Here is a 72089-nt window from a genome sequence, read left to right on the forward strand (position 1 = left end):
GACTAGATTATCTTACTTTTTGTTCATGATGCTTTCTAATTAAGAAAGGATGTTTGAGGTAACTGATTTTGGTAGACTACAAAACAAAAAATTTAAAGAAACCCTGAAGTGTCATAAAGTGATATAATCAATGGTTTCAGTCTATCAAAGTGAACTGAAAGAAAAACATTTCATTTTGTGGGGACTCTATTTCACTTTCAAGAAGGTAAATGTCCAAATGGTGATTAGGTTAATACTTTTTCCACTTTACATCAACACTTTTCTTGGTTATTTATCTAGCAAATATTTATTAAAGATAATTAGAAAAATAAAGAAAAAGCATGTAAAAGATAGTAAAACCAAACAAAATTATTGCACATAGACAAAAATCACCTTTTATATTTTGGTGTTTTTTTCTCATGTTATCCAAACATATATGTTATATTTGAATTTCTCTTTTAACATGGTATAATGACTAAAAATGTAATTGGGGAATTCCTTTTGCTTTGGAATTGTTAAATCAATTATGTTATAGCTATAAAATAGTATAAAGGTATTTTAGTTTTTAACTTTATTTACACTTTTTATATTATAAATATTTCATGCAAAATTATTATTATTTGTGTTCCTGATTACCTCCATAAAATAAATTATTAACTATGGAACTATTTCCCATATGTATGACTCATTTTTTATATTAAGACTCCAGTTTTTAGAACACTTCAGGTTCACAGCAAAATTAAAAGGAACAGTAATTTCCCATATACTCACCCACACACAGGCATAGTCCCCCATTATCAACATTCCCCACCAGAGGGGTATGTTTGTTACAACTGGTGAACCTGCACTGAAATATCATCAAGGTCCATAGTTTATATTATGGTTCACTCTTTGTGTACTGTATCTTCTATGGGTTTGGACAAATATATAATAACATGTATCCACTATTATAGTATCATACAGAATATTTTCATTGCTCTAAAAATCCTCTGTACTCTGAGTATTTGTCCCTCCCCTGACTGCCAAACCCTCACAACCACTGATCTTTTTACTATCATCATAGTTTCACCTTTTCCAGAATGTCATATAGTTGGAATCATACAGTATGTGGCCTTTTCAGGTTTACTTCTTTCACTTAGTAACATGCATTTAAGGTTCCTCCATGTCTTTTCATGGTTTCATAGCTCGTTTCTTTTTACCACTGAATAATATTCCATAATTTGGATGAAGCACAGCTTATTTATCCTTTTATATACTGAAACACATCGTTGTTGCTTCCAAAGTTTGGCAATTGTGAATAAAGCTGCTATAAACATCCTTGTGCAGGTTTCTGTATGGACATAAGTTTTCATCTCTTTGGGGCAAACACCAAGGAGTGTGATTGCTGGATCATGTGGTAAAAGTATGTTTAGTTTTTGAAGAAACAGCCAAAGTGGCTATACCATTTTGCATTCTTATCGGCACTGAATGAGAGTTCCTGTTGTTCCACATCATATGTTCATTTTTGTACTGGGTTTTTTATATTTTAGTTAGTGATTTGAAAAAAATATTTTTAGAACTCAGGAGGTTATATCTTTGTCTTTTATATGATTTACAAATATTTTCCAATTAACAGACTTTTTTAGTTTTTAGTTATTTTTTGCCATACAATTTCTTTTTTTTTCTCTGGTCATATTTTTATTATTTTCTCTTATAGCTTCTTGGTTAAATGTTTAATGAGAAAGGGCATTATCACTTTGATTCTATAAAATACATTTCTTTTTGACTCATTTTTAAATTTCTTTGATAAATTTTATTTCAAATAATTAAATAATTGGGAACTTAACCTGATACAAGATGTACATTATAAACCCAAATTTATTTATCATAGGTAACTACCCAGTTGTTTAAATAGATTTATAAATAATTCATTCTTGATGTCGCAGAAGTGCAATTCTAGAAATTTCATTCATAGGCCTTTATGTGAATAAACTGAGCAGATGTATCTACTCCCAATGTAAAGGAGAAAAAGGACAGTAAGTCAAGTATATATTCGTTAAATTGTTAAAGAGCAATGTGGTTTTTTAAAAATTCATAACAAATTCTTTGATGTTTTCTATTTTATTGAATTACACACTCAAAACTTTTGACAGATCTATAGCAACGTGTATGATTGCTTAAGCAATCCCCAATTCCTGTCAAATCATACCTTTTACTGTGTAAATGTATATGGTCTGTGTTAAAAACTAAATTAAAATGAAGGAATAACTAGGGTTGATATTTGATATCTCTGTGATTTTGAATGAATATTTTCTGGAATTCTTAATCGTTCAATTTTGATGTGTATATGTGTTTGTGTGATGGGAAGGTGATGTAATTATGACCCCAAAATAAATTAATAATTAGAATATTAGAATCTGTGGATAAGTAATAATCTGTGGCATGCTAAAATAAATCTTATGTTTCAGAGGCAATTTCAGATTCCTTTTTCAGTACTTCTTGACCAAGAAGAGCCATAGTTTGTTGAATGTGGGCATTGGGAAGGCCAGGAATATTAAAGACACATCTTCAAAAATGGAGCTTGGCAAGTTTAAAATTGTGCATTTTAAAAAACATCCTATTTTTCTCTTTAGAATATAATCTGTGATATCTATGAAATCTCACATTTTATATAAATATTCATAACCCCTCACATTTTCAAAAGGCTAGCTAATATATTCCTAGAGCTTCTGTGGAAACTATGACAACTCTCTCAGCCATTAGCAAACCTCACAATTGTTAATATTACCAGTTAACTATAAAAAAGATATGTTATTGACAAGTTTTATTCTGATCAAAATTTTGTCTACAAATAATTTTAATGAGACTCTTGTGGGAGATTCCTGCCAAATATGTTCTTAAAGTGTTTCAGAAATGAGTGGCAGGTTTACATAATAATGGTATATTTTGTGACATGATCACTTGCCAACTTAGGAATATGAAGACAGGCAGCAAGCCTTCAAACACATTACTGATTTTGCCAGTAGTGTTGCATTTATGTCATCTGCCCATATACTTCTGTTTACGAAGTCCATCAGAATTATAATGCAAATAGACACAAAAATAATGAATGTTTAAGAACAGTTATGGCAAAAAATGGGGGAGGTATCCCTGTTCTAGTGGCCAATGTATGTACATAATATTGTTTTCAGAAGGAAAGGAACTGGGATTATTTTCATCAAATGAAAAATAAGGGGAAAAAAATCACAAGTAAGTAACCCTGCATCTGAGTAAAAAAAAAAAAAAAAAAAGGTATGCTTAAGATTAATGCAATGAGAAAGATAATTACGTTTTGAAATGATATTTGTTAACTGTGATGGTTACTTTATGTTTCAACTTCGCTAGGACACGGTACCCTGCTATTTGGTCAAATACTGGTCTAAATGTTGCTGTGAAGGTATTTTTCAGAGATGAACATTTAAATCAGTAGACTGTGAGTAAAGCAGTTTACATCCATAATGTGGGTCGACCTCACCCAATCAACTGAAGGCTTTAATAAATAAAGACTGACCTCCTCCTCAGAAGAGGAATTTCTGCCAGTAGAATGCCTTCCGACTTGAGCTGAGGTATCACTCTTCTTCACTGAGTCTCCAGACTGCCAGCTTACCCTGAAGATTTTGGACTTGATAGCTTCCACAATCCCTTGAGACAATTCCTCAAATCCTCTGTCTCTCTATCTACATATACATATTTACATATTTACATATTATATGTAGAGAGAGAGAGATGCACACACACACATCCTATTGAATCCTATTGGTTCTGTTTCACTGGAGAACCCTGATTAATAAAACCAGTATGCTAGAAAAATAATCACCTAGTATTTTTAAACATGTCAAATTATAAACTTTAAATGTGAGATAGTTCTGAAGGCACTTGGAATTTTAATGTGCAAGTGTCACAGAGTTCCAGGCTGACTGTACTGACATAACTTCATTCTTCCCTCAGATCCACAGTGTCATGGGTAAATCCTTTTGAATAGTTAATTGAAGTGAGACATATTGACTCTGGTTATAAATGACTCTAATTTCTAAGCTGGTACTATTTTTAAATGGATAGCTGTGGGGTTATTCATTCACTCAGTAAGTGGTTCTAATGAGTAGCAAAGAAGGAAAATCTCAGTGGACATAATTTTATATTTTATAGCTCTTGGTTTTTGGTTTACTGCATTTCTTCACTAGAATAAAACTACCATATTGATGGTAAACTCATCTCTCTTATTAGAGACTGTATCCTTAGGGCCTACATCAGTTCCTGATAAACATTAAATTCTCAGTAATCTGATGTGTGTGAAATGAATAAATGAGTAAAATAATATGAGATAATTTTCATAAAACATCTGGCAAGATTCATATGGAAATACCACTCTAAGCTTCTGTTAGTAAAATTTTAAACAAAAAAAAATTGATACTGACTTGAGTAAGAACAAATATAATTTTAAAATCTATTTGAAGACAGGACTAGCCAATCACAATCTAGAAGGTAAGATATTAGAAAACATGTACCACAATTCCTTTCTAAATTTTCAGTCCAAATTATCTTTTTGTTTAACTGTTTTAACTAATCTTTGCAAATATTGTAAAGTGGTACTCATTAAAATCTGGAATTATAAATGTATGTCATTTGATCATTCTACCCAAATATGATATTAATTCTAAAACTCCAAGGACTATAAATGTCTTACTCACCAACATAGTTCTTGTACCTAGCAGAGAGTCTGGCACATAACAGGTTTTCAACAGGTAACTTTGAATGACTGAACAAATGAAATATTTAATAAAGACTTTACATATTTGAATAGGCAGTTGTTTATCAAAATGGATAAAATGATTGTGAAATAAACATAGTATTATGTTTAATTACTATGCTATTCATTAATTTTACAACTATTTTTTATACCTTACATTTCAGGAAAAAGTAGACACTATTAAAATTTCTACTATGTATCAAACAGTATACCGTGAATCATATATATACATATGACTTAATCATTTCAATATTCCAGTTTAACAGGCATAGACAAAAAATAAATTTAAACTTCTGTGTGCATATCTACAGAAGATAGCTTTGTAATGTTATGCATTTCTCTATGCAGATGAGAAGTAATGCTGATTGAACCAACTTTGAACAAGAAGGATTCCATTTTAATGGTCCTGACATATTCTTACAAACCTTCAAATCAGTTTTTAATGAACCTACCTAAAGTAAAATTATGAATAATACTGGACTAATATTCTAACAATTCCTAATAGCATATATAGTAATATGTTAGAAATTAGTCTCTTTATTTAAAAAAGAATTGAGATACATGTCAGGTGATAAGTGACACGTGATTAGGCAATTGTAAATATTTCCAAAAATGTTATATTAAATTTTTCAATACACTGTTGAACATCTCCAGTGCTCAAAAACTAATGGGTTTTCAATACTGCCTATTCAGTTTAAGATTATCTCTTAAAATACTCTTTGTTATGATAAGCTTAACACTAACTCCCTATTGATGGTTCTACTATTTCTGGTTCTGTGTGCAAAGTCACAGAGAACAAATTTAAACCTTTGTACCCAAAATGATGTAATACATTTCAGAATAAGTATGTTCTCCATGTTAAATGGATCATCATCAATATTTCACTTCTTATATGTTATATTTAATAATCATTCATCACTTTTTCTCTCTTGAAACAACACTGCCAATTTTCAATCTCTCTCTTGAATTCTAATATCCAAACCAAAAAAATATTTCAGATATTGTCTGGCCATTAATTTTGTCATTTACTATTTTATGTTGTGTTTTGGAAACTATTTATTGAAACAATTTTGTAACAGTAGAAAAGTTCAAAATTTAATTCTGGTTTAAGAGCTAACATATTCCATATCCAAAATTTCACAGTGGAATCTATGTTGTCACATCTGAGGCCACAGAATTCAAGTTAGTCATCTATCACCTTGCCAAGCTCATCTAAAGCTAGGAACATCAAAATAATGTATAGTTTAAAAATATTTATATTTATAATCATTGCATTAATACATTATTGAGGATATATTATGAAATATCAAAATTACTAATTTATTGAAATAAAAATGTAGGAACACTAAAATTATTACTATAAGACTAAAAAGAAAAATGTCTTACTCTTTTAATAGAAATTGAAATATATTAAAAGTAGATCTCGTTCTCAACTCATTAATAAAAACAAAAACACCAATCAATCCAAAATTTGGGTATATGGTTGCTATGTACTAAATGTTTATGGACCCCAAAATTTGTGTGTTGAAACCCTAATTTCCAATGTGATGGTATTTGAAGATGGGGTTTTGAGGAAGTAATTAGGTCTTGAAGGTAGAGCTCTAATGATGGGATTATAGAAGACACATGACAGAGGTTCCTTCCTCCCTCTCTCTGATCCCCTTTCTCTCTCTCTCCCTCTCTCTCCCCTCTCTCTACCATGTGAGGACACAAAGGAGAGACAGCTATCTGCAAACAAGAAAGAGGGCTCTCATCAGACTGAATCTTCTGGCATCCTAATGTTGGCCTTCTCAGCCTCCAGAACTGTGAGACATAAATTTCTGTTGTTTAAGCCACCCAATCTGTCATAGCTTGTTATAGTAGCCTAAACTAAGAAAATGAACTAAAAAGTAGTAGTTGCTAAATATTATAAGTCATTAATGCATTAAATATCAAAAGTAATTACAGATAGGTCACCACATTCAGTTATAAGCCTGAAAGATAAAATCAAGTAGGATGTTTACTCAAGCATAAAGTCTGTAATAAGTTATCAGTGCTTCAAGTTTGTTTGACTGATATACAGATATTTGTTTTATCATTGATTTGCCTCTTCACTCCCTTGTTGTCTCTTGTAACCTGAACTGTCAACCTCATGCTCTCTAGTGAATCATTGTCAGTGGCTTAAAAACATGCACTGGTGTCACCAATCTTAAAAAATAAACAAAAATCAAACAAAATTGCTTTGAGGCTATCCTCTTCCAAATATTGTTACATTTTTCTGCTCTCCTTAGCAACTGATGTTATCAACTGTGTTGTTTACTCCTGCAGACTGTATTTCAGCACACTTTACTTATTTTTCAAAAAATCAAATCTTCCTTTTATCCACACCAAGTTGCTCTTTGTGAGGGCACCAGTAACCTGCCTGTTGTGAAGTCGAATAATCCCCCTGCCCCATTAGATATGTTCTATCTCTGCACACAGAATTTGAATTGACCATTTCTTCTTCCTTAAAATCTGGATGATACATATCTTTGGTTTTCCTCTTATATCTGACTCCTCCTTCCCTGTCTTCTTTGCCAACTTTGTTTTCTTCACTGAATCACTAAATAATGAAGCTCTTCAGAGCTCAATTCTAGCTTCATCTCTTCTCTCTATACTTTATCCCTAGATAATCTCATCTATCTCTATGAATGTGAATAGCAATCTGTCCACAGATTGTATTTAAATGTAGATCCCTAGGGCAAATATATTTGTTGAGCTTAGTCACATATTTAGTGGCTTACAATATAGTTGTTATGAGGATAACACAGAAGTATCTCAAACTTAACATGTACTGAATTCTTGATTTTTCCCTCAAGCCTTCTTTAACCCCAATCTTCTGTATTTCAGTGAATAATATCATCATTTTTTGGACCCAAACCAGTAATCTAGGCATTGTTTTTTATTTAATAACTTGTTGACTTATATGTTTACTATTGTCTCCCTCTATTCCATCTAGACCAGAGTTTTTTATTCTTGGTACTGTGTCATTTGGGCCAGATAATTCTTCATTGATGGGGCTGTCCTATGTATTGTAGGATCATTAGCAGCATCCCAGGCCTCTACCCAGTGTATACCAGTAGTATCTTCTCTAGTTGCAACAACCAAAAATGTTTCTAGACATTAGTAAATGTCACCTGGGGTACAAAATTTCTTCTAGTTAAGAATTACTGCCTAGATGGTAAACTCTATGAAAATAGTGATGATTTTACTTCTCCACTATGTCTCCAAAACCTAGAACAGTGACAGATATCTATCTTATAAATATATTTGCTTAATTAACTTTTTGGTTTTCTTGACACAGCATTGTTATAACATTATGCATAGAACATAAAATGTGTTTTTGATAACCAGCAAAAAAATTAAAAATACATTTCAGTGCAGTACTAAGTGCTACTTTTTCAGTTTTCATGTCTATCTTTACCATTTATTTCTGTGCCATATGCTGCTGGTAGAAGTCTGACTATGGAAATTTGGGGACTTTCCACTACTGGCTTTAGTATTTAATATACATAGGTTTTCTCAACATTAGAACTATTGGTGCTCACCTGAAGATTCAGCTGCAATCTGTATACAAAATATTATTTGTAACACACAATTCCAATGTACGTTCCCTTCTGTTGCTTGGCAAAATACCTAAATTATAATAATATTCTTATTTTTGTTGTTGTTCCTGCTGACCACACTTTTAGATTGTTGAGTAGCCACTCAGCCAGTCAGTGAGGGCCATATATTTCTGCAATATAACCAGATCTCAGTGTTCACTTTCAATTTTTGTCTTAACAATATTTTTACCATTTTCTTCTATTTTTAACAGTAACACCAACTATAATCATAAATTATTATATCTATTGGAATTAGAACTATGATTAAAACTTACTTATACACTCTTCACTATAATCCTGTAAAATCTTGACTATTACCCCAAATTTCAAAGTAAATAAACAAAGAATTCATAAGATTAAGTGATAGCTAAGCTAGTTAATGATGAAGCAGCTAATAAATGACAGATCTCAGATTCAAACCCAACTCTCTTTAACTTCAAATTCCATGCTTTCAATCATTTATCTCTATACTGCTTCACATATACAGTTTGTCTTTTGTAGGCAAACTGCCTCATGGCATCAGGGATACTATAATCAGTCAAAAATTCAAAATGGCAGACAAAAATGCCCAACAATTGGGACCTATAGAAATGACTAATGGGATATCATGTTGACGAGCAGATAGATGGGCAGCCAACAGGACACTGCAATATTATGTATATTCAAAAAAGATCAAAAGATGATGAACAAATGTAATCACATGATCATCTCAATAGATGCAGAAAAAGCATTTGACAAAATTTAACATCCTATTGCAATAAAAACTCTCAACAAACCAGGAATAGAAGGAAATTATCTCAACATGTGAAAAACTTACAGCAAACATCATACTCTGTGATGAAAAACTGAAAGTTTGTTCCTCTAAGATCAAGAACAAGGCAAGGATGCCCACTCTCACTACTTATATTAACATAGTACTGAAAGTCTTAGCTAGAGCAGGTAAGTGAAAAAAAAGAAAAAAAGCCATCCAAATAGGAAAGGAAGAAGGAAAATTATCTGTTTGCAGATGACATGATTATATACAAAGAAAACCCTAAAGACCCTGTACACCAAAACAAAACAAAAACAAATAAATTAAAAAACAATTTAAGACTAAGAAACCAATTCAATAAAGTTGCAGAATAAAAAATCAACATACAACAATTAGATGCATTTATTTACACTAACAACAAACAATTCAAAAAGGAAATTAAGAAAACAGTCCAATTTAGCATAACATCAAAAAGAATACTTAGGAATAAATTTAACTAAAGAGATGAAAGACCCATACACTGAAAGTAATAAAACATGATGAAGGAAATTAAAGAGTTACAGATAAATGGAAAGATATTTCATGTTCATGGATTGGAAGAATTAGTATTGTTAATATGTCCATACTACCCAAAGCAATCTACAGATTCAACACAATCAATTATCAAAATTCCAATGACATTTTTACAGAAATAGGAAAAACAATCCTAAAATCCATATAAAACCACAGAGGACCCCCAAGAGCCAAAACAATCTTGAAAAGGAACACAAAACTGGAGAATCATACGTCCTGATTTTAAATTATATTACAAAACTACAGTAATTAATACAGTATGATACTGGCATATATACAGCTACATAGAGCAATGAAAAAGAATAAAGAACCCAGAAATAGAGATTAACCAAGATGGCGGAGTAGAAGAACGTGCACTCACTCCCTCTTGCAAGAGCTCCAGAATCACAAATGGCTGCTGGACAATCATTGACAGGAAGACCCTGGACTTCACCAAGGAGGATACCCCATGTCCAAGGACAGAGGAGAAGCCACAGTGAGATGGTAGGAGGGGCGCAATCAGAGTAAAATCAAATCTCATAACTGCTGGGTGGGTGACTCACAGACTGGCGAACACTAATACCACAGAAGTCCACCCACTGGAGTGAAGGTTCTGAGCCCCACGTCAGGCTTCCCAACCTGGGGGTCCGGCAACGGGAGGAGGAATTCCTAGAGAATCAGACTTTGAAGTCTAGTGGGAATTGATTGCAGGACTGTGACAGGACTGGGGGAAACAGAGACCCCACTCTTGGAGGGCACAAAGTAATGTGTGCATCGGGACCCAGGGGAAGGAGCAGTGACCCTGGGGGAGACTGAACCAGACGTACCTGCTGGTGTTGGGGGGTCTCCTGCCGAGGCAAGTGGTGGCTCTGTTTCACCGTGGGGATAAGGACACTGGCAGCAGAGGTCCTGGGAAGTTCTCCTTGGTGTGAGCCCTCCCAGAGTCTGCCATTAACCCCACCAAAGAGCACGGGTAGGCTCCAGTGTTGGGTTGCCTCAGGCAAAACAACCAACAGGGAGGGAACTCAGCCCCACCCATCAACAGTCAAGTGGATTAAGGTTTTACTGAGCTCTGACCACCACAGCAACAGGGAGGGAACCCAGCCCCACCCATCAAAAGTCAAGTGGATTAAGGTTTTACTGAGCTCTGACCGCCACAGCAACAGTCAGCTCTACCCACCACCAGAGCCTCCCATCAAGCCTCTTAGATAGCCTCAACCACCAGAGGGCAGACAACAGAAGCAAGAAAAACTACAATCCTGCAGCCTGTGGTCCAAAAACCACAGTTACAGAAAGACAGAGAAGATGAAAAGGCAGAGGGCTATGTACCAGATGAAGGAACAAGAAAAAACCCCAGAAAAACAACTAAATGAAGTGGAGATAGGCAACCTTCCAGAAAAAGAATTCAGAATAATGATAGTGAAGATGATCCAGGACCTTGGAATAAGAATGGAGGCAAAGATTGAGAAGATGCAAGAAATGATTAACAAAGACCTAGAAGAATTAAAGAACAAACAAACAGAGATGACCAATAGAATAACTGAAATGAAAACTACACTAGAAGGAATCAATAGCAGAATAACTGAGGCAGAAGAACGGATAAGTGACCTGGAAGACAGAATGGTGGAATTCACTGCTGCAGAACAGACTAAAGAAAAAAGAATGAAAAGAAATGAAGACAGCCTAAGAGACCTCTGGGACAACATTAAACGCAACAACATTCGCATTATAGGGGTCCCAGAAGGAGAAGAGAGAGAGAAAGGACCAGAGAAAATATTTGAAGAGATTATAGTCGAAAACTTCCCTAACATGGGAAAGGAAATAGCCACCCAAGTCCAGGAAGCGCAGAGAGTCCCATACAGAATAAACCCAAGGAGAAACACGCCGAGACACATAGTAATCAAAGTGGCAAAAATTAAAGACAAAGAAAAATTACTGAAAGCAGCAAGGGAAAAACGACAAATAACATACAAGGGAACTCCCATAAGGTTAACAGCTGATTTCTCAGCAGAAACTCTGCAAGCCAGAAGGGAGTGGCATGATATACTTAAAGTGATGAAAGGGAAGAACCTACAACCAAGATTACTCTACCCGGCAAGGATCTCATTCAGATTCGATGGAGAAATCAAAAGCTTTACAGACAAGCAAAAGCTAAGAGAATTCAGCACCACCAAACCAGCTCTACAACAAATGCTACAGGAACTTCTCTAAGTGGGAAACACAAGAGAAGAAAAGGACCTACAAAAACAAACCCAAAACAATTAAGAAAATGGTCATAGGAACATACATATCGATAATTACCTTAAATGTGAATGGATTAAATGCCCCAACCAAAAGACATAGACTGGCTGAATGGATACAAAAACAAGACCCATATATATGCTGTCTACAAGAGACCCACTTCAGACCTAGGGACACATCCAGACTGAAAGTGAGGGGATGGAAAAAGATATTCCATGCAAATGGAAATCAAAAGAAAGCTGGAGTAGCTATACTCATATCAGATAAAATAGACTTTAAAATAAAGAATGTTACAAGAGACAAGGAAGGACACTACATAATGATCCAGGGATCAATCCAAGAAGAAGATATAACAATTATAAATATATATGCACCCAACATAGGAGCACCTCAATACATAAGGCAACTGCTAACAGCTATAAAAGAGGAAATCGACAGTAACACAATAATAGTGGGGGACTTTAACACCTCACTTACACCAATGGACAGATCATCCAAAATGAAAATAAATAAGGAAACACAAGCTTTAAATGACACAATAGACCAGACAGATTTAATTGATATATATAGGACATTCCATCCAAAAACGGCAGATTACACGTTCTTGTCAAGTGCGCACGGAACATTCTCCAGGATAGATCACATCTTGGGTCACAAATCAAGCCTCAGTAAATTTAAGAAAATTGAAATCATATCAAGCATCTTTTCTGACCACAACGCTATGAGATTAGAAATGAATTACAGGGAAAAAAACGTAAAAAAGACAAACACATGGAGGCTAAACAATACGTTACTAAATAACCAAGAGATCACTGAAGAAATCAAACAGGAAATAAAAAAATACCTAGAGACAAATGACAATGAAAACACAACGACCCAAAACCTATGGGATGCAGCAAAAGCGGTTCTAAGAGGGAAGTTTATAGCTATACAAGCCTACCTCAAGAAACAAGAAAAATCTCAAGTAAACAATCTAACCTTACACCTAAAGAAACTAGAGAAAGAAGAACAAACAAAACCCAAAGTTAGCAGAAGGAAAGAAATCATAAAGATCAGAGCAGAAATAAATGAAATAGAAACAAAGAAAACAATAGCAAAGATCAATAAAACTAAAAGTTGGTTCTTTGAGAAGATAAACAAAATTGATAAGCCATTAGCCAGACTCATCAAGAAAAAGAGGGAGAGGACTCAAATCAATAAAATCAGAAACGAAAAAGGAGAAGTTACAACAGACACCGCAGAAATACAAAACATCCTAAGAGACTACTACAAGCAACTTTATGCCAATAAAATGGACAACCTGGAAGAAATGGACAAATTCTTAGAAAGGTATAACCTTCCAAGACTGAATCAGGAAGAAACAGAAAATATGAACAGACCAATCACAAGTAATGAAATTGAAACTGTGATTAAAAATCTTCCAACAAACAAAAGTCCATGACCAGATGGCTTCACAGGTGAATTCTATCAAACATTTAGAGAAGAGCTAACACCCATCCTTCTCAAACTCTTCCAAAAAATTGCAGAAAAAGGAACACTCCCAAACTCATTCTATGAGGCCACCATCACCCTGATACCAAAACCAGACAAAGACACTACAGAAAAAGAAAATTACAGACCAATATCACTGATGAATATAGATGCAAAAATCCTCAACAAAATACTAGCAAACAGAATCCAACAACACATTAAAAGGATCATACACCACGATCAAGTGGGATTTATTCCAGGGATGCAAGGATTCTTCAATATACGCAAATCAATCAATGTGATACACCATATTAACAAATTGAAGAATAAAAACCATATGATCATCTCAATAGATGCAGAAAAAGCTTTTGACAAAATTCAACACCCATTTCTGATAAAAACTCTCCAGAAAGTGGGCATAGAGGGAACCTACCTCAACATAATAAAGGCCATATATGACAAACCCACAGCAAACATCATTCTCAATGGTGAAAAACTGAAAGCATTTCCTCTAAGATCAGGAACGAGACAAGGATGTCCACTCTCACCACTATTATTCAACATAGTTCTGGAAGTCCTAGCCACGGCAATCAGAGAAGAAAAAGAAATAAAAGGAATACAAATTGGAAAAGAAGAAGTAAAACTGTCACTGTTTGCCGATGACATGATACTATACATAGAGAATCCTAAAACTGCCACCAGAAAACTGCTAGAGCTAATTAATGAATATGGTAAAGTTGCAGGTTACAAAATTAATGCACAGAAATCTCTTGCATTCCTATACACTAATGATGAAAAATCTGAAAGAGAAATTATGGAAACACTCCCATTTACCATTGCAACAAAAAGAATAAAATACCTAGGAATAAACCTACCTAGGGAGACAAAAGACCTGTATGCAGAAAACTATAAGACACTGATGAAAGAAATTAAAGATGATACAAATAGATGGAGAGATATACCATGTTCTTGGATTGGAAGAATCAACATTGTGAAAATGAGTATACTACCCAAAGCAATCTACAGATTCAATGCAATCCCTATCAAATTATCAATGGCATTTTTTACGGAGCTAGAACAAATCATCTTAACATTTGTATGGGGACACAAAAGACCCCGAATAGCCAAAGCAGTCTTGAGGCAAAAAAATGGAGCTGGAGGAATCAGACTCCCTGACTTCAGACTATACTACAAAGCTACAGTAATCAAGACAATATGGTACTGGCACAAAAACAGAAACATAGATCAATGGAACAAGATAGAAAGCCCAGAGATTAACCCACGCACCTATGGTCAACTAATCTATGACAAAGGAGGCAAAGATATACAATGGAGAAAAGACAGTCTCTTCAATAAGTGGTGCTGGGAAAACTGGACAGCTACATGTAAAAGAATGAAATTAGAATACTCCCTAACACCATACACAAAAATAAACTCAAAATGGATTAGAGACCTAAATATAAGACTGGACACTATAAAACTCTTAGAGGAAAACATAGGAAGAACACTCTTTGACATAAATCACAGCAAGATCTTTTTTGATCCACCTCCTAGAGTAATTGTAATAAAAACAAAAATAAACAAGTGGGACCTAATGAAACTTCAAAGCTTTTGCACAGCAAAGGAAACCATAAACAAGACAAAAAGACAACCCTCAGAATGGGAGAAAATATTTGCAAATGAATCAACTGACAAAGGATTAATCTCCAAAATATATAAACAGCTCATTCATCTCAATATCAAAGAAACAAACACCCCAATCCAAAAATGGGCAGAAGACCTAAATAGACATTTCTCCAAAGAAGACATACAGACGGCCACGAAGCACATGAAAAGATGCTCAACATCACTAATTATTAGAGAAATGCAAATCAAAACTACAATGAGGTATCACCTCACTCCTGTTAGAATGGGCATCATCAGAAAATCTACAAACAACAAATGCTGGAGAGGGTGTGGAGAAAAGGGAACCCTCTTGCACTGTTGGTGGGAATGTAAATTGATACAGCCACTATGGAGAACAATATGGAGGTTCCTTAAAAAACTAAAAATAGAATTACCATATGACCCAGCAATCCCACTACTGGGCATATACCCAGAGAAAACCGTAATTCAAAAGGACACATGCACCCGAATGTTCATTGCAGCACTATTTACAATAGCCAGGTCATGGAAGCAACCTAAATGCCCATCAACAGACGAATGGATAAAGAAGTTGTGGTACATATATACAATGGAATATTACTCAGCCATAAAAAGGAACGAAATTGAGTCATTTGTTGAGACGTGGATGGATCTAGAGACTGTCATACAGAGTGAAGTAAGTCAGAAAGAGAAAAACAAATATCGTATATTAATGCATGTATGTGGAACCTAGAAAAATGGTACAGATGAGCCAGTTTGCAGGGCAGAAGTTGAGACACAGATGTAGAGAATGGACATATGGACACCAAGGGGGGAAAACTGCGGTGAGGTGGGGATGGTGGTGTGCTGAATTGGGCGATTGGGATTGACATGTATACACTGATGTGTATAAAACTGATGCCTAATAAGAACCTGCAGTATAAAAAAACAAACAAAACAACTAATACTAAACTTTCATTGGGTTATTTGTATGGAAATATGTTAATATAAATGTTTCAGACATTACATGAAATTTCTAAAAATCTTATATTTGTATTTGTATGGAAATATGTATGGAAATATGTTAATATAAATGTTTCAGACATTACATGAAATTTCTAAAAATCTTATATTTGTATTTGTATGGAAATATGTATGGAAATATGTTAATATAAATGTTTCAGACATTACAGGAAACTTCTAAAAATCTTATATGTTCTGGTATAAGGTTATAAGTAATAATCCTAGTTATTACTTTAAAATGTATATCTCAGAAATAACTAATTTTCTTGTCAACTGCATTATTATGAACTTTCATCAAATCTTTAACCATGGTCATTTTTAAGTCTTCTGTCATTTACAGACAGTTCTGGGTGTACTCTGATGATTTTGCAAATATGTTCCTATAAAAGGGTTTCATCTTCAAGAAATTCATGGAAAAGACTCTGACAAGTACAGGTTTCTGGTAACTGACTGTACTGCTGAACTGAATGAATAAGCATTTTCAGAACTCTAATGAAAAACTGATGAACTCATAAAAGTGCTAACAAAAGATCAAGATAAAAAAAAAATTAATTACATGGGACTGAGTGAACTGATGAGGATGAGTATAATTTTTGTGACTTTCTGTCTGAATTAAAAAAAAAAAAATCCCACAAGGACTCAGAGGCAAAGAATATACAAATCAATTTTCACTGCAAAGTAAAGGAGCTGTTACAGTGGAGGATTACTGGACTGAATGTCAATATTATGACATAGTATGAGTGTGTTTCATGTTTGGTAATTGCAATCATTGTTGCTTTTGTTGTGGTCATCCATGTACAATGCTTGGTGTCAGTCTATTTATCTCTTGTAAAAATAAAATACAGTGTGTGTGTGTGGGAAAAAAAAAAAAAAAAGAACCCAGAAATAAACCCACACACATATGGCCAAACTGATCTTTGACAACGGTGCTAAGAATACACAGTGGAGAAAGGATAGTCTCTTTAACAAAGTGTTCTGGAAAAACTGGATATCCATATATAAAATAATGAACACCATACTCAAAAATCAACTCAAAATGGATTAAAGACTAAAATGTAACCTGAAACTCTAAAACTCCTAGAAAAAAACATAAGGGAAAATATTCATGACATTGGTCTTGGCAATGATTTCTTGGGTATGACATCTAAAGCACAGTCAACAAAAGCAAAAATAAACAAGTGGGACTACATCAAACTAAAAATTGTCTGCACAGCAAAGGAAACAAAGAGTGAAAAGGAAACCCCTGGAATGAGAGAAAATATTTGCAAACCATATATCTGATAAAGGGTTAATATCTAAAATATAAAAGGAACTCCTATAGCTCAACAGCAAACAAAACAAACAAAAAAACCCCAAAACACAAAAAACCTGATTAAAATATGGACAAAGGACATGAATAGACATGTCCTTTTCAAAGAAGACATACAAATGGCCAACAGGTATATGAAACGATACTCAACATCACTAATCATCAAGGAAGTACAAACCAAAACCTCAATAAGCTGTTACCTTTCATCTGTTAGGATGGCTATTATTTAAATAAAAAACACAAAAGATAACAAGCATTGAAACGTACTTGGAGAAATTGGAACATTTGTATACTCTTTTTAGGGATGTAAAATGGTGCAACCACTATGGAAAATGGTATGAAGGTTTCTCAAAAATTAAAAATACAACTATCATATGATCCAGCAAGCTTGCTTCAAAGCATTTATCTAAAAGAATTGAAATTAAGATCTTGAACGTTGCACTCCCATGTTCATTGCAGTATTATTCACAATAACTGAGATGTGGAAGCAAAGAAAATGTCTACTGATGAATGAATGGATGGAGAAATTTTGGTATATGCATACAATGGAATATTATTGGGCCTTAAAAAAGAGAGAAATCCTGTCATTTGCAACACCATGGATGAACCTGGAAGTCATTATGCTTTGTGAAGTAAACCAATCACAGAAGAACAAGTACTGTATCATTCTAGTTATATGAGGTATGAAAATAGCCAAACTCATAGAAACAGAGAATAGAATGCTGGTTGCCAGGGAATGGAGGGAGGGGGAAATGGGGAGTTGTTATACAGCTAGTATCAGGTTTTAGTTATGCAAGATGAATAAGTTCTAGAGATCTGCTATACAACATACTGCCTATAGTTAACAGTACTGTATTGTACAACTAAAAATGTATTAGAAGTGTAGATCTCATGTTAAAATATTCTTACTACAATTAAAAAGAAAGTCATAATCCTCTACCAAATTACTAAAATTAATTCATTTTCTGATTCAGAACCCATTGACTGAAGAGATGCAATTTACAAAACTAGGACAAGAATACAAGTAGTAATTTGCTCAGTTCTTCCAACAGAATCTATGATCCTTTTATCAGATAACCATAGACTGGGGAAAAAGAAATAACTCAATGTTTTTAATAATTATTGGTTATAGAGACCGAGTTACAACTAATACCTGGAATACCAGAATATCATCATAGGCTTCTCGATAAAGCAGAAGGTCTGTTAATAATAGATTACAGGCTCAGATCTCTTTCACAATGTGTACTCTGGGTCCATGGACCTATTAGTCATTACTTCCTCATTTCCCTAATATACGTTGGGAGGTACATAAAACCCATTGATCAGTGAGTGGAAAACTTCTAGCTTTGACAGGGCTCCAGAGAAAGAAAGAACTCTGCGTGAGATATAGGCTATGGTAAAAAAAAAAAAAAAAAAAAAAAAAATGATATTTTGGTCCATCAATTCCATGGACTAGAGTTATTTGTAGTAAGGAGATATACTATTTAGAGCCTTTTGCAAGCCCCAATAAGAGTAGTCACAGAAAGGAATCCTGAGTGTTTAGGAGGAAGTTTATGCCATTTATAGTGGAAAACTAAATACTATAGAAAAAAAGATGCTTGCAAGCTACTGTACCCTGGAAGAACTTGAGCATCTCATAAAGGATCATGTGGCAGAACCCATCTTGATTTGGGTAATGTCTGACCCAACAAGTTATAATGTCAAGCAGGTCCTGCGGCAATAAATTATAGAATGGAAGGGTCAAACTCAATAGCAGGATGCAGAAACAAGCTCCAGAAACGGGGCTTTAGGTGCACAAATGCCCTATCACTGTTACACATAAGTTTCTCCCACATCTCAGATCTGTAATATCATGAAGCAGTCCTTTTGTCTAAGCTGACTGAGATGAAAAATCCAGAACTTGGCTCTGAAGGATTAGCTATATATTTGAAAAAATACCAAAAAATGAACTGCTATTGCATGGCAGTCTCATCCAAGGGTAGCCCTGATAGATAGCTGTGAGGCTAAAACCAAAATACAAAGCTTTGGACTATGCACTGTCACCCATTTTCTGTGAAGAAAGAATCAAGGGCAGAGGTAAATGGCTGAGCTGGTTGGTAAAGGGCTTGGAAGGAGCAGAATTTAAAGATCAGAGGCAAAGTGATCTGGAAAAGAGATATATGGATGATGCTATGGGAGGTGGCAAAAAGTGTAAGGATCTTTATATCACAAGAGAATTTCAACCAGAATGTATTCACTGTAGAAGAGGTACTAAATTACTAAATGGAGAAGATGTCAGCACACCTGTGTTATTAGTTACCTGAGAATCACATCAACAGAAACAGAGGTGAAGGAGGACATGGAGATTATGCATGGGCCCAATACCATGGCTCCAAGACTGATGGAGTGCTGCTCCTGCCATTTGTCTAACCTGTCAGTAAAAGGTAACAATGCTATCCTAACTGTGGTGGTTAATTGGTTAATTTTATGTGTCAACTTGACTGGGCCCCAGGGTGCCCATGTGTTTGGTTAAGCCCAGGTATTTGGTTCTGGTTGTGTATGTGCATTTCTTTCTGGATGGGATTAACATCTGAATCAGATGAAGTAAAGCAGAGTACCCTCCTCAATGGATTGCCTTATCTAATCCATTAAAGGCCTAGATAGAACAAAAAGGCTGAGTAAGGGAAAATCTGTTCTCTCTACCTACCTATATTTGAGCTGGGATGTTAATTTCCTCCTGCCTTTGGACTAGGACTCAGACTGGAACTTACACCATTGGCTCTCCTGCTTCTCAGGCTTTCATGCACAAAAAATAAATATTATTATATAGTATATTAATTATATATTTATATATTACATTTACTATATATTATATGATTTTATATATATTATATATAATAAATAAATGGAGAGCAAGAGAGAGAGAGAGAGAAAAAAAAGAGATTTATATCCTATTTGTTCTATTTCTCTGAAGAAGCCTGACTAATACACTAACAAAGAAAAGTCCAAGACCAGATGACTTCACTGATAAATTCTACCAAGGATTTACAGAACAATTAACACTAATCCTTATTATACTCTTCTCAAAACAGGAAAATAGGGAAAACTTTCTAATTTATTCTATAAGACTATCATTACCCTGATACCAAAGCCAGACAAAGACATCACAAGAAAAGTAGAAAAGTAAATGATAAGAGAAACACAAGTAACAAAAGAAAAAATAAATAAATTAGACACTATCAAAATTTAAAAAGTCTGTGCATCAAAGCCTATTAATAAGAAAGGGAAACAACCTACAGAATGAGAAAATTATATGTAAATCATGCATCTGATAAGTATCTAGTATCTAGAATATACAAAGAACTTTTCCAATTCAATAACAAAAGACAGCTGCCCAATTAAAAAATGGGCAAATAACTTGAATAACCATTCTACAAAGAAGATATACAAATGGTCAAGAAGCACATGAAAAAATTATCAACATCATTAATCATTAGTGAAATTCAAATTAAAACCACAATGGGATACTACTTCACATCAACTGGTATGGCTATAATTTTTAAAAGTGGAAAAAACAAATATTGGTGAAGATGTGTAGAAATTAGAAACCTGGCACAATACTGATGGAAATGCAAAATGGTTCAGCCACTGTGTAAAACAGTTGAGCAGTTTCCTAAAAATTAATCATAGAATTATGACTCAGCAATTCTACTCCTAGGGTATACACCTGAAAAGTATATAACAGGTGCTTAAACAAATTCCTGTACACAAATGTTCAGAGAAGCACTACTCACATTATGCCAAAAGGTGGAAATATCCCAAGTATCCATCAACAGATTAATGGATATACAAACTGTGGTATGTACATACAATGGAATATTATTCAGCCATAAATGATGGAAGTAATGATACAGGCTATTATTACTCAATGAATCAACCTCAAAAATATTAGAAGCCAGACATAAAATGTCACATATTGTATGATTCCATGTATATGAAATATCCAGAATAAGTAAATCCACAGAAGTAGAAGCAGATTGTTAGCTGCACAGGGATAAGGGAAGGAGGAAAGGGGAATGACTGCCCAGTGGGTACAGAGTTTTATTTTGGGGGTGACAAAATGTTTGGGAACTAGAGAGAGGAGGCGGTTGAACAACATTGTAAATGTATTAAACACCAATGAATCAATCACTTTAAAAAAGCTGATTTTGTTATGTGAATTTCACTTCAATTAAAAAAAAAAAAACATGAAAAAAGGAGTGACAACACTAATTCCCTGACAGGTTTCTAAGTATTACCAGGTGGAAAGTGGATTATCTCAGACCCATTCCAACTTGGAAAGAGCAATATCATATTTCATCCTGAATTGTTACACAACCAGTATTGATACACATTTTGGCTTTTTTTGTGTTCTCTTGACCTCATTGCCTTAGTCAGCACTACAATCCAAGGGCTCCAAAAATATCTGATGTGCTGGCATTAAGTCCAAGAATAGGTTTACATCAGAGGAAGTGAAATGGTGAAAGAATTCACTAAACAGCACACCATCCAGAGTGGATGGCTTGATAGGGGTGATAAAACAGATTTTTGAAGGTATAGATTACATTCCAGGTTAGAGACAACACGCTGCAAAGATAGGACATGGGTGCTTTAGAATGCAGCATACACTTTACACCAATGATCACTACATAGTGGCCAGTAGGTAGAATATATGAACTCAGGAATTATGGTATAGGAATGAATGTCCCTACTTACCAACACTACCGTGGGGGACCTGTCCCTGCAATTTTAGGCTCTGTGGGTCTACATGTCCTAGTTCATATGTTTGGGGTAGAGGGGCATTTTCAAAAAGAAACAGAGTGGGAGTTCCTCTAAATCTAAAACCATGGTCAATGTGTTTACTTCATGCCAGTAGACCATCAAGCAAATAAAGAAGTTACCATACTAGCAGTAGTAGTTGACCCTTATCTAAGGTTTTGGGCTGTTGTTTATAGTGGAGATACGGAGGAATATATTAGGCACTGAGATGATCCTCTAGGATAAATCTTGGAACTCTAGTGTCCAGTTTTAAGTGTAAATCAACAAATACAGCAACCATGTGCCTGATAGAGGCATGGTAACCAGAAGTTTAAAGCCCTCAGAGAGCAGAATCTTGCTCAACTCACCAGGCATGCCACGTAAACCAATGGAAATGCAAGTTGAGACTGAAAGTTATCAAGAATGAATACTGGAGAAAGGAAATGATGAATATTAATAAAGGCTTTGGGAACAACTGGAGTAGCAAGGTTTATTGCTTGTCGCACTAACTCTCTTCTTTTATATTTTTCTGAAATTATGGCCACCATAAATTTCTAAACCTGGAGAAGCTTTGCCTTAATTGTGTAATTTAGTATAAGACAGAAGAAAATCTGTGGGGCAAGTCATGGGCTACAGTGGTATTTGTGGTGCTCCACTCAAGTCCCTTTTATCAGCTGATGCACCCATCCTCCAGCTGCTGTGAGTGTTGACTGATGACAACTCACAGCTGCTGCCTTTTCTGGAGAAACACCATTAGCCAAATGGATGCACCATGCTCACAAGACTATACCTGCCATACACATACTGGGCCATCTATTAGTCAATGACTGACCATCATGGGGTACATAAGACTGGTCGTCTCTCCTAAAGGTAGGCCTAACTCTTTGGTATACTGTGCACTCCAGTTTATTCTCATAGAATCTGCCTGAATGTAGTCTCTAGCTGAGGCTCCACTCTTGCTTAGTTTCTTACATTGCCCTCCTGTGTTTTCTTTACTCAACTTCTCCACAAGGCAGTCCTCCAATACATTGCTTAAACAAGAACTCTGGTCTCAGAGTCTACATCTAGGGAAGTAGAACTAAGACGTGGTTAATCATGATATGAGTTTGGGAAGACTGAAGTCTTGCTTGCAGATGTTACAAGCAAAATTTGTAGTTGGTTTCATTACTGTGAATAATGAGGTATATTTTGAATAATGCTTATTAATATATTGCCTCTTCCCAAGATCAATCTGTGTTATATAATCTCCTTTTATTTCCAAAGGAAAACTGTCAATGGAACAAAAAAAAAAATTAACCATGAAAAAATGGAGGCTAAATAAAGGTAAATCGCTTACTATGGATGGTAATACTGCTGATTAAATATTGACAGGGATATCTTGAGATGAAATGAGTAAACACTGAAATACATTTCACTCATCATCCATGGCAAGACTTGCCAGGTATTGACAAAGTTTTGTAAGCTTGAATGAAAATGAATTAGAAACGTAAAAGAGAAAAAATAATAAAATAAGATTATGTGATATTTTATTTAGAGGAACAGTAAATAGAAAAATAAGTCCTTTTATGTGTAGCTGTCTAGTTTTCCCAGCACCACTTATTGAAGAGACAGTCTTTTCTCCATTGTATATTCTTGCCTCCTTTGCCATAGGTTAGGTGACCATAGGTGTGTGAGTTTATCTCTGGACTTTCTATAGTGTTCCAGTGATCTATATTTCTGTTTTTGTGCCAGTACTATACAGTTTTGATTACTGTAGCTTTGTAGTATAGTCTGAAGTCAGGGAGCCTGATTCCTCCAGCTCCATTTTTCGTTCTCAAGATTGCTTTGGCTATCTAGGGTCTTTTTTGTTTCCATACAAATTGAAAATTTGTAAAAGAATGAAATTGGAACACCCCCTAACACCATACACAAAAATAAACTCAAAATAGATTAAAGACCTAAATGTAAGGCCGTTAATGCTGGAGAGGGTGTGCAGAAACAATAAATGCTGGAGAGGGTGTGGAGAAAACCCTCCTATGCTGTTGGTGGGAATGTAGACTGGAATAGCCACTATGGAGAACAGTATGGAGGTTCCTCAAAAAACTGAAAATAGAGCTACCATATGATCCAGCAATCCCACTCCTGGGCATATATCTGGAGGAAACCATAATCCAAAGAGATACATGCACCCCAATGTTCATTGCAGCACTATTTACAATAGCCAAGACATGGAAGCAACCTAAATGTCCATCAACAGAGGAATGGATAAAGAAGATGTGGTATATTTATACAATGGAATATTACTCAGCCATAAAAAAGAACAAAATAATGACATGTGCGGTAACATGGGTGGACCTAGAGATTGTCATACTGAGTGAATTAAGTCAGACAGAGACAGACAAATATCATATGATATTGCTTACATGTGGAATCTAAAAAAAGTATATAAATAAACTTATCTACAAAACAGAAATAGAGTTACAGGTGTAGAAAACAAACTTATGGTTACCAAGGGGTAAGGGGGAGGGGGGAATAAATTGGAAGACTGGGATTAACATATACATACTACTATATATATAAAATTGATAACTAATAAGGACCTACTGTATAGCACAAAGGAACTCTACTCAATACTCTGTAATGGCCTATATGGGAAAAGAATCTAAAAAAGAGTGGATATATGTATATGTATAACTGATTCACTTTGCTGTACACCTGAAACTAACATAACATTGTAAATCAACTAAACTCCAATAAAAATTGAAAAAAAAAAAAAAAGAAAAAGATGTCCTAATACCTAGGGTTAGAAGGCTTGAGATCCTCTAATTGAAAAATGCACATACAATACGACCCCAGTCAATTCATTTAGCCTATTTTGACCAAAGTCATCATATCTATAAAATATCAAAGTGGTTTTCTTTTGTGGTATGTTGGGACCAATCCTCTGAAAATAACTGTCATTATTTGCATGCTATTTTTAAAATTTGTTTTAAACTGTGTGATGTAAATAGAAAGCTGAGCAGACAGAATGAAACTTTTCAAGTTGGATTATTATCTATAGGCACAAACAGGAATTTAAACTTTTATCATAAAGGTAATATGGAGTAGAATATTACGTTTGACACTATTTTTCTTAATTTTCACAGGAAAAAAGAATTAAGTGAATCAAAATAAATTTTACCTCTTTTTATATCCAAGACCCATAAGTAACCTTAAAATCTTACTTAATGCATTTTTAAGATATTCTTTTCTTTTTAATGTAATGATTACTCTCAATGTATAAAATGTGACAACCACAGTTGTAACAATCAGAAGACACAATAAGCAAATTCAATTTGGGAAACAAGTTTAGTTACTGCAGTCACTCTCCACTTGTCACAGGTGGCAATACTTTACGAGAAACGATATTAGTATACTGCCCTGGTATAATTTATACTAATGAAAATTCAAAGAAGCCAGAAAATATGAATAGATTTTCTACACAAAGAAAGAAAACAAGCTTGTAAAAATTGTAAAGAAGAAAAGAGTCAGGACTTTTAGCTTTTATGGCAATAACTATTTTACTGAATTTTTAAAATGTCTACGACAAAAGTTCAGACAAGTACTCTGTAATTTTAAATGGAATTGGCTCTTAAGAATAAGATCTGCCATTTAGGTGTAAAACAATAATATTGGGATATCAGAGTAAGTAATTATCTTTTCAAAAGCTGTAGAAATGCCTTCCAGTTATTCTGTCAGCCTGTGGTAACAATATAAGGCCACCAGGAAGAAGTATAAATCTTAAATCCTGACCTTCTATTGTTTAGGAGATACTTTTGCCAAGGTTGTATCTTTGTAGATTTTTTTTAACCAATAAATTGAACATAACATTTTTTTCTAAGATGTGTAGATGAAATTTCATCACCATCTTTTCTTTTATCTTTCAAAACAGCATTCCCCTTGCAACAGTAAGAACAGAATCATCCAAGCTGCTTAGGAAAAGGGTCCCTGCTACCCCTATTTTGAGGGGGAAAAGACATCTGGAGTCAAGGTAATAGAGAAGATCAGTGGAAATAACTTATATCTATATGTTATCCTGGAGATGTATTTGCTATCACCAATAAAAAATGAACACCCTCACTCTTACATGAATTTGGAAATAATTATGTCTAGAATTCTAATATTCTAAAGAAGTAGTGATGGTGGAGACTCTTAGGTTACACAGTAAAAATCTAAATGTATTTCAAGATGCCACATTCTGTATATGAGATTTGATGTTCTCTGGAGGCCCCCTTTCAGATAGAATTTGAAGTCTTTTCACACATGTATAATACATACAGCTCTTGTTTTAGTTGGTAAGTTGTAAAGCCAAAACCTTCATCCCATCACTACATGGTTTGGTCCTCTCTTTCAACTCCAATGAATATGTTTCCTCATTGGCAAATTGAAATTAATTAATACTGTCTTATTTACTTTCTAGTGGTTTTGTATGGGATAACATATTATTGTAAAATTATTTAATTATGTAATATAAAATGTGAAATGTACAAATGTTTGATGAACATTATAATGCTGTGTAAACTATTAGAATATCTTGTACCTTGAACCAGTTTATCCCCATGGCATTATAATGTTTGCATCATTCTGTTCCTTGCAGTTTTCATTCAACAGTTTATCTTGGAGTTCTTTTTGTGCCAGTCCACAAAGTTTCTATTATTTTTAACTGTTGAAGAATATGGTGAAAATATACTGTATTTAGACAACTCTCTATCTTATTGTTACAAAAAATGCTGAAGTAAACATCTCATTACTAAGTGAAGATTAATGATCAGTTTTGAATTTAATAGATCAACTAAATTACCAGATAATGTGGTCATACCAATTTACAGAACCTCTAATAGCACATGAATATCTATTTTCCACACTTTTGCCAAAAATTGAGACGATAGAAATTTCAACTTTTTAATAATCTGATGTGTGAAAATGGTCCTATTTAAAAATATTTGATATATAAAGTACCTGCAGAAAATTGTACAAACTCTAAGAATTCAATGAATTATTACAAAGTAGACAAATCCAGATTAGGAAATAAAATATTGCCAGCAACTAAGTGGGTCCCCAAGAAGTGGTATCATCCACATATCACCCCTTCCTCATCTCTCAAATTAAATTCTATCCTGATTTCTTACACCACATTTTAGTCTGAACTGTTTACAGCTTTATTTAAATTGAGTGGAGAATATTTATTCTTTGGTTACAGGCTTTTTTTCCCACAGTATGCTTGTGAGATTTATTAATATTTCTGCAATATTATGGCACTGTTCATTGTAATTGCTGTATAATATTTTGTTGTATGACTGTACTACTATTTATGTATTTTACACCTGAAATACATTTGCATTCATAGAAATGTAATTGATTTTTGTATATTGATCTTGTAACCAGCAAGTTTGAATAAATCACCTAGTAATTTTAAATATTTAACTGTAGGTTATTTTGTATCATGGCATCAAATTAACTTGGTAACTTCCTTGAAAAACAATTGAACATCTAAGTGTGAGTCTATTCTGTACTCTGTTTTGTTTGATTAATCCATACGTCTATCCTTACACCAGTACTATATTATCTTGATTATTCTAACTTTATATCAAATCTTGTAATCATGTGGTATCCATCCATCCATCATGTCCTTCTGCCTTAAGATCATTTGGGCTACCCTAAGTCTTTTGCCTTTCCAAGCAATATTTGAATTAAGACTCAATTTCTCTAAAAAGGCTGATAGAATTTTTTAAAAACAACTTTATATGAGTTGTCTAGGAATTTCATAGGATTTGTATTGAATCTCTAGATCAATTTGGAGGGACTTGCCTTCTACAAAATATTGTCTCTCCTAATCCATGAGGATAATACTATTTAATTAAATATTTTAAATTTCCATTTGCAATATTTTATAGTTATTCAACTAATGTCTTATATAATTTCATTGTATTTATTTCCTAATATATACAGAGAATGACAATTTGTACCTAAAATATATATATATATATAATACATATATTTTTCAAAGAATAATGAAAGAAAATTTAGATGTTCATATATCAGGCTTTAAAGAAATTTCCAATGCATTCCATAATGTAGAAGTCATTCAGGCCATGACCTAATTAAGGAAGTACTGTTCATGTTATGTGAGGAAAGGGATTTTTCATCAGAGCTGTAACAGCCTCTAGCATGCACCAGCTGGAATTAGCAGAATATACATGGGACTAAATTTTGAAACAGATAGAACAGGTGTGGTGTCAGAGTATAACACTGTATATAATAGTTTATTTGTCTAAGAGGCAGAAATCAGGATCTAATAACTCGCAGAAATCAGGATTTAATAACCTGGTAAGGTCATGTTGTATCAATCTTAATTTGCTACTGGAATAGTTCTTTGGAGCTGGGGAGAAAAATGGAGATTCTGGAACTTCCTTGGAAGAGGAAGAGAAAGGGTTTTTAAAAACCCAGGGAGGTGGACTTCAACCTGTAAACCCAAAAAATCTACCAAATGACTATGTGTCCAGGGATGGTGGTAACTGTCCTTTCTGGGCCAGTATTGATTACAGAGGTTGCTGCTATGAACTTGACTCCCAAGTAGAATAAATGAAACAACAGAGTGGAAATTTTGGCAGTCCTTTAACTCAAGCAGGGCAGACTCTAAGGCAAGGCAGATAAACTTGGCCCCTAGACCATGGGGTCATGATTAGGGTGGGCAAGGTTGGCAGTGTAATCTCCCATGAGTCCAAAGTTTTCTAAACTTCACAGAAATGTCTCTGAAGAAGGATTTCTGGATACAGGCATGTGACTGTAATTTTCTAAAAGTATAGCCCAAACAGTCCCCACTGCCAGTACAGCAATCAAGCTGTTTTGTTGTTTCTCCCTTTCCTAATGAAGAATATAATATGATTTCTGCTGTTCTGCAATCATTGCCCATGAAAAACCACATATGAAAAATAGGAGCTCTGCTTATAATGACATGTTTCCCATACATTCTAATCACTTGTAAGCTAATTTACATTGTAGAAATACCTATTGTATTAGAAAAGACTGGGAAAAATAGAGATGATATATATGTGCATATATAATATAAAATAATTAAAAATATATATAATAGGATAGAATACAACTATTTATGCACAAATATGTAAGGGTCCCTGCAAGGAACACATACCACAACAAAACAGGATAATTGAAGATAACATAATAAAAAGAATATTTTTTAATGTGTAAGAAGATTTAGGGAAAAATGGGGGGGGGGGCAGTAAGATAGTTACTAAGAGCTCTTACCAACAGAACCTTTAAAAGAGTAATATAGTGAAGAGAGCAACCTGATGGAAATTGTAGAGATTTTCACAGAAGAAGTGAGACAGCCCTTGTCCACCTGCCAGGGAAGAGGTAGTGAAATATAACTCTCCTCACTCTTCCCACCTTCTGATCATCAGCCAGTAGCAGGCTAATGACTGACTGATGTGATCCACCTGTGTCATCCTCATAGGTTAGAGAGCAAAATGGTGAAAGAGAGGGTGTCGTGTGTGTGTGTGTCTGTGTGTGTTTTATGAAGCTCTTTACGATACATATCAAAATGGTAATAGTGATTACAATTAAATCTGAGAAAAAAGACCTACTTATAAAAGAGAACTTTCAAATGTTACCCTCCATATTCTCTATGGCATTTTATACTCTAAATTTTATAAGAGAACTTAAATTTGTACAATCTTTTAATATAAATAGCCTTTTAAAAGACAATCCTGCATAGTGCTACTGAATTGTTTTATACACTGTTGTCCTGTTTCCCAGTGTTGAAGGTTAGAGAGTTCTTTAACCCATAAAATTAAAAAGCAAGGCTTCCTTATTCTGAAGGCTTCAGTAAAAAAGCCTTTAAATAGGATAGAGAAAAGTTTTATGTATATTATCTAAACTGTGATATCTAATACTATAACTTTTTTTAAAAGAGGAATTTACTGCCTTTGTATGGTTTTAAAACTGTTTCCTTGAGTGAAAAAGAAATCTATAATTTTACTGTTTATATTTTCAGGAGGATATGCACATTGAGGAAACTCTTTCAGTAGAAATGGAAGCTATAAAAATCTGTCTTACAACAAAGAATTACATTACTGACATCTGCTAGAGCCTGACATTCCCAGCTCTTTGAAGCAATTATTGTTCTAAGCATGTTATTTCCAGTAGTGACATCAACAAAGAAAAAAAAAATGCATCTTTTTTATAGAATCTTAGTGCTTCGTTACTTCTCCTAAAGCAAAAACAGTAATACTACATCACTATTATTCCTGCAAACTTCTTTTTTATCACAGTGTAAGTCCATCTGTTCCTAAGATGTTTACCGAGCAACACAAAGAGACTTTTTTCCCATCACATTATCAAAATCATGCCAACTTTTAAACTACTTTATTTAAGGCTACTGCAGAAGACAGGTGTTTATAACCAGAAGAATGATAATTGTGTTTGTATATAGCTTATTCAACCTAATTCACAAGAGGAAAAAAGTCACTTCTATGAACACAAATTTTTATGGAACTATGTTATTTAATGTACATCAGCGATTCACAGCTTTATAAAACTCAAAATGGTAATAGTGACTATGCTATTACTATTACTTGTGCAGTACTCCCAAGCTACACACTAGCACCTGGGTAGAAAATTAACAAATACAGGCCTAATGAGTCATACACAACTTGCATGTAATTAACATGTAGTAAATAGACATTGAGATCATAATACCTATCAATCTACAACCACATTTTTCAATAAAAATATAATGGACATTTTACTATGTTCAAAAAATTTCAGGCTGGAACAAAAGTAAGATATAATTTCTAGTTCAATATATTGGTTTGGTGAGTTTTAAAATATTCATAAAACTATTATAGAAGAAAGTTTTCAGAAAGAAATACTTTGATTCATTTTCAATGAGTACATTAATAGTAAAATATGTTATTTTATTATATTTTAAATTTGATTTGAATACTTGAAAAAATATCAAATAATAATAATGAAAGCAAAGATGTTACATCTAAATATGACAGGATGTAATGGGACTATTTGCAGTTTTATTATTATGCATGTTATTGAATATTGAATATATGAGTGTGTTTATATATATATACATGTGCACACGTGCATACACACATATTGTTTATCAGAGATGTTACCAGATGTTATACTAACCCCTTTTACCAGAAATACATTGTGTATTTAGCAAATAGCTTTAGCATTTATGAAGCTAGTTTATTTTTCCTCATTGTGATATTAAAACTGTAAATTATGATTTATATACCTAAATAACTTGTACTATTGAAGTGACTAATTTTTATAATTTGCTTATTAACACTAAAATATGATCAATGATATTGACAGAGGCATTCATAAATTGCATGATTCCCACTTGGAAGTGGTTGAGGAGAATGTGTGGAATTAGAAGATCATCCAGGGTAGATTTCTTACTAATAGCATAGAATATGTTAGAGATTTTGTGAGTTCCAGACAAAGAGAGGGACTATAAGGGCCTAGGTATAAGAAAATTAAACTTTGAGAAAAATGTTACATTTGAAGAAAAGTTTTTTTAAAAAACCCTGAAACTAAATACATAGCTTTGACAATGTCAAGGTAAGAATGTTTTGGTCCTCATTCATCTTTCTCTTTGTGACATAAAAAGAAAGTTCATCTGCTGAAAATAAGAGGAGAGTAATGCAGGTTTTGCAGGATTTACAGATTTGCCAGCCTACATGATCCTGTATCTAAGGTTTAGGCATATGTTGGTAGATAGCCCATAGGCAAAACAACAGCACAATCAGGCAGATAAACTGAGCATATTGATAAGAGAGCAATTACAGTCATGCAACATGGAGTCTAGGCTGGGTACTGTCAGTAGGAAAAGAGATCACAACTAGGGAGAAATTATCAGGAGATTTAATAACATGAGGTTTGGAGAGTAGGGAGGAACCAAGATGGCGCAGTAGAAGGACGTGCTCTCACTCCCTCTTGCGAGAACACCAGAATCACAACTAGCAGCTGGACAATCATTGACAGGAAGACACTGGAACTCACCAAAAAAGATACCCCACATCGAAAGACAAAGGAGAAGCCACAAGGAGACGGTAGGAGGGGCGCAATCAGAGTAAAATCAAATCCCATAACTGGTGGGTGGTGACTCACAGACTGGCGAACACTTATACCACAGAAGTCCACCCACTGGAGTGAAGGTTCTGAGCCCCACGTCAGGCTTCCCAACCTGGGGGTCTAGCAACGGGAGGAGGAATTCCTAGAGAATCAGACTTTGAAGCCTAGTGGGAATTGATTGCAGGACTTTGACAGGACTGGGGGAAACACAGACCCCACTCTTGGAGGGCGCACACAAAATAGTGTGCCCATCGAGACCCAGGGGAAGGAGCAGTGACCCCGGGGGAGACTGAACCAGACCTACCTGCTAGTGTTGGAAGGTCTCCGGCAGAGGTAGGGGGGTGGCTCTGTTTCAACGTGGGGACAAGGACATTGGCAGCAGAAGTTCTGGGAAGTACTCCTTGGCGTGAGCCCTCCCAGAGTCTGTCATTAGCCACACCATAGAGCCCAGGTAGGCTCCAGTGTTGGGTTGCCTCAGGCAAAACAACCAACAGGGAGGGAACGCAGCCCCACCCATCAACAGTCAAGTGGATTAAAGTTTTACTGAGCTCTGACCACCACAGCAACAGTCAGCTCTAACCACCACTAGAGACTCCGTTCAAGCCTCTTAGATAGCCTCAACCACCAGAGGGCAGACAGCAGAAGCAAGAAAAACTGTAATCCTGCAGCCTGTGGAACAAAAACCACAGTCACAGAAAGATAGACAAGACGAAAAGGCAGAGGGCTACATACCAGATGAAGGAACAAGATAAAACCCCAGAAAAACAACTAAACGAAGTGGAGATAGGCAACCTTCCAGAAAAAGAATTCAGAATAATGATAGTGAAGATGATCCAGGACCTCGGAAAAAGAATGGAGGCAAAGATTGAGAAGATGCAAGAAATATTTAACAAAGACATAGAAGAATTAAAGAACAAACAAACAGAGATGAACAATACAATAACTGAAATGAAAACTACACTAGAAGGAATCAATAGCAGAATAACTGAGGCAGAAGAACGGATAAGTGACCTGGAAGACAGAATGGTGGACTTCACTGCTGTGGAACAGAATAAAGAAAAAAGAATGAAAAGAAATGAAGACAGCCTAAGAGACCTCTGGGACAACATTAAACGCAACAACATTCGAATTATAGGAGTTCCAGAAGGAGAAGAGAGAGAGAAAGGACGAGAGAAAATATCTGAAGAGATTAAAATTGAAAAGTTCCCTAAAATGGGAAAGGAAATAACCACCCAAGTCCAGGAAGCAGAGCGAGTCCCATACAGGATAAAAACAAGGAGAAACACGTCGAGACACATAGTACTCAAAGTGGCAAAAATTACAGACAAAGAAAAATTATTGAAAGCAGCAAGGGAAAAACGACAAATAACATACAAGGGAACTCCCATAAGGTTAACAGCTGATTTCTCAGCAGAAACTCTACAAGCCAGAAGGGAGTGGCATGATATAGTTAAAGTGATGAAAGGGAAGAACCTACAACCAAGATTACTCTACCCAGCAAGGATCTCATTCAGATTTGATGGAGAAATCAAAAGCTTTACAGACAAGCAAAAGCTAAGAGAATTCAGCACCAGCAAACCACCTCAACAACAAATGCTAAAGGAACTTCTCTAAGTGGGAAACACAAGAGAAGAAAAGGACCTAGAAAAACAAACCCAAAACAATTAAGAAAATGGTCATAGGAACATACATATCGATAATTACCTTAAACGTGAATGGATTAAATGCTCCAACCAAAAGACACAGGCTTGCTGAATGGATACAAAAACAAGACCCATATATATACTGTCTACAAGAGACCCACTTCAGACCTAGGGACACATACAGACTGAAAGTGAGGGGATGGAAAAAGATATTCCATGCAAATGGAACTCAAAAGAAAGCTGGAGTAGCTATACTCATATCAGATAAAATAGACTTTAAAATAAAGAATGTTACAAGAGACAAGGAAGGACACTACATAATGATCAAGGGATCAATCCAAGAAGAAGACATAACAATTATAAATATATATGCACCCAACATAGGAGCACCTCAATACATAAGGCAACTGCTAACAGCTATAAAAGAGGAAATCAACAGTAACACAATAATAGTGGAGGACTTTAACACCTCACTTACACCAATGGACAGATCATCCAAAATGAAAATAAATAAGGAAACAGAAGCTTTAAATGACACAATAGACGAGATAGATTTAATTGATATTTATAGGACATTCCATCCAAAAACAGCAGATTACACTTTCTTCTCAAGTATGCACGGAACATTCTCCAAGATAGATCACATCTTGGGTCACAAATCAAGCCTCAGTAAATTTAGTAAAATTGAAATCATATCAAGCATCTTTTCTGACCACAACGCTATGAGATTAGAAATGAATTACAGGGAAAAAAAACGTAAAAGACACAAACACATGGAGGCTAAACAATATGTTACTAAATAACCAAGACATCACTGAAGAAATCAAAGAGGAAATCAAAAATACCTAGAGACAAATGACAATGAAAACACAACGATGCAAAACCTATGGGATGTAGCAAAAGCAGTTCTAAGAGGGAAGTTTATAGCTATACAAGCCTACCTAAAGAAACAAGAAAAATCTCAAGTAAACAACCTAACCTTACACCTAAAGGAACTAGGGAAAGAAGAACAAACAAAACCCAAAGTTAGCAGAAGGAAAGAAATCATAAAGATCAGAGCAGAAATAAATGAAATAGAAACAAAGAAAACAGTAGCAAAGATCAATAAAAGTAAAAGCTGGTTCTTTGAGAAGATGAACAAAATTGATAAGCCATTAGCCAGACTCATCAAGAAAAAGAGGGAGAGGACTCAAATCAATAAAATTAGAAATGAAAAAGGAGCAGTTACAACAGACACTGCAGAAATACAAAACATCCTAAGAGACTACTACAAGCAACTCTATGTCGATAAAATGGACAACCTGGAAGAAATGGACAAATTCTTACAAAGGTATAACCTTCCAAGACTGAACCAGGAGGACACAGAAAATATGAACAGACCAATCACAAGTAATGAAATTGAAACTGTGATTTAAAATCTTCCAACAAACAAAAGTCCAGGACCAGATGGCTTCACAGGTGAATTCTAGCAAACATTTAGAGAAGAGCTAACACCCATCCTTCTCAAACTCTTCTAAAAAATTGCAGAGGAAGGAACACTCCCAAACTCCTTCTATGAGGCCACCATCACCCTGATACCAAAACCAGACAAAGATACTAAAAAAAAAGAAAATTACAGACCAATATCACTGATGAATACAGATGGAAAACTCCTCAACAAAATACTGGGAAACAGAATCCAACAACACATTAAAAGGATCATACACCACGATCAAGTGGGATTTATCCCAGGGATGCAAGGATTCTTCAATATACGCAAATCAATCAGTGTGATACACCATATTAACAAACTGAAGAATAAAAACCATATGATCATCTCAAAAGATGCAGAAAAAGCTTTGGACAAAATTCAACATCCATTTATGATAAAAACTCTCCAGAAAGTGGGCATAGAGGGAACCTACCTCAACATAATAAAGGCCATATACAACACACCCACAGCAAACATCATTCTCAATGGTGGAAAACCTGGAAGCGTTTTCTCTAAGATCAGGAACGAGACAAGGATGTCTACTCTCACCACTATTATTCAACATAGTTTTGGAAGTCCTAGCCATGGCAATCAGAGAAGAAAAAGAAATAAATGGAATACAAATTGGAAAAGAAGAAGTAAAACTGTCACTGTTTGAAGATGACATGATACTATACATAGAGAATCCTAAAAATGCCACCAGAAAACTGCTAGAGCTAATCAATGAATTTGGTAAAGTTGCAGGATACAAAATTAATGCCCAGAAATCTCTTGCATTCCTGTACATTAATGATGAAAAATCTGGAAGAGAAATTATGGAAACACTCCCATTTACCATTGCAACAGAAAGAATAAAATATCTAGGAATAAACCTACCTAGGGAGACAAAAGACCTCTATGCCGAAAACTACAAGACACTGATGAAAGAAATTAAAGATGATACCAACAGGTGGAGAGATATACCATGTTCTTGGATTGGAAGAATCAATACTGTGAAAACGACTATACTACCCAAAGCAATCTACAGATTCAATGCAATCCCTATCAAATTACCAATGGCATTTTTTACAGAACTAGAACATATCATCTTAAAATTTGTATGGAGACACAAAAGACCCCGAATAGCCAAAGCAGTTTTGAGGGAAAAAAATGGAGCTGGCGAATCAGACTCCCTGACTTCAGACTATACTACAAAGCTACAGTAATCAAGACAATATGGTACTGGCACAAAAACAGAAACACAGATCAATGGAACAAGATAGAAAGCCCAGAGATAAACCCACGCACCTATGGTCAACTAATCTATGACAAAGGAGGCAAAGATATACAATGGAGAAAAGACAGTCTCTTCAATAAGTGGTGCTGGGAAAACTGGATAGCTACATGTAAAAGAATGAAATTAGAACACTCCCTAACACCATACACAAAAATAAACTCAAAATGGATTCGAGACCTAAATATAAGACTGGACACTATAAAACTCTTAGAGGAAAACAGGAAGAACACTCTTTGACATCAATCACAGCAAGATCTTTTTTGATCCACCTCCTAGAGTAATGGAAATAAAAGCAAAAATAAACAAGTGGGGACCTAATGAAACTTCAAAGCTTTTGCACAGCAAAGGAAACCACAAACAAGACAAAAAGACAACCCTCAGAATGGGAGAAAATATTTGCAAATGAATCAACGGACAAAGGATTAATCTCCAAAATATATAAACAGCTCATTCAGCTCAATATTAAAGAAACAAACAACCCAATCCAAAAATGGGCAGAAGACCTAAATAGACATTTCTCCAAAGAAGACATACAGATGGCTAAGAAGCACATGAAAAGATGCTCAACATCACTAATTATTAGAGAAATGCAAATCAAAACTACAATGAGGTATCACCTCACACCAGTTAGAATGGGCATCATCAGAAAATCTACAAACAACAAATGCTAGAGAGGGTGTGGAGAAAAGGGAACCCTCTTGCACTGTTGGTGGGAATGTAAATTGACACAGCCACTATGGAGAACAGTATGGAGGTTCCTTAAAAAACTAAAAATAGATTTACCATATGATCCAGCAATCCCACTACTGGGCGTATACTCAGAGAAAACCATAATTCAAAAAGACACACGCACCCCAATGTTCATTGCAGCACTATTTACAATAGCCAGGTCATGGAAGCAACCTAAATGCCCATCGACAGACGAATGGTTAAAGAAGTTGTGGTACATATACACAATGGAATATTACTCAGCCATAAAAAGGAACGAAATTGAGTCATTTGCTGAGACGTGGATAGATCTAGAGACTGTCATACAGAGTGAAGTAAGTTAGAAAGAGAAAAACAAATATCGTATATTAACGCATGTATGTGGAACCTAGAAAAATGGTCCAGATGAGCCGGTTTGCAGGGCAGAAGTTGAGACACAGATGTAGAGAACAGACATATGGACACCAAGGGGGGAATACTGCGGTGGGGTGGGGATGATGGTGTGATGAATTGGGCGATTGGGATTGACATGTATACACTGATGTGTATAAAACTGATGACTAATAAGAACCTGCAGTATAAAAAAACAAACAAAACAACTAATACTAAACTTTCATTGGGTTATTTGTATGGAAATATGTTAATATAAATGTTTCCGATATTACATGAAATTTCTAAAAATCTTACATGTTCTGGTATAATGTTATAAGCCATAATTCTAGGTATTACTTTAAAATGTATATCTCAGAAATAACTAAATTTCCTTGTCAATTGTGTTATTATGAACTTTCATCAAATCTTTAACCATGGTCATTTTTAAGTCTTTTGTCATTTACAGACAGTTCTGGGTGTACTGTGATGCTTTTGCAAATATGTTCCTATAAAAGCGTTTCATCTTCAAGGAATTCATGGAAAAGACTCTGACAAGTACAGGTTTCTGGTAACTGACTGTACTGCTGAACTGAATGAATAAGCATTTTCGGAACTCTAATGAAAAACTGATGAACTCATAAAAGTGCTAACAAAAGATCAAGATGAAAATAAAAATTAATTACATGGGACTGAGTGAACTGATGAGGATGATTATAATTTTTGTGACTTTCTGTTTGAATTAAAAAAAAAAATTCCCAGAAGGACTCAGAGGCAAAGAATATACAAATCAATTTTCACTGCAAAGTAAAGGAGCTGTTACAGTGGAGGATTACTGGACTAAATGTCAATATTATGACATAGTATGAGTGTGTTTCGTGTTTGGTAATTGCAATCATTGTTGCTTTTGTTGTGGTCATCCATTTACAATGCTTGGTGTCAGTCTATTTATCTCTTGTAAAAATAAACACACACACACAGTGTGTGTGTGTGTGGAAAAAAAATAACGAGGTTTTAAAAAGTAGGTGAATCTTAGTAATGTGAAAAAAACTAAAAATAAAGAATAGAATGACTGAATTAATTGTTTCTGGGTGGAAAAGACTCAACTGAAAACAAGATCCATGCTATTGCTAAGGGAATGGGGAAGGGGTAAAATTGAAATGGATATAAATTTATTTTAAAAGGAGGCCAGGTAATGGACATAGCTGAATATTGAATTTATCCACATTCATAGAACCACTTAGGATGATGCACAGACTTGGGTAGAGAGGAAAGTTACAGTTTAAGTAGCAAGATATTCAAATAATGTAGTAGATAACAGTAAAAATAAAGGAGATGTTATATATGAACTGCTTAAGACATGAGTCTTGTTTGCTTTTTGTTTGTTTTACTTAAGGTAGAAGAATAATGATTGGGCTTAGAAGAAACCTAGATTCCAGAAGAGGGGAGGAAATGAAAGCAAAAATCAGGAAGAAATTGAGATTTTTTAAAGTTGCTATTAATAACAATGAAAAAGGGGTTCCAGATGGCACAGTGAAAAGTTTTGTAAAGGGAATTAATGTGGGATTGAGTTAGAGAATAGCAAATCCAGAGTAACATGAGTAACATGTGAATGAGGGTAACAGAGGAAATAAACAAGAAGATAGTAAGGGTGAGAACTGGGGCAGTTAATTGCATCACAGTTAATGGGAATGTGAGGTCTGATGAATTTAGCTGGCTCTAAAATAATTAGTCACAACAGTCTTCTAGTAGATAGTATATGGGGAAAGGATCAAACAAGCAAGTTTCCAAGTGAGAGTTTTGAAATGCACAAATACTTTAGTTTAAATATTACTTTATTTCTCTAATTTCCAGCATTGAATGCAATGTTGCAGTCAGCTCAATATTCAGATAAACAAGTTTTTCCTTTGTTTTTTTCTGGTATTCAAATTTGTCTCCTTTCCATACATCATTACAGATTCTGAAGTTACAAGTGACTAATGTTTCATATTGCTTTTTTTCCCTCCCAGGTATACATCTTCTCTTAGAAGGCTTGGAGTTTTGTTGTATGCGATTTCTTCCTTTCTCTTTCCATATTTTAATTGTTAGGCCATTTTCTAAATCCAAATATATGGGACGCTCAACTTATATTTAATTTGAGATGATTGAACAAAACATTTAAGAAAACTACATCCTTGCAAAATGTCACCCCATCCAGATACTGACATAACTCATTGAAATGCAAAAGTGCTAAATAATTACGTCCTTGATTGAAACTAAGAACTGTTTGACCGCCATTTCATTTCACAGAATCTTCAACTGGTGAGCTACTCAGCATCTTCTAGGAAAACCAACCAACCAACCATGCAAGACATCTGGAAGTAAATGACATTTTTTCTTTAAGCAGAATATAATGGGTTTAGCAACTCAGTGCTCCATTAAACAGAACATTCTTCCATGTACTAATATCGAAAACTATATAAAATGTTATAAAAGGTGGAGATCTAAATATGCCATTTCTTTCAATTATAGTCATTTTTTTGGCCATTAATAGCTATTTATTCAACTACTAGCCTGATGATCTTCTCTTAAGAAAATTTAGATTGCCCTTGATTTCTAAATCTCATGCGCATACATGATTAAACGGTATTGCAAAATTTTGAAAACAAAAAAGTGTTTATAAACAAACAATTCATAACCTAAATCCAAGAAAGATCCTAAATTATACTTTGGTATAATTTCATAGGGTTTATTCTGTTAGCATACATCAATAATAATAATTCTATTTCATAATAGTATACTTCCCCTCTGTAGTAGTCCATTATTTGGATATTCAGAAATACATATAATACTTCTGTTACAGGAATTAAGAGTGTATGAATACTTTTAATTTTGTGAAAAAAATTGTTGTAAACATTTTATTCCCATTAAAACACAATGCTGGCTATTAAAGCAAAATGTGAATAAGGGTTTCAAAGTCAAACAATTCTACAAGGCCTATTATACAAACACAGCTACCCAGTGCCCCATTTTTCTCCCCTTTGTCCCATACTGAAGAATCATCCATTTCCAAATCTGTTAGCTGTGTCTCTGCATTTTCTTCTGGTTTTAACTAGAAGTTTAAACAGTGTAATGATACTGTTCTCTTTTGATCTTTCATTTGAAGAAATTATCTAAATATTTCTCCTATCATTCAAAGAATAGCTGTTGTAATCAACAATCCCCAAATCTCAAAAGCTTAAAGAAATAAAATATATATATATATATATATATAGATTCAGTGCATTGTGCTAAGCAGGATCTTCCAAAAATGATTCTTGGAATTTACTGTTGGTTGACTGCACAAGGAGCCACTTGGGATTTGGGCCCCTATTCTCCTTGTGGCAGGACTGCACTCAAATTCAACTTCTCACTCTTCAACCCTTGCTTTGTTAGAAGAGGCTGCAACATCTGCAAGCCTCCAAGTCTTCCAAAAACTAAGCAGTTGGATAACCCTAGTGAACTCCCATTAACAGCGGGTACCTTAACCCAGACAGCTTAGATTCATGTGGTCTGTTTGTACTGCAACTGACCACTTTGTTCCTCTGCTTTCCCCTTAAGAAGGGAAATCAAGTTGGAGGAGCTTGGAAACAGGCAAAGATACTTCACTTGCCCAAAAATGCTAGAGTTGCTGAAAAACTCCACTTCCAAGAAATCTCTTAGGCTACAGTACACCTCTGTATAAAATCATAAGTGTTAGGGCACTCACATGCCTTTTCCTATTGAACCTTGCCTGATAAATCCCTACCATGACTAAAAAAATCAATTTTTTAACTGACAGCATCCAAAATCTTACTATATATTACCTGTGGATGATAAATAATCATACTCATGCATAGGGCAACTCATAGTTGCACCTAGTTGAATAGGTCTCCTGGCTGTTTCTCTACACATGATCTTAAGCAAAAGCTCAGAAGCTGAATTGTCTACAAGGCTGGTTAATGAAGGAAGAAGGGAGAGAGAGTACTAAAGCATGGGGTGTTTTTAGGAGCAGGAGTGCAAAATGTACCTCACTTGCCGCCATGTTTCAATAGACAGAAATAGTCAAATGACCCCCCCACCTATAAAAAGACTACAAATCGATGCTTAGCTGTTTGCCAGAAAGAGTATGTGCTTAATGAAGATCTAACCAGCCTCTGCCATAATCCATATGGAAGATAAGGACTGAAAACTTTTATCAATTTTCCCAGATATGCACACAGATGTCAGGACCCACAGGTCCCAATATTAATTGTAATAAAATAATGCTAGTGATCACATCATAGTTGTAAGAAATAATTACAAGTAGAATGAATAGAGGACTGTATCACTTTCCTAGGGCTGCCATAATAAATTACCATAAACTTTGTGGCTTAAAACAACAGAAATGTATTCTCTCACAGCTCAGAAAGCCAGAAATCTGAATTCAAGGAGTCAGCAGGGTTGATTCCTTCTGAAGGCTCTAAGGCAGACCCATCCCATGCCTCTATCCTAACTTTAAGTAATTGGTTGCAATCTTTGGCATTTCTTGGCTTGTAGATGCCATTTCTCTGTTTTCCATCTTCATCTTCACATAGCCTTCTTCTCTGTGTCTCTCTATGCATCGTTTCCTGTCTCTTATAAGGACACTTTCATTGAAATTAGGGTCCATCCTAATACAATAAGACCTCATCTTAATCCTTAATTACATCTGCAAAGACCCTACTTCCATAAGTTCACATCCTGAGGTTCTACATCGACATTTATTTTAGAGGACAGTATTCAACCCACTACAAGAGTGTTTCTAAATTAAAATTATATAACTTTCACCTTTCTGAAGTTAATATTGCTTTATATTTTTGTCTTTAGTTTTCTGTATACCCATTAATAATTTAGTGCCAGATTTTCCTACATTTACTAAAACACTCCTCAGTCTGCTAAAACACACAATGCAAATTTTGTTTCATTTTTTTTATTTTTAGGAGTCATCCCTTTTGGAGTTTCAGGACTCCTAATCCAATCTGGAATGTGTACTACTTTAGTCATGTTGCACTGCTGCATTTCTAGAAGTCTTTTCACTATAATCAAGTGAATTCAATTTGTGTTGCGCATCTTCTTTTGATCTACTCCCACTACCTCCTATACTATTATTTTATAAAAGTGAGTGTGGGAGCAAGTATTTTAAAAATTTGCATACATTTGAGCTATTTTACCTTCACACTTGAGATTTAGCTTAATAGGAATCATTTTCATTTAGATTTTTGAAAGTTTTGATATTAATATATTAACTCTACTAATTAATATACTAATATACTAATTACTTATATAAGTTAAATTCCCACTTATGCAATTACTTGGCAAAATCTCATTAGCAATCTTGATACCTTATTGTCACATCACTTTTCCTAAATTAGTGTAACAATTTGTGCTCCAAAGCTGGGGACATGAATTTTAATATATGAGGAATATAGATGTTTTAATGATCATCATCTGTATCTTCTCAAAATCCAAGAGCAACTAATATGTTCATAGAGCAATTATCACGTTTCAAGAAACGCAAGAAATGACAGGAAAAGAAGACAAGTGATATGTTGCTTTTAGTACATATTTTGAATATATGTGTAAGTGTGTGTGTAATCCTTTTGAATCATTCATTTCAAGTATTTTTAGACAAAAATGAATGAAGCCGAAATCTTTGAAATCATCCTTGAATCCCATTTTCTTTCATATTTTATATCCAATCCATCAGAAAATTCTGTTATGCCTATCTTCAAATTATGTCCTAAATCTGTTACAGGAATACATTGTTTCATTGTGCTTCACTTTACTGAGCTTCACAGATACTGGGTTTTTTACAATTAGGTTTCTGGCAACCTCATATCCAGCTGCCAGCACCATTTTTCCAACAGCCTTTGCTCACTTCATGCATCTGTGTCACATTTTCATAATTCTTAAAATATTTCAAACCCTCCATCAGCAAAAAGATTACATCTTGCTGAAGGCTCAGAGGATGGTTAGCATTTTATAGCAATAAGATATTTTTAAATTAAGGTTTGTATTTTTTTAGACATAATGCTACTGCACACTTAATAAACTACAGTATAGTGTAAACAAAATTTTAACATGCACTGGGAAGCCAAAAATTTCACTGCATCACTTTATGGTGATATTTGCTTTATTGCAGTGGTCTGGAACTGAATCCACAATATCTCCAAGGTATGCCTGTACTTTCTCAGCACTGCCACCACCCTCACTGTCATCTCTCACATTGACTCTTGCAGTTGTTCCCTTTCTTCAACAGTTATCATCCAAAGCCTGTTATACAAAGAGAATGCAGGATAAACCTCTTAAATTTAAAACTGATTTATGTGCAACTCTCCCATTCTTAACACTCTTAGTGAATGTTTTAAACCCATATAGTGCTATAAAATATGTATTACTGATTATTATTAAAATGAAGGATATAGAAAGCCTGAAAACCTACATCAGCCTTGAGGTTGTCAATGTTAATTAAACTTTACTTAAGACTGAAAAACACTGTTATGAAGGTAAAACTTTACTTTTTTTTAACATCTTTATTGGAATATAATTGCTTTACATTTTTGTGTTAGTTTCTGCTATATAACAAAGATAATGAACAATACATACACATATATCGCCATATCCCCTCCCTCTTGCGTCTCCCTCCCATCCTCCCTATCCCACCCCTCTAGGTGGACACAAAGCACCGAGCTGATCTCCCTGTGCTATGCGGCTGCTTCCCACTAGTTATCTATTTTGCATTTGGTAGTGTATATATGTCAGTGCCACTCTCTCACTTCGTCCCAGCTTACCCTTCCCCCTCCCTGTGTCCTCAAGTCCATTCTCTACGTCTGAGTCTTTATTCCTGTCCTGCCCCTATGTTCTTCAGAACCTTTTTTTATTTTTTTAAGATTCCATATATATGTGATAGCATACAGTATTTGTTTTTCTCTTTCTGACTTCACTCTGTATGACAGACTCTAGGTCCATCCACCTCACTACAAATAACACAATTTCATCTTATTTTATGGCTGAGTAATATTCCATTGTATATATGTGCCACATCTTATTTATCCATTCATCTGTCGATGGACACTTAGGTTGCTTCCATGTCCTGGCTATTGTAAATAGAGTTGCAGTGAACATTCTGGTACATGATGCCTTTTGAATTATGGTTTTCTCAGGGAATATGCCCAGTAGTGGGATTGCTGGGTCACATGGTAGTTCTATTTTCAGTTTTTTAAGGAACCTCCATAATGTTCTCCATAGTGGCTGAATCAATCTACATTCCCACCAACAGTGCAAGAGGGTTCCCTTTCTGACTGATGATAGCCATTCTGCCTGGTGAGAGATACCTCATTGTAGTTTTGATATGCATTCCTCCATTGATTAGTGGTGTTGAGCATCCTTTCATGTGTTTGTTGGCAATCTGTATGTCTTCTTTGGAGAAATGTATATTTAGGTCTTCTGCCCCGTTTTAGATTGGGTTGTTTGCTTTTTCGACATTGAGCTGCATGAGCTGCTTGTATATTTTGGAGATTAATGCTTTGTCACTTGCTTCGTTTGCAAATATTTTCTCCCATTCTGAGGGTGTTTTGGCCTTGTTTATGGTTTCCTTTGCTGTGCAAAAGCTTTTAAGTTTCATGAGGTCCCATTTGTTTATTTTTATTTTTCTTTTCATTACTCTAGGAGGTGGGTCAAAAAAGATCTTTCTGTGATTTATGACATAGAGTGTTCTGCCTATGTTTTCCTCTTAAGATTTTTATAGTGTCCAGCCTTACAATTAGGTCTTTAATCTATTCTGAGTTTATTTTTGTGTATGGTGTTAGGGAGTGTTCTAATTTCATTCTTTTACATGTAGTTGTCCAATTTTCCAGGAACCACTTTTTGAAGAGGCTGTCTTTTCTCCATTGTATATTCTTGCCTGCTTTGTCAAAAAATAAGGTGACCATATGTGCGTGGGTTTATCTCTGGGCTTTCTGTCCTGTTCCATTGATCTATATTTCTGGTTTTGTGCCAGTACCATACTGTCTTGATGACTGTAGCTTTGTAGTATAGTCTGAAGTCAGGGAGCCTGATTCCTCCAGCTCCGTTTTTCTTTCTCAAGATTGCTTTGGCTATTCAGGGTCTTTTGTGTGTACATACAAATTGTGAAATTTTTGTTCTAGTTCTGTGAAAAATGCCATTGGTAGCTTCACAGGGATTGCACTGAATCTGTTGATTGCTTTGCATAGTATAATAATTTTCACAATGTTGATTCTTCCAATCCAAGAACACGGTACATCTCTCCATCTCTTTGTATCATCTTTAATTTATTCCATCAGTGTCTTATCATCGTCTGTATACAGGTCTTTTGTCTCCTTAGGAAAGTTTATTCCTAGGTGTGTTATTCTTTTTTGTTGCAATGGTAAATGGGAGTGTTTCCTTAATTTCTCTTTCAGATTTTTCATCATTAGTGTATAGGTATACAAGAGATTTCTGTGCATTAATTTTGTATCCTGCTACTTTACCAAATTCAATGATTAGCTCTAGTAGTTTTCTAGTAGCATCTTTAGGATTCTCTATGTATAGTATCATGTCATCTGCAAACAGTGACAGTTTTACTTTTTCTTTTCCGATTTGGGTTCCTTTTATATCTTTTTCTACTCTGTTTGCTGAGGCTAAAACGTCTAAAACTATGTTGAATAACAGCAGTGAGTGTGGGCAACCTTGTCTTGTTTCTGATCTTATAGAAAATGGTTTCAGTTTTTCACCATTACAAACGAGGTTGGCTGTGGGTTTGTCATATATGGCCTTTATTATGTTGAGGTAGGTTCCCTCTATGCCCACTTTCTGGAGAGTTTTTATCATAAATGGGTGTTGAATTTTGTCAAAAGCTTTTTCTGCATCTATTGAGATTACCATATGGTTTTTATCCTTCAATTTGTTAATATGGTGTATCACATTGATTGATTTGTGTATACTGAAGAATCCTTGCATCCTTGGGATAAACCCCACTTGATCATGGTGTCTGATCCTTTTAATGTGCTGTTAGATTTTGTTTGCTAGTATTTTGTTAAGGATTTTTGCATATATGTTCATCAGTGATATTGGTCTATAGTTGTTTTTTTTTGTGTGACATCACTGTCAGGTTTTGGTGTCAGGGTGATGGTGGCCTCATAGAATGAGTTTGGGAGTGTTCCTCCCTCTGCTATATTTTGGAAGAGTTTGAGAAGGATACGTGTTAGCTCTTAATGTTTGATAAAATTCGCTTGTGAATCCATCAGGTCCTGGGCTTTGGTTTGTTGGAAGATTTTTAATCAGAGTTTCAGTTTCAGTGCTTGTGATTGGTCTGTTTATATTTTCTATTTCTTCCTGGTTCAGTCTTGGAAGTTTGTACTTTTCTTCCAGGTTGTCCATTTTATTGGCTTATAGTTGCTTGTAATAATCTCTTACGATCCTTTGTACTTCTGCAGTGTCAGTTGTTTCTTCTCCTTTTGCATTTCCAATTCTGTTGATTTGAGTCTTCTCCCTTTTTTCTTGATGACCTTGGCTAATGGTTTATCAATTTTGTTTATCTTCTCAAAGAACCAGCTTTTAATTTTATTGATCTATGTATCGTTTCCTACATTTCTTTTTCATTTATTTCTGATCTGATCTTTATGAATGCTTTCCTTCTGCTAACTTTGGGTTTTTGTGTTCTTCTTTCTCTAATTGTTTTAGGTGTAAGGTTACGTTGTTTATTTGAGATGTTTCTTGTTTCTTGACGTAGGATGGTATTGCTATAAACTTCCCTCTTAGAATTGCTTTTACTGCATCCCATAGGTTTTGGGTTATAGGGTTTTCATTGTCATTTGTTTCTAGGTATTTTTTTATTTCTTCTTTGACTTCTTCAGTGATCTCTTGATTATTTAGTAGTGTATTGTTTAGCTTCCATGTGTTCATATTTGTCAGTTTTTTTGGTCCTGTAATTGATATCTAGTCTCATAGCACTGTTGCTGGAAAAGATACTGGATATGATTTCTATTTTCTTAAATTTACTGAGGCTTGATTTGTGACCCAAGATATGATCTATCCTGGAGAATGTTCCATGAGCACTTGAGAAGAAAGTGTATTCTGTTGTTTTTGGATGGAATGTCCTATAGATATCAATTAAGTCCATCTTGTTTAATGTGTCATTTAAAGCCTGTGTTTCCTTATTTATTTTCATTTTGGATAATCCGTCCACTGGTGAAAGTGGGTGTTAAATCCCCTGCTATTACTGTGTTACTGTCGATTTCCCCTTTTATGACTGTTAGCATTTGCCTTATGTATTGAGGTGCTCCTATATTGCTTGCATATTTACAATTGTTATGTCTTCTTCTCAGATTGATCCTTAGATAGTTATGTAGTGTTCTTCTTTGTCTCTTGTAATAGCCTTTATTTTAAAGCCTATTTTGTCTGATATTAGTATTGCTACTCCAGCTTTCTTTTGATTTCCATTTGCAAGGAATATCTTCTTCTATCCACTCACTTTCAGTCTGTATGTGTCCCTAGGTCTGAAGTGGGTCTCTTGTAGACAGCATATATATGGGTCTTGTTTTTGTATCCATTCAGCCAGTCTGTGTCTTTTGGTTGGAGAATTTAATCCATTTACATGTAAGGTAACTACTGATATGTATGTTGCTATTATTACCATTTTCTTAATTGTTTTGGGTTTGTTATCGTAGGTCTTTTCCTTCTCTTGTCTTTCCTGCCTAGAGAAGTTCCTTTAGCATTTGTTGTAAAGCTGGTTTGGTGGTGCTGAATACTCTGAGCTTTTGCTTGTTTGTAAAGTTTGTAATTTCTGTGTTGAATCTGAATGAGATCCTTGCTGGGTAGAGTAATCTTGGTTGTAGGTTTTACCCTTTCATCACTTTAAATATGTCCTGCCATTCCCTTCTGGCTTACAGAGTTTCTGCTGAAAGATCAGCTGTTAACCTTATGGGGATTCCCTTTTATGTTATTTGTTGCTTTTCCCTTGTGGCTTTTAGTATTTTTCTTTGTATTTAATTGTTGATAGTTTGATTAATATGTGTCTTAGCATGTTTCTCCTTGGATTTATTCTGTATGGGACTTTCTGTACTTCCTAGATTTGATTGACTATTACCTTTCCCATATTAGGGGACTTTTCAACTATAATCTCTTCAAATATTTTCTCAGACACTTTTTCTCTCCCTCTTCTGGGACCCATATAATTCGGATGTTGGTGCGTTTAATGTTGTCCCAAAGGTCTCCGAGACTGTCCTCAATTCTTTCCATTCTTTTCTCTTTATTCTGCTCTGTGGTAGTTATTTCTACTATTTTATCTTCCAGGTCACTTATCCGTTCTTCTGCCTCAGTTTTTCTGCTGTTGATTCCTTCTAGAATATTTTTAATTTCATTTACTGTGTTGCTCATCATTATTTGCTCTTTAGTTCTAGGTCTTTCTTAAACGTTTCTTGTATTTTCTCCATTCTATTTCCAAGATTTTGGATCATCTTTACTATCATTACTCTGAATTCTTTTTCAGGTAGACTGTCTATTTCCTCTTCATTTGTTTCGTCTGGTGGGTTTTTACCTTGCTCCTTCCTCTGCTGTGTATTTCTCTGTCTTCTCATTTTGCTTAACTTAGTGTGTTTGGGGTCTCCTTTTCACAGGCTGCAGGTTCGTGTTTCCCTTTGTTTTTGGTGTCTGCCCTAGTTGGTAAGGTTGTTTCAGTGGGTTCTTTAGGCTTCCTGATGGAGGGGACTGGTGGCTGTGTTCTAGTGGATGAGGCTGGATCTTGTCTTTCTGGTCGGCAAGATCACATCTGGTGGTATGTTTTGGGGTGTCTGTGAACTTCTTATGATTTTAGGCAGCCTCTCTGCTAATGGGTGGAGTTGTGTTTCTGTCTTGCTATTTTTTTGGCATGGGGTGTCCAGCACCCCGTGCTGGAGCTTGCTGGTCACTGAGTGGAGCTGGGTCTTAGCGTTGAGATGGAGATCCCTGGGAGAGCTCTCGCTGATTGATATTATGTGGGGCTGGTAGGTCTCTGGTGGTCCCATGTCCTGAACTCGGCTCTCCCACATCAGAGGTGCCGGACTGACACCTGGCCTGAGCACCAAGACCCTATCAGCCACACGGCTCAGAAGAAAAGGGAGGAAAAAAATGAAAGAAAGAAAAAATAAATAAAATAAAATAAAGATATTAAACTAAAAAATTAAAAATATATATTATTATTATAATAAAATAAAAAATAATTTAAAAAAAAAAGAAGAGAGAAACCTTACCAATAAACAAATCCACCAGTGATAACAAGGGCTAAAATCTAAGTTAAAATAAACATATAAATCAGAAACTAGTCAGTCGCATATAGCAAACCCCAAGTCTACAGTTGCTCCCAAAGTCCACCACCTCAATTTTGGGAACATTTGTTGTCTATTCAGGTATTCTTCAGATGCAGGGTTTATCAAGTTGATTGTGGGGCTTTAATCTGCTGTTTCTGAGGCTGCAAGGAGAAATTTCCCTTTCTATTCTTTGTTTGCACAGCTCCTGGGGACCAGCTTTAGTTTTGGTCCTGCCTCTGCATGTAGGTTGCCCTCAGGCGTCTCTTCCCCACCGAAACAGGAGGGGGTTAAAGCAGCAGCTGATTAGGGCTCTCTTGCTCACTCAGGCCAGCAGGGAGGGAGGTGTACAGTAGTCAAAATTGGAATGCGGGGTGAGCCTGTGCTGACAGAGGCCAGCATGATGTTGCAACAGACTGAGGTGTGCTGTATGTTCTCCTGTGGAAGTTGTCCCTGGATCTCGGGACCACGGCAGTGGCGTGCTGCACAGGCTCCTGGTGGTGTGGATAGTGACCTGTGCTTGCACACAGGATTCTTGGTGGTGGCAGCAGCAGCCTTAGCATTTCATGCCCATCTCTGGGGTCCAAGCTGATAGCCGTGGTTCGCGCCTGTCTTTGGAGCTCGCTTAGGCGATGCTCTGCCTTCTGTGGGAACACTGAGAAGAAATACCCTCTCCTTGCGCACCCTCAAACAAATGTCTCTTGCCTCTCTGGCTTGTCCAGACTTTTTCCCGGACTCCATCCCGGCTAGCTGTGGCACACTAGCCTTCAGTCTGTCTTCACGTGGCCAATCCTGGTCCTCTCCCTGGGATCTGACCTCCAAAGCCCGAGCCTCAGCTCCCAGCCCCGACCTGCCCTGGCGGGTGAGGAGACAAGCCTCTCAGGCTGGTGACCGCTGGTTGCCACTGATCCTCTGTGCGGGAATCTCTCTGCTTTGCCCTGTGCACCCCTGTTCCTGCACTCTCCTTTGTGGCTCTGAAGCTTCCCTCCTGCCCACCCCCAATCTCTGCCAGTGAAGGGGCTCCCTAGTGTGTGGAAACTTTTCTTCCTTTACAGCTCCCTCCCAGAGGTATGGGTCCCATCCCTATTCTTTTGTCTCTGTTTTTTTCCTTTTTCTTTTACCCTACCCAGGTATGTGGGGATTTTCTTGCCTTTTGGGATGTCTGAGGTCTTCTGCCACTGTTCTATAGGAGTTGTTCCACATGTAGATGTATTTTTGATGGATTTATGGGGAGAAAGGTGATCTCCACTTCTTATTCCTCTGCCATCTTGTAGGTCCCTCCACAGTTGTCCTTTGATGCTGCACTTACTGTTTGTACACAGCAGGTACCCTCAGGGTTCACCCTGTGTTCGGTATTTTGCCTGAATAGCTGAGGTGGTAGAATAACATTCAACTTTTCTCTCCTCTGGTAAGCTGTATATCCACTATAATCTCTGCGATTGTCATTCATCAATGAACCGATTGATCTGGAGCACTGCAGGGTTCAGTGCTGTATAGTTGGAGCTGAGAAAGCATTATTTCCATACAAAGGACCACTTTTCTAAGAAGTACTGCAGGGAAAGAAAAGGCATACTCCAAACCAAAAACAAACAGGGTTGTAGAGTAAACCACCTAATGAAAATACTTCTTTATTATGATAATAGTCCCTGTTTTCACTCAAAATGATATCTTTTTAAAAGTCAAGATCTTAAATTTATTTATTCAGTGCTTTCTATAGACACTGTTCCATATGCTATATATTTTTTGGTTACATTGGATTACTTAAAAATTCTAATAGTTTTTATATATTTCTGGTATCTTGATATTAATTATCTAAGTATCGCCAGACAAAATTGATACAAATTGACTTTATATTATTGATATAAAGAATTAGATAAATTTTGTTAATATAAAAATAGGGTGCTTTTCCTACTTACATATCTTGCTATACCATAGTATTCAAAAAATTGGGGAAAAAATATTTAGATCACATGGTGATTTCAATTTATTCATTTAAAATGTAGCAGATACTGTTAGAGCAAGCAGATAGCTAGATTTGAGCAAAGAAAGGGGGCATGGGCCAGGTAGCAGGAAAACATACATCTTGTGGTGACAGGGGTCCGAGAATCAAAGAAAGGTGGGAAAATGTGGGAATCTCTGGCATCTGAATGTAATTTTTTACTCATTATGCCTTAATTACAATATAATTACCCTTGCAAATAAAAAGTACCCATCATGTACCAATGCCAGGACACTTCCAATCAAGACCAAATAAGGACAAAGTTCTCCCTCTCCTCGGGAAGGTGGAACTGTGACAAAAGCCAGGAAATATGACCCCAATCTCCTGCCTCCCCAATGAATATTCCGCTCAAGCATTTTCACATCTGATATAACCAGCTTGCCAAAGGAACTCAGTTCAGCTGCTCACCTGAGCCTGCCCACCCTCCCTCCTGAGAGTGTACTATTGCTTACTAATTCCTTGCTTTTTTTTCTAGGCCTCCATATCTCATGTCTGAATTCTTCCAGTGATGAGATAAGAATGTACTCTCCGATAACAATACTATAATAGTTATAAGAGAAAATGACAACCAAAGGGACAACCAAACTTCTTCTCTTCATGGAGTTTGCAATAATCAAAACAAAAAAATATAAGTAAAAATGGTAAATGCTGCAAGGAAGCTTGCAAGTTACTACAAATGCATTAATAGGAAACCTGATTTAACACGCAGCATAATGGGAAGCTTTCCTAAGAACAGAAATGTTGCTTTTAAATATGAAGGCTACATAGGAGTTAATTAGGTCAAGACGGATCTGGAAATGATGGACACAATGGGCTTGAGGTACTGGGAACAACACTTAGAAAGCTCAAGATGCTGCAATAAGCACTGGAAGCAGCATACGAAGATCCTGAATTCACCTCCTCCCACAGACACACCAAATATATAGCTACATATGGATCATTTTTCTCTACAAAAGATCTCAAAATTAGATGAGCTGCTCTCCACAACAAAGGACAAAAGGATGACATCAAGATGGGTGGGACAGGCAGACACTGTCTCACAAAAATATCCATCCCCAGTGTGGCAACACACAAAAGGAGGGATCTCACCAGAAAGGCACTTCTCCTGGAGGAGCAAAGAATTGGTGCCCCACATCAGGCATCCCAACCCCTGAGATCTTCACCAGAGAGAACAGCCCCCAAAACATCTGGCTTAAAAAAACAATGGGGCTGAAGCCCAAGGGACCCAAAGTGCTATAGGAAACAGATTCCCCTCTTAAAGGCTTGCATGCAGACTCACTCACCCTGACACCCAGCAAAAAAAGCAGCAGCTCGAAAAGCACCTAGTCTATAAGTGGAGATCCATTTGCTAACCTAAAAGTGTCCTCTGGAGGAGCAGGGAGTCCCTGGTTGCATCATTTTACTGCTCTATAGCTAAAGTCTGTGAGCATGGGTGGTTATGACACTGTCCCACCCCCTGGCTGAGGCTGGCAAGCATTAGCAGTTGCAACATTTAGCCACTCCCAGACTAAAGCTGGTAGGCAAGCATATATAAGGTATTCCCCTGCTTCATTGCTGAAGCCCACTTCCCACACCTCCCAGCTGCCTTGTTAAAGCCAGTAGGTACATGCAATCCACAGAGGGAACACCCCTTGATGGCCTGGCTCTAGTAGCCAAGGAGGTTGGCATTCCTGAGCTCCACAGAATTATAAGAATTGGAAAGACAGTTCTTGCCAGGCCATCCCATGGCATTTCACAGATACCAGAGTGAAATAAAACCCAGACTTCCTGTGAAAAAGGACTATTTACTCAGTCTGGAACTTCAGCCTGAGGAACAGGCTTCAGGTTTCACACACATCTAGTAGCTAAGGAGGTGATCCCAGTGAACCTAAGCAGGGAGACACAATCCTTGTGCACCCCTTTGGCCTTGCTACAGCTCAACAAGGCTTCCCAGAAAGGAGCTAATACACTCTCTGGAGCCCTAATTTTCTCAACTGTCACCCAGGGGACACCTCCAGATTTCCTGATGTTGAGGCCAGCAGGGATTATAATTGCAGCCCCACAGGACAGTATGCATTTACATACTTAAAAAGCTGCTGCCTGAGGGTCTGGCATTCAATCAGCCTGAAACTAGGTACTAAATGAAATTTCTCCCTTTGGAGCACTGTCAGACCTTGGCACACCATCAACAAAGAAAGCATATCAAGAATAAAACTAGTGGTTTAGACAATCACAAAGGTTTGAGAGACAACTAAGAGTTTGGGCAAGTTTGAATGAGAGGAATCATCACCTACATAAGGCCACTCCTTCAGGATTAAGAGAGGTAGCTGCTTCATCTAATAGAAACACAGAAAGTCAAGCAAAATGAGGAAACAAATAAATAGGTTTCAAATGAAAGAATCAGACAAAACCTCAGAAAAGGAACTTATGACATAGATATAAGTAACCTACCTAATAAAGAAGTCAATGTAATGGTCATAAAGATGCTCACTGAACTCAGGAGAAGAATAAAGAGATAGAAAACATAAGAAAGTGTCAAACAGAACTCACAGAGTTGAAAAATACAATAACTGAACTGAAAAATACACAAGAGTGGTTCAACATCAGGCTGAATAAAGTAGAACAGATCAGTGAGCTGGAAGATAAAGCAATGGAATTCACCCAGAGTAGCAAAAAGAAAAAAATAATTTTAAAAAATAAAGATAATTTAAGGGACCTCTAGGATAACAGCACATGGAATAACATTCACATTATAGGGTTCAGAGGAGAGGAGACAGAGAAAGGGGCAGAAATCTTATTTGAAGAAACAATAGCTGAAAACTTTCCTAACCTAGGGAAGGAAACTGACATCCAGGTCCAGGAAACCCAGAGAATTTCAAACAAGCTGAACTCAAAAGAGATCCACCCCAAGACACATTATAATAAAAATGTCAAAAATTAAAGATAAAGATAGAATACTAAAAGCAACAACAGAAAAACAAATTTTTACATACAAAGGAAAAAGCATAAGGCTATTGACAGATTTCTCAGCAAAAACTTTGCAGGCTGGAAGGGAGTGGCATGATATATTCAGAGTGCTAAAAGGAAAAAAACAAAAAACAAAAAACTTCCAATCAAGAATACTCTAACTGGGCTTCCCTGGTGGCGCAGTGGTTGAGAATCTGCCTGCTAATGCAGGGGACACGGGTTCGAGCCCTGGTCTGGGAAGATCCCACATGCCACGGAGCAGCTGGGCCCGTGAGCCACGATTGCTGAGCCTGCGCGTCTGGAGCCTGTGCCCCGCAACGGGAGGGGCCGCGATGGAGAAAGGCCCGTGCACCGCGATGAAGAGCGGTCCCCGCACCGCGATGAAGAGTGGCCCCCGCTTGCCGCAACTGGAGAAAGCCCTCGCACGAACCGAAGACCCAATACAGACAAAAATAAATAAATTAATTAATTAAAAAGAAAATCCTTAAAAAAAAAAAGAATACTCTAACTGGCAAGGTTATTCAAATTTGAAGGAGAGAGAGTTTTCCAGACAAGAAAAAGCTAAAGAAGTTCATCAGTACTAAAGAGCCTTACAAGAAATATTAAAAGGACTTATTTAATCTGAAAAGATATAATTAATAATAAGAAATTAATAATAAGAAAACATGTGAAGGTAAAAATTTCACTGGAAAAGTTAAATATATAGTAAAGATGGAGGGATTAATTACTTATAAATTTACTAAGGTTAAAAGATGAAAGTAGTAAAATTAAAACTATAATAATAGTTAAGATAAATATGAAATAAAAAGATGTAAAAAGTGGCATGAAAAACATAAAACATGGGACAGGCAGTAAAAATGTAGAGTTTTGGAATGCGTTCAAATTTAAATTGCTCTCAACTTAAAATAGACTGTTACATACATAGGATCATATGTGTGAACCACATGGTAACCATAAAGCAAAAATTTATAGTAAATACACAAAAGAAAATGAGAAAGGAATCTAAACATAACAATGGAGAAAGTCATTAAACCACAGTGGGAGAGAAAAGAAGAAGAAATGAACAGAGAGAAACTATAAACACAGCCAGAAAGCAATTAATAAAAGGGCAGTAAGTACATACCTATCAATAATTACTTTAAATGTAAATGGCCTAAATTCTCCAGTCAAAATACATAGAGTGGTTGAATGGATAGAAAAATAAGACACATCAATATACTGTCTACAAAAGACTCACTTCAGAAGTAAAGACACATAGAGACTGAAAGTGGAGAGATGGAAAAAATATTCCATGCAAATAGAAACAAAAAGAAAGGTGGTATAGCTATATTCATATCAGAAAAAATAGACTGAAAAAAGACTAATACAAGACAAAGAGGGGCATATGTAATGACAAAGGGATAAATATATCAAGAAGATGAAACATTTATAAATAATATGCACCCAACAAAGGAGCACCAAAATGTTTACAGCAAATATTCACTGATCTAAAGGGAGAAACTGACAGCAATACAATAATAGTAGGGGAGTTTAACACCCCACTTACATCAATAAATAGATCAGGCAGGCAGAAAATCAATGAAGAAACAATGGCCTAAATGACACATTAGAAAGATAGACTTAATTGATACATATAAAACATTCCATTTAAAAGTAGCAGAATACCCATTCTTCTCAAGTGCACATGGAACATTCTCAAGGATAGATCACATGTTAGGTCACAAAACAAGTCTCAATAACTTCAAGAAGATTCAAATTATATCAAGCATATTTTCTGATCATAGTGGTATGAAACTAGAAATCAATTGCAAGAAGAAAACTAGAAAAAATACAAATATGTGGAGATTAAACAACATGTTACTGAACAATTACTAGGTCATAGAGGAAATCAAAGGAAAAATAATACAATACCTAGAGACAAATGAAAACAGAAATATGACATGCCAAAATCTATGGGATGCAGCAAAAAGTGGTTCTAAGAGGGAAGTTCATAAGAATACAGGCCTGCCTACCTCAAGAAAGAAATCTCAAATAAAATTTTTAACTTTACACTTAAAGTAACTAGAAAAGAAGAGCAATGAAGCCTAAAGTTAGTAGAAGGATGGAAATCACAAAGATCAGAACAGAAATAAATGAAATAGAAATTAAAAAGACAATAAAAAAGATCAATAAAACCAAGAGCTGTTCTTTTAGAAGATAAACAAAACTAACAAACCTTTATCTAGAGTCACCCAGAAAATAGATGTTTCAAATAAATAAAATCGGAAAGAAAAGAGGAGAAATTACAACTGATATGACAAAAATACAAAGGCTCATAAGAGATTACTCTGAACAATTATATGCCAAAAAACTGGACAACCTAGAAGAAATGGATAAATTTCCAGAAATTTACAATCTTTAAAGACTGAATCATAAAGAAATAGAAAATCTGAATAGAACAATTACTAGTAAGGAGACTGGGTCAGTAATCAAAAGCCTCACAACAAATCAAAATCCAGGACCAGATGGCTTTACTAGTTAAATCTACCAAGTATTCAAGGAATATTTAATACCTATCATTCTCAAGCTCTTCCAAAAATTTGAAGAAGAAGAAAAGCTTTGGAGCTCATTTTATGAGGCCAGCATTACCCCAATACTGAAAACAGACAAGGACATCAAACAACAACAACAAAACAAAAAACAAGCCACTATCTCTGATGAACATAGATATAAAAATCCTCAAAAAATATTAACCAATGTTATTTAACATGCATTGAAAGGATCATACATCATGATCCACTTGGATTTATCCAGGAATCCAAAGATAGTTCAATTATCTTCAAATCAATCAACATGCTACACCTCATTAACAAAATAAAAGATAAAAATAATATGATCATTTCAATAGATGCAGAAAAAGCATTTGTCACAATTTAACATCCACTTATGATAAAAACTCTCAACAAAGTTCTTATAGAGGGAATGTACCTCAACATAATAAAGGCCATATATAACAAATCCACAGCTAATATCATACTCCACAGTGAAAATATAAAAGCTTTTCCTCTAAGATCAGGAACAAGACAACGACGCCCTCTCTCCCCACTTTTATTCAATATAGTATTGGAATTTTAGCCAGAACAATTAGAAAGAAAAATAAATTAAAGGCATATAAATTGGAAAGAAGTAAAACTGTCACCATTTGCAGATGACACGACACTATACATAGAACCCTAAAGAGCTCACCAAAATCTATTAAAACTAATAAATAAAGTTTCAGGATACAAAATTGAATGTAAGACCTGAAATCATAAAACTCTTAGAAGAAAACATAGTAAGCTTTTTGACATCAGTCTTAGTGATATTTTTTGGATCTAATTCCAAAGACAAGGGAACAAAAGCTTAAATAAACAAACGGGACTACATCAAACTAAAAGCTTTTGTGCAGCAAAGGAAACCATCAACAAAATGAAAATGCAACCTACTGAATGGAAGAATATATCTGCAAATCATATATTTGACATGGGGTTAATATCCAAAATATAAAGTGAACACATACAACTCAATAACATGCACAAAAAAGTCCAATTAAAAAATGGGCAGAAGCCCTGAATAGACATTTTTCTGAGGAAGACAGATGGCCAGTAGGCACATGAAAAGATGTTCAATGACACTAATCATCAGGGTATTTGCAAATCAAAACCACAATGAGATACCACCTCACACCTGTTACAATGACTAAAAGACAACAAAAATCAAGTGTTGGTGAGAACATGGAAAAAAGGGAACCCTTGTACACTGTTGGTGAGAATATAAATTGGTGCAGCCACCATGAAGGACAGTGTGGAGGGTCCACCAAAAATTAAAAATAGCACTATTATATGAGCCAACAATTTCACTACTGTATCTATCTGAAGAAAATGAAAACACTAATTCAAAAAGATATATGCACCCTTGTGTTCATTACAGCATTATTTTTAATACCGAGATGTGGAAGCAACCTAAATGCCCATCGATAGATGAATAAAAATATATGTATATGTATGTGTGTATACACACACATACACACAATGAAATATTACTCAGCCATGAAAAGAATGAAGTCTTGTCACTTGTGACAACATAGATTGACCTTGAGCATATTAAGCTAAGTGAAATAAGTCAGACAGAGAAAGACAAATACCACATCATTTCACTTATCTGTGGAACCTAAAAAACAAAAAACAAAACAAAATAAAATCCAGACCCATAGACACAGAGAACAGACTGTATCTGATGTCAAAGGGGAGGGGTGTTGGGGGGGGGGATTGAATGGGTGAAGGGGATTATGAAGTACAATCTTCCAGGTTTAAAATAAATAAGTTATGGGGATGTAATGTTCATCATGGAAAATAAACTCATTAATACTCTATAAACTTTGTGAGGTGACAGTTGGTAACTAGACTTATAGTGGTGTCTATTTCACAATGTACTGTTGGATCACTATGTTGCATATCTGAAACTAATATAATATTGTAGGTCAATTATTACTCTATAATAATACAAAAAGCAAAAAAAAAGGACAGAAAATGAAAAGAAAAAGAATCTCAAACATTATTATTAGAACATTGAGAGGGGCAGAGTGAACTGAGACTGGCTGGAGAGATAGACACAGGCCAGGATGTACAACAGCCTGCCACTTGGGATGATTACATTGAGAGAACTTGTCAAATATTTTATTTTTTCTTAAAGCAGTGGAAAGACATGAAAGGTTTTTAGCAAAAGAATGACATGATCAAATCTGAAATTTTAAGAAGATCTCTCCAGCTTTTAGGTGAAAGAATTGTTCTGAGGGGAAATTGTTAGTGCAACGAGGATATTTTATCTAGCAGACAATTGCAGTAGTGTAGATAATGATAACTTCATTCACTCTTATGTAATACAGTTGTAAAAACCAGAAGTAAAAAGAGCATGTGGATTCATATGCATGCAGTCCTATTTTTGACTAATGCTAGACATAGGAAGTAAAATATTGCAAGACTAAGCAAAAAAGCAAAAACTATGAACAAACCTTCAGACTCTGAAATCATTTAGGGAGGATAAAAGACCTGAGATCTGTTTTAAGTGTCAAAATTATGAATACAGTTCCATAAAGCTCTTCTATTTGTCATTAATAATATGTAGACACTAAGTTCTAATAATTTAATATGGAAATTAGATTTATGAATCAACTTTATATCACTAAATTATGACTGCATATGCAGCCATAAGATATAATAAACGCTTTGCAATCTGAATAAGGAACAGATTGAAAAATTGATTTTTTAATATAAAAACATCTCAGTCGTCTTTAAGGAAACATTTTTGTTGAATGACACCTATAATGAAAATCTAACCAAATACTAAAATAATTAAAAATGTTTTCAACTAAGCCTGTGTGCCACTACTACTGAGCCTGTGCTCTAGAGCCCATGAGCCACAACCACTGAGCCCGTGTGCCTCAACTATTGAAGCCTGCATGCCTAGAGCCCTTGCTCCGCAACGAGAAGCCACCACAATGAGAAGCCTGTGCACCACAACGAAGAGTAACCCCCACTCGCCACAACTAGAGAAAGCCCACAGGCAGCAATGAAAATCCAAAAAAGCAGCCAAAAAAAATTAATTAATTAATTTTTTTAAATGCTTAAAAAAAAAGAAAGAAGTTTTCAATCAGAAAAATAACTGATTTGCTGTGTTTTAATAGAGGGCTACATTCATGTTATGGTAAATAGAGTAGCTAACTATATTTTGGAATGATTAAAAAAATATTTTTACTTATATGACAACATTCTGCTGATAAAGGTGTATATCTAAATTTACTTTTACTTATCAGAAGAAAAACTAATTAGAAAATCTCAAAAGTTCATAATACTGTCATTCTAAAGCAATAGTTTATAATATATTCATTCTAAAAGTAATTCTAAAAAAAGAGATGAAAAATATAGAAAATGGGAAAAAAAGAAACCTAACTTTTTTAAAGTACATCAGAGCTTATCAACATTATGAAAAAACAAGAACTTTTGGAAAATATTCTACCGAGTACTTATTCTGAACAAAAAAGACATCTTTTAATCATAAAATATTTAAATAGCTAGGCAAAAAATCATCTTTCTCCACAACCCACTCCTAAAATATATCTATCACACAGCAAGATCAATGAGGCAGGCTGTCTGCAGCTAACACATAACTGCATGAATTCAGATTTTGCACCACATGTTCAGAGAATTTAAAGATAAGTTGGTGATTTCTAATGAGGCATTTTTGTAAAAAAATTTTTTTGCCAGCTGTGCAGTGTGTTTGATAATTTATCACAAAAGATATAAACATACTAAGCACATAACTAAGCAAACAGAAATTTTAATTACATTGTGAATACAAGTTAAGTACCAGAATATATTAGAATCCATATGTTATCGAATTTGGAATTAGGAGTTGTTTTACTACTTTCCTCCTTTTTTTCTATTTTATGTAAGTGCTCACTCTGGGAAGTAATTACTTAAAGATAATTTAAGGACTTGCTACCTACTGTTTTCTGTTCTTCTAAAAATATTTCCACTGTTTCTAGCCCTATCTTAACCTTCCCATATTAACCTGTCTATCCTATGCCATTCCAAAGCAAGCATCCTGACAGTTCCATCTCAAAAGTACTTTCTGAATTTTCCTACTTTGCTCCATTTCTATTGATTCTTCAGTACAAGCCACCATCAACTATCACCTGGATTGCTACTAGAATTTCTCAATTTGTTTCTCTGTAATCAATTCTCCATATGACATCCAGAATGGATTTTTGTATAAAGGTGTATTGAGATATAATACCCTATGGAACACAAATGTGAGGGTAAAATTGCCATTTTGGTCAATATGTAGAATGCACGTAGCACTTCAAAGGGCTTCCCTGTACCATATTCTCATCAACATCCCCAGAGGTAACCACTCTTCTGATTCCAATCACCATAGAAAAACTTCGCCTACTCTTGAAATCTATATAAGTAGAATTGTGTTGCACTTACCTTTTTGCATCTTGCTTCTTTTGCTCAACATTAGGTGCATGAAGTCCAACAGTGTTATGTGTAGTACTGCTTTGTTTTATTGCTGTGTAGTATTCCAATGAATATACCACAATTAATTTATCTATTCCATTATAAATGTTCATTTGGGTAGTTTTCCAGTTTTGAGCTATTCTGAATAAAGGTGCTATGATCATTCTTCTACAAATCTGTAGTGGATATTGTCACTCATTTTTTGAGGAGTCCTTACCTAAGAGTGAAACTGCAAAGTGATAGGCTAGGAATTGATTTATCTTTAGTGGATACCAACAAAAAATTTTCCAAAATTGCTGTACTCGTTTATATTCCCACTAGCAGAGTAAGAGAAATCTGATTGCTCCTCACCATTACTGGCATTTTATATTTTTAGACTAATTTTATAAATTTCAGTGAGTGATTGGTACCTCACTGTGGTCTTAGTTACATACTGTAATAACTCTTGATGTTAAACATAATTGGATATGCTTATTGTCTATTTGTAAGTATGTTTTTCTGAAGTTCCTGTCCAAGATTTTTGCCCATTTTTGTTGGGTTTTATGTGATCCTGTTGGTCAATAGATATTCTTTAAATATTCTGAATAGAACTCATTTGTTGGTTTCAGACAGATTAATAATATATCCACATTAATATATATACATACATATGAATGTAGCAAATGTGTACATAGGCATATATTGTGTCAAATATATATTATCAGTCTGAAGCTGATTTATCATTCTTATAAGTATCCTTTTATGAATAAAAATTCTTATTTTTTATTAATCGAAATTTTCAAATTTTAATGGATAATTTAAAAGAAATTTTTATATACTCTATTTTATCTTTCACATATAGGGCTAGAAAACTTCTTGATTAAATTTGAGGCTTAGAGTGACATAGAGGTCATGATTCATTCTTTTTCTATGTGTATTTATTTGAACCAGTTCCATCAGTTGAAAAGATTATCCTTTCCCACTGAAATATAATAGCATATTCACATGAATCATGTGTTCCATAAAAATATGAGTCTGTTTCTGGACAATGTATTCTGCTTCATTGGTCTACCTGTTTATCCTTGTGTACATTTTACATGTCTAGGACATCAAGTGAAATGTTAAAAAAGTGGTGATGTTACAAACCCTTGTCTACTTCCTCATCTAGTTGCAAATACATTAAATATGATTCTAAGTAAAAGATTATTTTAAGACACAGTTTACTAGTTTACTGAGCCTCTCTTTTTCTAATTTGCTGAGAGTTTTATTTCTTTATGAGAAAGAGGTGTTGGATATTGTCCAGTGCTTTCTTTTTTGCATCTATTGTGATGATCATATAGTTCACCTTCTTTAAATGTTAATAAACTGAATTATATTAAGTGATTTTCAAATATTAATCCAACATTGCATTTCTAAAATAATATCCAGTAGTTTATTCATTTGCATCTCTGGGTTTACTTTGTAAAGTGTTCTTCTTTTTTTGTTTTAATTTTGGCATCTGTTCTGGTAAGAGAGATATTTAATATTCCAGTTTCATTATGACCTTGTCAGGTTTTGATATTAGGCTTATACTGACTTCATAAAATGAGTCAGAAAATGTTCCCTTTCAATTTTCTGAAAATATTTTTTATTCATCATTTACTCTTTGAGAGACTATATTATTATCAGGATAAAGACATTTCTTAGAAAGAAATTTAGAGATTCTATTTCTTTCATTGCTATAGGGCTACTCAGATTTTTCTTTTTCAACTTGTTTGTTTCAATTTAAATAAGCTGTGCTTCTCAAGTGATTACTCATTTAATCATATCGTCAAATTTTGGCATTAGGCTACATATTATACTATTTTATTTTCTTTTTAATATCTTCAGGACTTGATATCCTCCTCTTTATACCTCACTCTGGTAATTTTTTTGCCTTAGTTTCCTGTTGAGAAACCTCTTGTTGAGGTTTATTAATTTTATTGATAATTTTTAAAAACTAAAATTTTACTTAACAAATATTTGTATTCTAGTTCATTGATTTTGCTTTTTATTTTTATTATTTCCTTCCTTCTACTTTCTTTGGGTTCCATTAGGTATTTTTTAATAGACTTTTTAAAAAACTTAGATAATAGAATTTGATATTTTTAACATTTAGTTTCTCTAATATATTCATTAAAATTATATATTTTCCATAAGCAATACTTTAGCTTCCTTCCAAGAGATTTTTAGGTCATATTTTTATTTTTATTCATTTCAATTTTTTTCTAATTTTCATTTCTAATTTTCTTTTACTTCCTGGATTATTTACAAAACTATTGCTTAATTTTCAAAAAGTGTGTATTTTTAATTATAGCATTTCTACCTAGTTTATTTCCATCATGATTTGAGAAGTTTGAAATTTGTTGAAATTTCTTTTATGGCCAGAGAGCATATGATTTATTGTAATATATCCATGTGCTCTTGAGGAGAATTTTTCTGTATTCTTAAGGTACAGGATAAGGGAGATGTAGAGAAATTTTTTTTAAATGGTATGAATCAATTAGAATATTTTTTCTTTGACTATTGGCATTTTATTAACCTCTATCCATAGGGTTTTAAATTTATAGGTAACTATATTCAGTTTAATAAAGAAAGAAATCTTTGCACCCTGAAATTCTTCAGGAGTAGGAGGTAAGAGAATTCTTCTCAGGATTATATCTATAGTTATGACAAGGGAGTTAAAAAAAAAAAAAAACTTTCCCTCTTTTTGTTTCTTCTTTCTTTTTGATTTTTCTCCCTTCCCCTTTTTACTTTTTCCAAAAATATAAATAAATTAATTTATTATGAAGAAATCTATTTGAGACAATTTTACAGTTGTCAAGAACCTAGAGATTGGGAAGCACAAGAAAACAGATATTTCTCCAAGAAAGAAAACAAAGTATATTATATTTTTGTGATTTTATGCTTTAAATTTATTTGCTTATTGACCATTATTCCATAACATAGATACAACCCCACAAATTATGTAATAATTTCATAATTATGAAAATTTTAACTTTAAAAATATACTTTTTTCAAAATTGTGTGACTGTGTTAAAGATTGAGATGTGTTTTTCTATGCTATTTTACTTTAATAGTTGAAGAAACATGCATTTATAGGTAATTAATTACCATCTCAAGAAAATGATAGATCAGGAAACTTGCATAAGCCTCTTAGATAGACTCATCCACCAGAGGGCAGACAGCAGAAGCAACAAGAATTACAATCCTGCAGCCTGTGGAACAATAACTGCATTCACAGAAAGACAGACAAGACGGAAAGGCAGAGGGCTACGTACCAGATGAAGGAACAAGATAAAACTGCAGAAAAACAACTAAATGAAATGGAGATAGGCAACCTTCCAGAAAAAGAATTCAGAATAATGACAATGAAGATGATCCAGGAACTCGGAAAAAGAATGGAGGTAAAGATCGAGAAGATGCAAGAAATGGTTAACAAAGACCTAGAAGAATTAAAGAACAAACAGAGATGAACAATACAATAACTGAAATGAAAACTACACTAGAAGGAATCAATAGCAGAATAACTGAGGCAGAAGAACGGATAAGTCACCTGGAAAACAGAATGGTGGAATTCACTGCTGCGGAACAGAATAAAGAAAAAAGAATGAAAATAAATGAAGACAGCCTAAGAGACCTCTGGGACAACATTAAACACAACAACACTTGCATTATAGGGGTCCCAGAAGGAGAAGAGAGAGAGAAAGGACCCGAGAAAATATTTGAACAGATTATAGTCGAAAACTTCCCTAATATGGGAAAGGAAATAGCCACCCAAGTCCAGGAAGTGCAGAGAGTCTCATATAGGATAAACCCAAGAGAAACACACCAAAACACATAGTAACCAAATCGGCAAAAATTAAAGACAAAGAAAAATTATTGAAAGCAGCAAGGGAAAAATGACAAATAACATACAAGGGAACTCCCATAAGGTTGACAGCTGACTTCTCAGCAGAAACTCTATAAGCCAGAAGGGAGTGGCATGATATATTTAAGTGATGAAAAGGAAGAACCTACAACCAAGGTTACTCTATCCGGCAAGGATCTCATTCAGATTCGATGGAGAAATCAAAAGCTTTACAGACAAGCAAAAGCTAAGAGAATTCAGCACCAGCAAACCAGCTCTACAACAAATGCTAAAGGAACTTCTGTAAGTGGGAAACACAAGAGAAGAAAAGGACCTACAAAAACAAACCCAAAACAATTAAGAAAATGGTCATAGGAACATACATATCGATAATTACCTTAAACGTGAATGGATTAAATGCTCCAACCAAAAGACACAGGCTTGCTGAATGGATACAAAAACAAGACCCATCTATATGCTGTCTACAAGAGACCTACTTCAGACCTAGGGACACATACAGACTGAAAGTGAGGGGATGGAAAAAGGCATTCCATGCAAATGGAAATCAAAGGAAAGCTGGAGTACCAATACACATATCAGATAAAATAGAAATTAAAATAAAGAATGTTACAAGAGACAAGGAAGGACACTACATAAATGATCAAGGGATCAATCCAAGAAGAAGACATAACAATTATAAATATATATGCACCCAACATAGGAGCACCTCAATACATAAGGCAACTGCTAACAGCTATAAAAGAGGAAATCGACAGTAACACAATAATAGTGGGGGACTTTAACACCTCACTTACACCAATGGACAGATCATCCAAAATGAAAATAAATAAGGAAACAGAAGCTTGAAATGACACAAATGACCAGATAGATTTAATTGATATGTATAGGATATTCCATCCAAAGACAGCAGCTTACACTTTCTTCTCAAGTGCCCATGGAACATTCTCCAGGATAGATCACACATTGGGTCACAAATCAATCCACAGTAAATTTAAGAAAATTGAAATCATATCAAGCATCTTTTCTGACCAAAACGCTATGAGATTAGAAATGAATTACAGGGAAAAAAACGTAAAAAACACAAACACATGGAGGCTAAACAATACGTTACTACATAACCAAGACATCACTGAAGAAATCAAAGAGGAAATAAAAATACCTGAAGACAAATGACAATGAAAACACGACGACACAAAACCTATGGGATGCAGCAAAGATAGTTCTAAAGGGAATTTTATAGCTATACAAGCCTACCTCAAGAAACAAGAAAAATCTCAAGTAAACAATCTAACCTTACACCTAAAGGAACTAGAGAAAGAAGAACAAACAAAACCCAAAGTTAGCAGAAGGAAAGAAATCATAAAGATCAGAGCAGAAATAAATGAAATAGAAACAAAGAAAACACTAGCAAAGATCAATAAAACTAAAAGCTGGTTCTTGGAGAAGATAAACAAAATTGATAAGCCATTAGCCAGACTCATCAAGAAAAAGAGGGAGAGGACTCAAATCAATAAAATCAGAAATGAAAAAGGAGAAGTTACAACAGACACCGCAGAAATACAAAACATCCTAAGAGACTACTACAAGCAACTTTATGCCAATAAAATGGACAACCTGGAAGAAATGGACAAATTCTTAGAAAGGTATAACCTTCCAAGACTGAATCAGGAAGAAACAGAAAATATGAACAGACCAATCACAAGTAATGAAATTGAAACTGTGATTAAAAATCTTCCAACAAACAAAAGTCCAGGACCAGATGGCTTCACAGGTGAATTCTATCAAACATTTAGAGAAGAGCTAACACCCATCCTTCTCAAACTCTTCCAAAAAATTGCAGAGGAAGGAACACTCCCAAAATCATTCTATGAGGCCACCATCACCCTGATACCAAAACCAGACAAAGATACTACAAAAAAATAAAATTACAGACCAATATCACTGATGAATACAGATGCAAAAATCCTCAACAAAATACTAGCAAACAGAATCCAACAACACATTAAAATGATTATATACCATGATCAAGTGGGATTTATCCTAGGGATGCAAGGATTCTTCAATATATGAAAATCAATCAATGTGATACACTATATTAACAAATTGAAGAATAAAAACCATATGATCATCTCAAAAGATGCAGAAAAACCTTTTGAAAAAATTCAACACCCATTTATGATAAAAACTCTCCAGAAAGTGGGCATAGAGGGAACCTACCTCAACATAATAAAGGCCATATATGACAAACCCACAGCAAACATCATTCTCAATGGTGAAAAACTGAAAGCATTTCATCTAATATCAGGAAAAAGACAAGGAAGTCTACTCTCACCACTATTATTCAACATAGTTTTGGAAGTCCTAGCCATGGCAATCAGAGAAGAAAAAGAAATAAAAAAATACAAATTGGAAAAAAAGCAGTAAAACTGTCACTGTTTGCAGATGACATGATACTATCCATAGAGAATCCTAAAGATTCCACCAGAAAACTGCTAGAGCTAATCAATGAATTTGCTAAAGCTGCAGGATACAAAATTAATGCACAGAAATCTCTTGCATTCCTATACATTAATGATGAAAAATCTGAAAGAGAAATTAAGGAAACACTTCCAATTACCATTCCAATAAAAGGAATAAAATACCTAGGAATAAACCTACCTAGGGAGACAAAAGACCTGTATGCAGGAAACTATAAGACACTGATGAAAGAAATTAAAGATGATACCAACAGATGGAGAGATATATACCATGTTCCTGGATTGGAAGAATCAATATTGTGAAAATGACTATACTACACAAAGCAATCTACAGATTCAATGAAATCCCTAACAAATTACCAATGGCATTTTTTACGGAACTACAACAAAAAACCTTAAAATTTGTATGGAGACACAAAAGACCCCGAATAGCCAAAGCAGTCTTGAGGGAAAAAAACGGAGCTGGAGGAATCAGACTCCCTGACTTCAGACTTTACTATAATGCTACAGTAATCAAAACAATATGGTACTGGCACAAAAACAGAAACACAGATCAGTGGAACAAGATAGAAAACCTAGAGATAAACCCACGCACCTATGGTCAACTAATCTATGACAAAGGAGGCAAGGATATACAATGGAGAAAAGACAGTCTCTTCAATAAGTGGTGCTGGGAAAACTGGATAGCTACATGCAAAAGAATGAAATTAGAACACTCCCTAATACCATACACAAAAATAAACTCCAAATGGATTCGAGACCTAAATATAAGACTGGACACTATAAAACTCTTAGAGGAAAACACAGGAAGAACACTCTTTGACATAAATCACAGCAAGATCATTTTTGATCCACCTCCTGGAATAATGGAAATAAAAACAAAAATAAACAATTGGGACCTAATGAAACTTCAAAGCTTTTGCACAGCAAAGGAAACCATAAACAAGACGAAAAGACAACCCTCAGAATGGGAGAAAATATTTGCAAATGAATCAACGGACAAAGGATTAATCTCCCAAATATATAAACAGCTCACGCAGCTCAATATTAAAAAAACAAACAACCTAATCCAGAAATGGGCAGAAGACCTAAATAGACATTTCTCCAAAGAAGACATACAGATGGCCAAGAAGCACATGAAAAGCTGCTCAACATCACTAATTATTAGAGAAATGCAAATCAAAACTACAATGAGGTATCACCTCACACCAGTTAGAATGGGCATCATCAGAAAATCTACAAACAACAAATGCTAGAGAGGGTGTGGAGAAAAGGGAACCCTCTTGCACTGTTGGTGGGAATGTAAATTGACACAGCCACTATGGAGAACAGTATGGAGGTTCCTTAAAAAACTAAAAATAGAATTACCATATGATCCAGCAATCCCACTACTGGGCATATACCCTGAGAAAACCATAATTCAAAAGAGTCATGTACCACAATGTTCATTGCAGCTCTATTTACAATAGCCAGGACATGGAAGCAACCTAAATGTCCATTAACAGATGGATGGATAAGTAAGATGTGGCACATATATACAATGGAATAATACTCAGCCATAAAAAGAAATGAAATTGAGTTATTTGTAGTGAGGTGGATGGACCTAGAGTCTGTCATACAGAGTGAAGTAAGTCAGAAAGAGAAAAACAAATATCGTATATTAACGCATATATATGGAACCTAGAAAACAGTACAGATGAATCGGTTTGCAGGGCAGAAATTGAGACACAGAGGTAGAGAACAAACATATGGACGCCAAACAGGGAAAGTGGCGGGGTGGTGGGGGTGGTGGTGTGATGAATTGGGCGATTGGGATTGACATGTATATACTTATGTGTATAAAATTGATGACTGATAAGAACCTGCTGTATTAAAAAATAAATTAAAAAGAGAAAGAAAATGATAACATAATTAAGGTCCTTTTTTAGACACACGTAAGTATCAAAATCAAGGTGCTGTTTAACACACAGAAATCAGTCGCATTTCTTTACAATAACAATTAGATACCAGAAAGGGAATGTAAAAAAAATCCCTTTTAAAATCACATAAAAATAATACTTAGGAATAAATCTGACCAAGGAAGTTAAAGACTTATATGCTTAGAACTATAAAACACTGATAAAGGAAACTGAAGCTGATTTAAAGAAATGAAAAAATATCCCATGCTCTTGGATTGTTAAAATGGCCATACTATCCAAAGCAATCTACAGATTTAATGAGATCCCTATCAGATTACCCATGACACTGTTCACAGAACTCAAACAAATAATTCTAAAATTTAGATGGAGCCATAAAAAAAACAGAATTGCCAAAGCAATCCTGAGGAAAAAGAACAAAGCAGGATGCATAACCTTCCCAGACTTCAGACAATACTACAAAGCTACAGTAGTCAAAACTGTGGTGCTGGTACCAAAACAGACATATGGATCAATGGAACAGAATAGAGAACACAGAAATAAACCCACACACCTACGCTCAATTAATCTTCGACAAAGGAATCAAGAATATACAATGGAGAAAAGACAATCTCTTCAGCAAGTGGTGTTGGGAAAATTGGACAGCCACAGTCACATGTAAGTCAATGAAGTTAGAGCACACCCTCACACCATACACAAAAGTAAACACAAACTGGCTTAAAGACTTAAATATAAGACATGACACCATAAAACTCCTGGAAGAGAAGATAGGCAAAACACTCTCTGACATAAATCATAGCAGTGTTTTCTTAGGTCAGTCTCTCAAGGCAATAGAAATAAAGGTAAAAATAAACAAATGGGACTTAGTCAAACTTGTAAGATTTTGCACAGCGAAGGAAACCATAAACAGAATGAAAAAACAACCTATGGTCTTGGAAAAAATATTTGCAAATAATGTGACCCACAGGGCTTTATTTCCAAAATATACAAATAGTTCATACAACTCAGTAACAAACAACCCACTCAAAATTGGACAGAAGACCTAAACAGACATTTTTCCAAATAAGATATAAAGATGGCCAAAAAGCACATGAAAAAGATGCTCAACATCCCTATTAGAGAAATGCAAATCAAAACTACAGTGAGGTACCACCTCACACCAGTCAGAATGGCCATCATCAAAAAGTATACAAATAGCAAATGCTGGAGAGGGTGTGGAGAAAAGGGAACTTTCCTACACTGTTGGTGGGAAAGTAAATTTTTGCAGCCACTATAGAGAATAGTATGGGCGTTCCTCAAAAAACTAAAAATAGAGTTGCCATATGATCTACAATCCCACTCCTGGGCATATATCTGGACAAAACTATAATTTGAAAAGATACATGCACCCCAATGTTCATAGAAGCACTATTTACAGTAGCCAAGACATGGAAGCCTCCTAAATGTCCACCAACAGATGAATGGATAAAGATGTGGTATATATATATACAATGGAATACTAATCAGCCATAAAAAAGAATGAAATGCCATTTGCAGCAACATGGATGAACCTAGAGATCATCATACTAAGGGAAGTAAGTCAGAGAGAGAAAGACAAATATTATATAATATCACTTATATGTGGAACACGAAAAATGGTACAAATCAACCTATTTACAAAACCAAAACAGACTCACAGACATAAAAAACAAACTTATGGTTACCAAAGGGGAAAGGGAGTGGAGGGATAAATTAGGAGTTTGGGGTTAGCACATAAAACTATTATATATAACCCAGGTAAACAACAAGGTCCTACTGTATAGCACAGGTAACTATATTCAATGTCTTATAATCT

This window comes from Balaenoptera acutorostrata, chromosome 5, assembly GCF_949987535.1.
Source record: "Balaenoptera acutorostrata chromosome 5, mBalAcu1.1, whole genome shotgun sequence".
NCBI classification, from domain to species: domain Eukaryota; kingdom Metazoa; phylum Chordata; class Mammalia; order Artiodactyla; family Balaenopteridae; genus Balaenoptera; species Balaenoptera acutorostrata.